The following is a 72,089-nucleotide window of genomic DNA, read 5'->3' as shown; positions in this document are numbered from 1 at the left end:
AACTTTTAATCATCATACTCTTTCTATGTGAAGTCATTACTCTCAATAAGATCAATATGAACTTTTTGTTTCTTTTTATTCTTTTTATTCTTTTTCTCTTTTCTTTTATTCTCCCAAGATCATGGCAAAATAATCAAGCCCTTGACTCAACACTAATCTTTATTATATATAGCTCACGGACTCGATTACAAAGGGAGATCATAAAAGCAAAACTCAAAACTAGATCATGCCATAAACTTTATTCTACTAGATCAAGATAGTACTAATAGGATCGAACTAAGAAAAACGGTAAAGATAGGAGTTGTGATTGTGATACGATACCGGGGCACCTCCCCCAGGCTTGGCAGTTGCCAAGGGGAGTGCCCATACCCATGTGATTATATCTCCTTTGTCGGTGAAGAAGGTGGAGGTGACGGATAATCGCACATCGAGCGTAAGAGGTCCTCCAGCTTGCGAATAATGCCCTTGAGTGCGACAATATGCTCCTTCAACAAAATATTTTCTTGTGTGAGATACTTGTTATGTATACGAGCTAACTCAATCATCTTGAAAGCTTCGATCTCAGTTGGGGTAAGAAGGTTATGATCAAGTTGAAGGATGTCTTTTGCTGCCGGAGCTTGATCCTCCGTGGCCTTCTTGATCCTTTCATCCTTGCTGACCCTCGTGGGTTCTTCCCTCTTCAGATCTATCTTCATTAGCCAAGCATCATTGTCACCATTGTTGGAGGAGGGAGACGACATGATGCCTAGCCTGGAAAACCCTGATAGAAAACAGCTCGAAACAAGCACAGATGAGATTTGTGTGATACGGGAGTCAAAACCTTCGGGAGGTTATATAATGAATTTTTACCGACCAAAATACGTATCGTGCAAGAAAACGGAGTCCGGAAGGCACACGAGGTGCTCACGAGGTAGGGGGCGCGCCCAGAGGGGTAGGGCGCGCCAACCACCCTCGTGGGGCCCTCGTGTCCTTCCCGGACTGCTACTTATTTTTTCTATTTTTCTAAATATTCCAAAACGGAGAAATATTGCCTTAAAAATTGTTTTGGAGTCGGTTTACTTACCGTACCACATACCTATTCCTTTTCGGAGTCTGAAACGTTCCGGAAAGTGTCCCTTATGTATTCCTCCGGGGTTACAGTTTCAATAATATTGGTTTCAACATTTATGGGATTACCTGAGATATAATGTTTGATTCTTTGACCGTTTACCAACTTCGGATTTGTGCCCTCGAAGTTGTTGATTTTTATGGCACCGGAACGATAGACCTCTTCGATAACATAGGGGCCTTCCCATTTAGAGAGAAGTTTTCCTGCAAAAAATCTTAAACGAGAGTTGTATAGCAATACATAATCACCTACATTAAACTCATGCTTTTGTATCCTTTTGTCATGCCATCTTTTAACTTTTTCTTTAAACAACTTGGCATTTTCGTAAGCTTGGGTTCTCCATTCATCGAGTGAGCTAATATCAAATAACCTCTTTTCACCGGCAAGTTTGAAATCATAGTTGAGCTCTTTAATAGCCCAATATGCCTTATGTTCTAGTTCGAGAGGTAAGTGACATGCTTTTCCATAAACCATTTTATACAGAGACATACCCATAAGATTTTTGTATGCGGTTCTATAAGCCCATAATGCATCATCAAGTTTTTTGAACCAATTCTTTCTAGACCTATTAACAGTCTTTTGCAAAATTAATTTGAGCTCTCTATTGCTCAACTCTACTTGACCACTAGACTGTGGGTGATAAGGAGATGCAATTCTATGATTAACATCATATTTAGCAAGCATTTTACGGAAAGCGCCATGAATAAAGTGTGAACCACCATCAGTCATTAAATATCTAGGGACTCCAAACCTCGGGAAAATAACTTCCTTAAGCATTTTAATAGAAGTGTTATGATCAGCACTACTAGTTGGAATAGCTTCTACCCACTTAGTAACGTAATCAACAACAACTAAAATATGTGTGTATCCATTAGAGGCAGTAAAAGGTCCCATATAATCAAAGCCCCAAACATCAAACGGTTCAATAACAAGAGAATAATTCATAGGCATTTCTTGACGTCTACTAATATTACCAATTCTTTGACATTCATCACAAGACAAGACAAACTTACGAGCATCCTTGAAGAGAGTAGGCCAATAAAAACCAGATTGCAATACCTTATGTGCAGTTATATCTCCAGCGTGGTGTCCTCCATAAGACTCGGAATGACACTTGCGTAGGATCTGTTCCTGTTCATGCTCAGGTACACAATGTCTAATAACACCATCTACTCCTTCTTTATAAAGATGTGGGTCATCCCAAAAGTAATGTCTCAAATCATAGAAGAACTTTTTCTTTTGTTGGTATGTGAAGCTAGGTGGTATAAACTTAGCAACAATATAATTAGCATAATCAGCATACCATGCAGTACTATGAGAAGTACTTATAACATTTAATTGTCCATCAGGAAAGCTATCATTAATAGGTAGTGGGTCATCAAGAATATTTTCTAACCTAGACAAGTTGTCTGCAACGGGCTTCTCAACTCCCTTTCTATCAACAATATGCAAATCAAATTCTTGTAGCAAGAGAACCCATCTAATAAGTCTAGGCTTAGCATCTTTCTTTTCCATAAGGTATTTAGTAGCAGCATGATCAGTTTGAATAGTTACTTTAGAATCAACAATATAAGATATGAACTTATCACAAGCAAATACAACTGCTAAAAGCTCTTTTTCAGTAGCAGCATTATTTCTTTGAGCATTGTCTAGAGTCTTACTAGCATAATGAATAACATTTAATTTCTTATCAACTCTTTGCCCTAGAATAGCACCTACAGCATAATCACTAGCATCACACATAATTTCAAAGGGTAAATTCCAATCAGGTGGCTGAACAACAGGTGCAGAGACTAATGCTTTCTTAAGTATTTCAAATGCTTCTACACAATCATCATGAAAGACAAATGGTATATCTTTTTGCAATAAATTTGTCAGAGGTCGGGAAATTTTTGAGAAGTCCTTAATGAACCTCCTGTAAAATCCGGCGTGACCAAGGAAACTTCTTATACCTTTGATGTCCTTGGGACATGGCATCTTTTCAATAGCATCGACCTTGGCTTTATCAACTTCAATACCTCTTTCAAAAACTTTATGCCCCAAGACAATACCTTCATTAACCATAAAGTGGCACTTTTCCCAATTCAAGACAAGATTAGTTTCTTCACATCTCTGCAAAACTCGATCAAGATTGCTCAAGCAATCATCAAAAGAGGAACCATAGACGGAAAAGTCGTCCATCAAAACCTCACAAATCTTTTCACAAAAGTCAGAGAATATATCCATCATGCATCTTTGAAAGGTAGCAGGTGCATTACATAAACCAAAAGGCATACATCTATAAGCAAAAGTACCAAAAGGGCATGTAAAAGTAGTCTTTGATTGATCTCTAGCCGACACAGGTATTTGAGAGAAACCAGAATAACCATCTAGAAAGCAATAGTGTGTATGTTTGCATAATCTTTATAGCATTTGATCAATAAAAGGTAAGGGGTAATGATCTTTCTTAGTAGCTTTATTTAATTTGCGGAAATCAATTGCCATCCTATAACCTATGATAATTCTTTATGGAATCAATTCATCTTTATCATTAGGAACAACAGTAATACCTCCCTTCTTAGGGACACAATGGACAGGACTTCCCCACTCACTATCAGCAACAGGATAGATTATACCTGCCTCCAGAAGCTTTAATATTTCCTTTCTTACCACTTCTTTCATTTTAGGATTCAAACATCGTTGAGGATCACGAACTGGTTTGGCATCTGCTTCCAAATTTATTTTATGTTGACATAGAGTGGGACTAATGCCCTTAAGATCATCAAGAGTATATCCAATAGCAGCACGATGCTTCTTCGGAGTTTTCAATAATCTTTCTTCTTCATGCTCTGAAAGGTTAGCACTAATAATAACAGGATATATCTTCTTTTCATCAAGATAAGCATATTTAAGATTATCAGGCAACGGTTTAAGCTCAAACACTGGATCACCCTTAGGTGGAGAAGGGTCCCCTAAAATTTCAACAAGCAAATTATGTTGCAGAATAGGTTCCTGTTTAAAGAATACTTCATCTATTTCCCTTCTTTCATTCATGAACATATCATTTTCATGGTCTAGCAAATAGTGTTCTAAAGGATCACTAGGAGGTACGGCAATAGAAGCAAGACCAATAATTTCATCCTTACTAGGTAATTCTTCCTCACGATGTTGTTTACTAAATTTAGAGAAATTAAACTCATGAACCATATCATCCAAGCCAATAGTAACAACATTCTTTTCGCAATCTATCCTAGCATTAACAGTGTTCAAGAAGGGTCTACCAAATATAATGGGACAAAAGCTATCTTGCGGAGAAGTAAGAACAAGAAAATCAGCAGGATATTTAGTTTTCCCCCACAAGACTTCAACATCTCTAACAATTCCAATTGGTGCAATAGTATCTCTATTAGCAAGTTTAATAGTAACATCAATATCTTCTAACTCAACAGGTGCAATTTCATTCCTAATTTATTCGTATAAGGTATGCGGCATAACACTAGAACTTGCACCCATATCACATAAGCCATGATAACAATGATCTCCTATTTTAACATAAATAACAGGCACACCTACCACAGGTCTATGTTTATCTTTAGCACAAGGTTTAGCAATTCTAGCAGTTTCACCTTCGAACTAAATAACATGCCCATCAATATTATCAGATAAGAGATCTTTAACAGTAGCAATATTAGGTTCTACTTTAACTTGCTCAGGAGGTGTATAAGTTCTAATATTGCTTTTACGAACAACAGTTGAAGCTTTAGTATGATCCTTTATTCTAACAGGGAAAGGTGGTTTCTCAACATAAGAAGTAGGAACAATAGGATCATTATAAGTGATAGTCTTTTCCTCAACTTTAATTGGTGCAGCTACTTTTACTTCTATGGGAGGATGATATTTAAACCACTTCTCCTTAGGGAGATCAACATAAGTAGCAAAAGATTCACAGAAAGAAGCTACTATCTCAGAGTCAAGTCCATATTTAGTGCTAAACTTACGGAAAATATTGGTATCCATAAAAGATTTAACACAATCAAACTTAGGTGTCATACCTGGCTCCTTACCTTCGTCGAGGTCCCAATCTTCAGAGTTGTGTTTAATTCTATCCAATAAATTCCATCTGAATTTAGTAGTCTTCATCATAAAAGAGCCAGCACAAGAAGTATCGAGCATGGTGCGATTGTTATCAGAAAGCCGGACATATTAATTTTGCATAATTATTTCTCTCGGGAGCTCATGATTGGGGCATGAATATAACATTGATTTAAGCCTCCCCCAAGCTTGAGCGATGCTTTCTCCTTCGTGAGGCCGGAAATTATATATATAATTGCGATCACGATGAACAAGATGCATAGGGTAATACTTTTGATGAAATTCCAACTTCAATCTTTTATAGTCCCATGATCTCATATCATCACATAGCCTATACCATATCAATGTGTCTCCCTTCAAAGATAAAGGGAAGACCTTCTTCTTAGCAACATCATCGGGTATACCTGCAACCTTAAATAATCCACAAACTTCGTCCACATATATTAAGTGCTCATCAGGATGCTTTGTTCCATCTCCTGTAAAAGGGTTAGTTAGCAGTTTTTCCATCATACCCGAAGGAAATTCAAAAGGAGTTTCATTTTCAATAGGTTTAGTAGGTTGAGGAGAAACTCTTTGCTCTACTGGACGGGGTGAAGATACCCCGAACAAGCCCCTCAGAGAATTACTTTCCATAGTAACAAGTGACAGTAAATTTCAGCACACTATATAAATTTTTCCTTACCAAATTCCACCTACCAAAGGCGCTACACTCCCCGGCAATGGCGCCAGAAAAGAGTCTTGATGACCCACAAGTATAAGGGATCTATCGTAGTCCTTTCGATAAGTAAGAGTGTCGAACCCAACGAGGAGCAGAAGGAAATGATAAGCGGTTTTCAGTAAGGTATTCTCTGCAAGTACTGAAATAAGTGGTAACAGATAGTTTTGTGATAAGATAGATTGTAACCAGCAACAAGTAACAAAAGTAAATAAAGCGCAGCAAGGTGGCCCAATCCTTTTGTAGCAAAGGACAAGCCGGAACAAACTCTTATAATAGGAAAAGCGCTCCCGAGGACACATGGGAATATCGTCAAGCTAGTTTTCATCACGTTCATATGATTCGCGTTCGATAATTTGATAATTTGATATGTGGGTGGACCGGTGCTTGGGTGATGTTCTTACTTGAACAAACATCCCACTTATGATTAACCTCTATTGCAAGCATCCGCAAGTACAACAAAAGTATTAAGGTAAACCTAACCATAGCATGAAACATATGGATCCAAATCAGCCCCTTACTAAGCAACGCATAAACTAGGGTTTAAGCTTTTGTCACTCTAGCAACCCATCATCTACTTATTACTTCCCAATGCCTTCCTCTAGGCCCAAATAATGGTGAAGTGTTATGTAGTCGACGTTCACATAACACCACTAGAGGCTAGACAACATACATCTTATCAAAATACCAAACGAATACCAAATTCACATGACTACTCATAGCAAGACTTCTCCCTTGTCCTCAGGAACGAACATAATTAATCACAAAGCATATTCATGTTCATAATCAGAGGGGTAATAATATGCATATAGGATCTGAACATATGATCTTCCACCAATTAAACCAACTAGCATCAACTACAAGGAGTAATCAACACTACTAGCAAACTACTAGCACCAATCCCAGACTTGGAGACAAGAATTGGATACAAGAGATGAACTAGGGTTTGGAGATGAGATGGTGCTGGTGAAGATGTTGATGGAGATTGCCCTCTCCCGATGAGAGGAGCGTTGGTGATGACGATGGTGATGATTTCCCCCTCCCGGGGGGAAGTATCCCCGGCAGAACAGCTCTACCGGAGCTCTAGATTGGATTCGCCAAGGTTCCGCCTCGTGGCGGCGGAGTCTCGTCCCGAAAAGTTCCTTCTTATTTTTTTCTCATCGAAAGACTTCATATAGTAGAAGATGGGCGTCGGAGAGCCACCAGGGGGCCCACGAGGTAGGGGGGCACGTCCTAGGGGGGGCGCTCCCCCACCCTCGTGAGCAGGGTGTGGGCCCCCTGGCCTTCATCTTTGGCAAGGATTTTTCTTTATTTATTTTAAGATGTTCCGTGGAGTTTTAGGACTTTTGGAGTTGCGCAGAATAGGTCTCTAATATTTGCTCCTTTTCCAGCCCAGAATTCCAGCTGCCGGCATTCTCCCTCCTTATGTAAACCTTGTAAAATAAGAGAGAATAGCCATAAGTATTGTGACATAAAGTGAAATAACAATCCATGATGCAATAAATGTCGATATAAAAGCATGATGCAAAATGGTCGTATCATAGACGTCGGGGTTGTCTACGAAATTTAGCAAAATTAAACTCATGAGACATCCCCTAGACCAATAGTAACAACATCCTTTTTGCAGTCTATCTGGGCATTAACAGTATTCAAGAAGGGTCTACCAAATATAATGGGACAAAAGTCATCTTGAGGGGAACCAAGAACAAGAAAATCAGCAGGATATTTAACTTTCCCACACAAAACTTCAACATCTCTAATAATCCCAACTGGTGAAATAGTGTCTCTATTGGCAAGCTTAATTGTAACATCAATTTCCTCTATCTCAGCAGGTGCAATATCATGCATAATTTATTTGTATAAGGAATGAGGTACTGCATTTGCACTAGCACCCATATCACATAAGCCATGATAGCAATGATCTCCTATTTTAACAGAAATAACATGCATGCCTACAACAGGTCTATGTTTATTTTTAGTATCAGGTCTAGCAATTCTAGCAGCTTCATCACAGAAGTAAATAGCATGCCCATCAATGTTATCGGCCAAGAGATCTTTAACCATAGAAACACTATGTTCAACTTTAATTTGCTCAGAGGGTGTAGGTGTTCTAGTATTACTCTTACGAACCACAATTGAAGCTTTAGCATGATCATTTATTCTAGCAGGGAAAGGTGGTTTCTCAATAAAAGCAGTAACAACAGGATCATTATAAGTGATAGTCTTTTCTTCAACTTTAATAGGTGCAACTACTTTTACTTTAATGGAAGGATTATATTTAAACCACTTCTCCTTAGGGAGATCAACAAGAGTAGCAAAGGATTCACAGAAAGAAGCTACTGTCTCAGAGTCAAGTCCATATTTAGAGCTAAATTCACGGAAAGCATCGGTATCCATAAAAGATTTAACACAATCAAACTTAGGTGTTATACCTGACTCCTTACCTTCGTCGAGATCCCAATCTTCAGAGTTGTGTTTAATTCTTTCCAATAAATCCCATTTGAATTCAATAGTATTCATCATAAAGATCCATTACAAGAAGTATCGAGCATGGAGCAATTATCGAGAGAAAGCCGAGCATAAATTTTTTGAATAATAATTTCTCTTGAGAGCTCATGATTGGGGCATGAATATAACATTGACTTAAGCCTCCCCCAAGCTTGAGCGATGCTTTCTCCTTCGCGAGGCCAAATATTATATATATAATTACGATCACGATGAACAAGATGCATAGGATAAAACTTTTGATGAAATTCCAATTTCAATCGGTTGTAGTTCCATGGTCCCATATCATCATAGCCTAAACCATGTCAATGCCTTTCCCTTCAAAGATAAAGGGAAGACCTTCTTCTTGATAACATCCTCGGGCATACCTACAAGCTTAAATAATCCACAAACTTCATCCACATAGATTAGGTGCAAATCGGGATGTAATGTTCCATCACCTGTGAAAGGATTAGCTAGCAGTTTCTCTATCATACCCGAAGGAATTTCAAAGCAAACATTTTCAGTAGGTTCAGTAGGTTGAGGAGCAACTCTTTGCTCTACTGGTCGTGGTGAAGATACCCCGAACAAGCCCCTCAAAGGATTATGTTCCATAGTAACAAGTGACAGTAAATTTCAGCACACTATATAAATTTTTCCTTACCAAATTCCACCTACCAAAGGCGCTTCACTCCCCGGCAATGGCGCCACAAAAGAGTCTTGATGACCCACAAGTGTAGGGGATCTATCGTAGCCTTTTCGATAAGTAAGAGTGTCGAACCCAACGAGGAGCAGAAGGAAATGATAAGCGATTTTCAGCAAGGTATTCTCTGCAAGCACTGAAATTATCAGTAACAGATAGTTTTGTGATAAGGTAATTTGTAACGGGTAACAAGTAATAAAAGTAAATAAGGTGCAGCAAGATGGACCAATCCTTTTTGTAGCAAAGGACAAGCCTGGACAAACTCTTATATAAAGGAAAGCACTCCCGAGGACACATGGGAATTATCATCAAGCTAGTTTTCATCACGATCATATGATTCGTGTTCGGTACTTTGATAATTTGATATGTGGTTGGACCGGTGCTTGGGTACTGTCCTTCCTTGGACAAGCATCCCACTTATGATTAACCCCTATTGCAAGCATCCGCAACTACAACAGAAGTATTAAGGTAAACCTAACCATAGCATGAAACATATGGATCCAAATCAGTCCCTTACGAAGCAATGCATAAACTAGGGTTTAAGCTTCTGTCACTCTAGCAACCCATCATCTGCTTATTACTTCCCAATGCCTTCCTCTAGGCCCAAACAATGGCGAAGTGTCATGTAGTCGATGTTCACATGACACTACTAGAGGGGTGACAACATACATCTCATCAAAATATTGAACGAATACCAAATTCACATGACTACTTATAGCAAGACTTCTCCCATGTCCTCAGGAACAAATGGAACTACTCGCAAAGCATATTCATGTTCATAATCAGAGGGGTATTAATATGCATAATGGATCTGAACATATGATCTTCCACCATGTAAACCAACTAGCATCAACTACAAGGAGTAATCAACACTACTAGCAACCCATAGGTACCAATCTGAGATTTTGATACAAAGATTGGATACAAGAGATGAACTAGGGTTTGAGATAAGATGGTGTTGGTGAATATGTTGATGGATATTGACCCCCTCCCGATGAGAGGATCGATGGTGATGGTTTCCCCCTCCCGGAGGGAAGTTTCCCCGGCAGAACAGCTCCGCCGGAGCCCTAGATTGGTTCCGCCAAGGTTTCGCCTCGTGGCGGCGGAGTTTCGTCCCGTGAGATTGCTTATGATTTTTTCCTTGACGAAAGACTCCATATAGCCAAAGATGGGCATCAGAGGGCTGCCAGGGGGCCCACGAGGCAGGGGGCATGCCCAGGGGGTAGGGCGCGCCCCCACCCTCGTGGATGGTGGGTGGCCCCCCTCTGGTACTTCTTCCATCCAATATTTTTTTTATATTCTGAAACGTGCTCCCGTGAAGTTTCAGGACTTTTGGAGATGTGCAGAATAGGTCTCTAATATTTGCTCCTTTTCCAGCCCAGAATTCCAGCTGCCGGCATTCCCCCTCTTCATGTAAACCTTGTAAAATAAGAGAGAATAGACATAAGTATTGTGACATAATATGTAATAACAGCACATAATGCAATAAATATCGATATAAAAGCATGATGCAAAATGGACGTATCAGGCCGCCTCACGGAGGAAGTGGTGGTTGGCCTCCACCTCCACCTCCGAGTGGATGGAGTTGAGGATGGCTTGTTGCTCCGCTGCCTCCTCCACCTAGGTGAGCTCGAACTCCGTGAGCGCGTCCTCCATCCCGAATTCGGCATGGACTTGTGTTGGTGCCTCCTCCTCCTCGTCCGACGGTGGCTCCTTCGACACCTCCTACAGCGGTGCCATCAACTCCACCCCCACACTTCCTCCTGCTTCGGCGTATCCACCTCCATGTACGTCGACGCCTCCTCGTCGGGACTATACGTCGTATCCGAAGGCAGACCGACCGCAATGCTATGGCGCAATGCATGGAGCGGGCCTCCGCCATGGCCCGCATCTCCGCCTGGATCTACGCACGTTGCTTCGGCATGAGCAGCCTGTAGTAGATTATCTTGTTGCGGACCATGGCAACGTCGGCGTTGGCGGACCTCTGAAGAGATGAGAATAGTGAGAGGAGTGGGCAGTGGTGGCACAGACGGGAGGAATGAGAATGAGACGGGTTAGGCTTGCCTCGCCATCCATTTTAAATAGCCGGACTTGGTCCCTCAGACGGCACGACGGAGTGGGGGCACCATGAATGCGTCCTCCCCTAAAATCAAAGGAGCCGCCCATCGGACCGATAGGTTTCTGCGTGGGTCTCGCCTGCCAGTCCGAGGTTGCATCCGCGTCCAGGTGCGTCCGACGACCCACACATGGGCTGAATATTTGCTATTTAGAAAAAACATGACGCAGATGTTGCACAGCGAAAATGTCATCACAATTCCACACACAATCTTATTCTGAAAGCACACTGCCCTCTTTGAAAAGAAATGAAGAGTCTTGATCGACGGAGAGAAATAAATGCATGGCGTTTGCCTTTTTGGATGAGGGAAAAACAAGGATATCCTTTAAACAGCCAAAGGAGCAATCAAGAAAGAACCATTGCTCGTCATTTTTGTCACATCGATGGTGCAAAAGGTAGATAAGAATGGACCAAGTTGCAGTCGAGCGTGTCATGTCACTGGTCGCCATTAACGTACAGGAGCTCCATCACGCATATGCTGAATTGAAATGAGAGGTGCACCTGCCATCTCCATTTCCTTTGCCCCGAATCAGTAGGAAAATGAAAAAGAAGAGAAAAACATGTATGTGGTGATAGGTGAGCCTGCTAGGTCTCCGTGCGATCTATGATGACTTTAGGACATCTACAGCCAAGCACTCCAAACCCGTCTCAAACGCCCGGGCGAACAGTCTGATCATTGATCGGTCATAGAAAAACAACCTAGACGGACGACTCAAACCAGCCTCAAACGTCCGGACTAATCGACACCCCTCATATTCAGCCCAAATAGGAGGCAGATATGAGGCAGCCCATGCGTGACTTGGCACGACTCGGCACCCTGCTCCAGTTCATAGCGGTCCCACCTACAACCACCCAAAGCTTCTTCCTCTCTCATCTCTGCACCCAAATTTAGTCCCACCTCGCCGCGCGAGACGGACACCGACCGGCTTAAATAGCCGCGTCAGCGGATGGCGGCAAACTTCTCTGTCTTTGCATAGGTCAATCAATTCTCGTTGTGCGAACGAGGTAGCTTGACACTGGATTGCATTTCATCAATTGATGATTTTCATCGAGTGTCAAGTTCATCTCGTTCATATACCTTGATGGGCTTATTGCAATGAAAGAGTTTTTTATGTTGTTCGTTGAATTTTATTATTATCTACATCCAAACGGAGCTATGCAAACATCAATGTTCCATTTGTGAATAGTGACGGTATATCTCCCTAACAAAGGATGCAATGATGATTGAAGCTTATCGCTTCTGGATGACCCGCCTATTTAAGCCGGTCGACTAGCTCCTCATGCGACGAGGTGGGACTAAACATCTAAAACCCGGCTATTTGTTGTTACCACCTGATCAATTCTCGTTAAACAGCCCAGCAGTCCCAACATGATCGACGTGCATGTGCTTTGCATGTATTAGGTGTTTCGGATATAGGGTTTGTGGTTGCAAATGGTCAAATTTAAGGGCCGTCCGGTCATTGTCCGCGGGCACGTTCGAACGTGTCCGCGGACATTTGAGGGGCCCAAAATTACGAGTTGCGGTTGTAGATGCTCTTACTTGGTTCATATTTATATGCTTTAAAATTGAGAGAGAAAAAGCGAACTGGGCCTAGCTCACAAGGTTTGATTTTTTCACTGGATCAACTCACCAGGATTCAAGTCATAGACTTAGCACTGGTGCTTGTATTTTTCTAAATTTATTTCAGGATTTTCAGCGATTCTCGTTTAGTGAGAGGAGACATTCCAGTCAACAATGGAGGCGTCTGTGATGGCCTGAGCACAACGACTTACCGACTATCTACTACAATTAAGATTTGCCTTGGCTCCGGTAAAAGAAGGGCGACGACAGTGGCGCACCTTCGACTCGCTCTAATGCTTGTAGTCGTTGCTAGGTGTTTGCTCATCTGGTTGTAATCTTTATTTTTTGTGTTCTTTATAGTACTATTTTGACAGTTTATGAACAGATCAGAAGTCTTTCCGAAAAATAAATAAATCGAGAAGGTAAGATAAGATAACCAAGGCTGCCCGCGCCACCGGCCTTCTAGGAAGCATCGGGAATAATGGGAGTGCAATTTATTTATAAAAAGGGAGGGCAAGAAAAATCAAAAGCTAAGATTCCCAAAAGGAGAAGAATACAAAATGAAAGAGAGAGAACAAATTCACCTTCCAAAAATCGGAAAAGGGGAGGAAATCCGCGCCGCCGCAATACCGCCGCGTGCGCCGGCGCGGAGCCGTGGACTCGTGATCGCCCGCTGAGTCACCATTTTCCCCTTTTACCAACCAGCCAAGCCAGCCACCATCCAATCCCCGCTCCCTGTCTCTCTTCCTCCTCCCTCCCACTACCCGTCTCCCCTCTCCCCTCTGCCCCCAAGCGAGACACACGACACCGACCAGAGGGAGAAAAATTCCCGATCAAACCCTCGAATCCTCCGCGGCCTCGTGGAAATCCCACCCGCCGCAGCCTCGCCCTCCCCGCGCCGCGGTTCCGGATCAGGAAGGTCCCCCGGCGTATTCTCGCATGGAGCGCGTCTTCTCCGTCGAGGAGATCCCCGACCCCTTCTGGGGCCAGCCGTCGCCGCGGCCGGCGGCCGCTGGAGGGGGCGGCGCGGAGGGCGCGATGAACCGGTGCCCGTCCGAGTGGTGCTTCCAGAAGTTCCTCGAGGAGGCCGTGCTCGACAGCCCCGCCGCAGACCCTACCCCGATGGCCGGTGCTAGCGGGGGCGGGGCCGCGCAGGTGAAGCAGACCGCCGCTGCCGCTGCCTCGGGCGCTGTGGTGGACCCGGTGGAGTACAACGCCATGCTCAAGCAGAAGCTCGAGAAGGACCTCGCCGCCGTCGCCATGTGGAGGGTACGACCGTCAGCTCCTACCATCTTATTAGGCGTTTCGAATACTGCGGCGTGCTCCGAAATGTTTAGCCATTTTATTAGATCGGTCATTGTGGTTACCTTATACTACTAGTAATGTGATCTTATGGCGTCTGTGATCTGCAGAGCTCTGCATTGCCTGCTCGGTTCTAGGAATCTGTAGATGGTATATACTACAGTACGACTGCTTCGGTCCCCGCCTAGGCTATGATATTGTAGCATCTGCGATCTGGATGGGTTCGGGTAAAATCTGTCTTCATAGTGCATCATCTGTACCCCAAATAACAAAAACAAAGACAAACAAAATAGTTTATCCTTATGTGTAGGCATTGGCTAGCATACAGATCACAGAATGCGTTGCGAGTTTGATGATTCTGTGAATTTCTGACTGTTTGGGCGTCCAATGCGGCCACCATTTTATCACTTTTTGGTGAGTGTTTGGATGCTCAGTTTGAATCCCTGTTGTAAAGCGGATGTGCTTGTGCTTTAGTTGGCTCTTGGCTGATGTCACCTTTATTTGTCTTCTGTCCGTTTCCAGTTTTATGATCAATGAAATTAGCTTATTTTGTATATTCTTGGGAATTATATGGGCTTTTGAGTTTTGACTTCAGCACATTAATAATTTGATTTGTTATTTAATCAGAACTTCTCTCCTTGAGTTTCCCCACTAAAGGTGTGTTCTTAAGTTGTTTGTCTTTTCCTATTACTGTTATGATATTGCAACTGTAGCCTTTTCAAAGAAGTAACCCTAAAACACTCAATCTATGGGGGGGAGACAGCCCCCTGGGGGATTTTTAGAAGGTGATGAACTCCCTTGAACACGCTCATGTGTGGAGCTGGCACTAGACGTGCCGGTGAGGGGGATTTTGTATGCGAGACCCAGGCTTTGAACCCGGGTCAGCTGCCCCACTATAGGAGGCGTTACCTGGAGCTGGATAATGTGTTCGCTTCAAAGAAATAACCCTATATTTTATTTCATTTTTTGCGAGTGAAAAACTTGTATTACTCAACCAGGAAGTTATTACAATCAGTGAGTGCTAGCTCAACTGCAATTGGCGGCCAGATCCAATCCAAGTCATGGTTCTGCCTTCCATTCTAGCAAAATTTGCTAAACTGTAACTAACCTTATTTTGAGATCGGTTAACATGAGTAATACAAGTTTCACATAGAGACATAAGGTGTCTAATTTCTTTGACAAGAGAAGCATAGATAGATCTATCTCGGTCTCGGCCTTGGATCGTCTTCACAGCTACCAGAGAATCAAGCTCAATGGCTATCAGAGACTCACTTCTCTGAAGAGCAAACGACAAACCCTCCATGCAAGAACTCAGCTCTGCTTCCAACGCTTCACGACATGAGAAAAACTGCCTACAAGCAGAGCAGATGATTTGCCCCTGTACATCACATAGCACCATGCCTGGACCAGCGCCATCCATAGCATAGGATCCGTCACAGTTCAGTTTTACCCATCCAATACTTGGAGGTGTCCATTTTATTACTCTATTATACATTGTTATTATATTTAAAAGGACAAGTAAGTTCACGTGCATTTTTTTCATTTTTAATGCATTTCTGTTATTCTGCTCATTTGTAATACTAGCTCGTGTCATTTTCGTCTGCATTTTCATTTTTTAGTGCATTTCTGTTATTCTGCTCATTTGTAATACTAGCTCATGTCATTTTCGTCCGCAGGCCTCTGGTGCCATGCCTCCAGAACGTTTTGCAGCTAATCCGTCATTGCCAAATGCAGATGTTCAGCATATAGGCACTATTAATCCCATAGGAGGTACTTATCTTCTGGTCACATCTTTGAACTAGTTAGGAACCTGCGGTAGGGAATGAACTACCATGCATACCATATTTGCTTAATGATTCTTAAATCTTTGATTTGTTACATCTTTTTTCTGATTATCATAAACATGGAAATATTCTTTTTGAAATGAACAGTGTTAAGTTGTATTTCTTGGAATTTTGTTAAAACATTTGTTTGCTGGATTGCCTGCTGGCAAGCGTGTTTATGCCCTTTTCCCCAGACCTAGGAGGGCACACTCAGTATCCTGTTTTGAGTTCTCGAAGGAAATCATCCTGTTTTTTCCTTGAGCAGATAGACTTCACAGTTTAACTGAGTAGTGTAAACCATAGTTCCCTGGCATCATGCTATGCCATGTTGTGAAACATAAACAGAAAAGCATATTCTGTGATGCTGACATGACATGTCTTGGCTTTTGGACACATATCAGGTAATGTGGTTCCAGTTCAAAACAAGCTAGCTGGTGGCGCAAGTGGGTTATTGGGTCCACAATTGGTACAAAATGCTGATGCCCTTGTAAAGCAAGCCGCTAGCTCTTCTTCGCGGGAGCAGTCAGAAGATGATGATATGGAAGGAGAAGATGAGATCACTGGGAATGGGGCCCCTACTGATCAAAGACTGCGGAGGAGGTAATCACTTTTACCTGCTTGTAATTATATGCACCATCTTGTTGTCTCATCATGCACGAATGCCCTTTTCCCTCAAGTTAGCCCTTTCTTTAGAATTTCCCCCTTGCTTAGCTCTGTCAGTTTCCAGCAGTATCATCATCTCTTTGCCGAGTAATTTGTATGGGTGTTCATATCTTGGCTATAGACATAGCTCATTGCTTATATGCTTTATGATTGTTCAATGGACAAGTAAAGGTTATTTAAAAAAGGTATCCATATCATATTTGTTAGATGACTTGTCTGATACTGACGGAGTGATTGTATCAAGTAGAATAAAAAAGATATGAATGGTCTGCTTAGTACAGGACTGAAAATGATACCACAGTTAGATGCAAGTATGCGCAGCGCCCTAGGCGTATAGATTGCAGAACGGCATTTGGGTCTTTAGTAATGTCAAATTATTGAAGTGTACATCATGGTATGCTGGTTTGCACTTTAGTATGTTTTTATCGTGAATAGTGTAACTCCTGATGTTGTGCTGGGGTCTCTCTCCTCTATGACGCTATTGAGCGTCCACTTCTTGGATATTATGCTAGCTTCTTGACTGGTTCCAGGAAGCAATCCAATCGGGAATCGGCCAGGCGTTCAAGAAGCAGAAAGGCAGCTCACCTGAATGAGCTAGAAGCACAGGTCTGATAATTTACAATGTTGTTTGTTGATGGACACATGATACTGAATTTTTTGCCTTATGAATTTTTGTTGTGGTTGGCTCGTTACAGGTATCACAGTTAAGAGTTGAGAACTCCTCACTGTTAAGGCGACTTGCTGATGTTAATCAGAAATACAATGGTGCTGCTGTCGACAATAGGGTATTAAAAGCAGATGTTGAAACCTTAAAAGCAAAGGTATGCTCCTTTATTACATGCATTTTGTTCTATGCATCTGTGTCTGTTGGATCGGCTGCTTAGGCTTGTTCGAAATGACATTTCCACCTCAGACTGCACGATACCCAGTTTTTAGAGAAAGAATCTGTTGCCACTGTATCCTATAGTCTCTATGTTGGCCATTGTCTGCTCTGAACATACTTACACACCAAATTTCGCAGGTGAAGATGGCAGAGGACTCAGTGAAGCGGGTGACAGGCATGAGCGCTCTGTTCCCTGCTGGCTCCGACATGTCATCCCTCAGCATGCCCTTCACCGGCTCCCCATCAGAGGCCACCTCTGACGCGGCCGTCCCAGACGACCTCAGCGCTTACTTCTCCACAAGCGAGGCCGGAGGTAACAACGGGTACATGCCTGAGATGGCTTCCTCTGCGCAAGAGGATGACAATTTCCTCAACGAGGCCATGGATACCGGCAAGATGGGCAGACCCGATTCGCTGCATCGTGTAGCGAGCCTGGAGCACCTCCAGAAGAGGATGTGTGGCGGGCCGGCTTCGTCCGGATCGACCTCATAGGAGCAGCCAGCTCCTTGGGGCCATGAAGTCGCATGAAATTATTGTTGGGCAGACATATCTTGGTGGTGGATGTTGATAATCCTATGCTATTTGTTCTTTGGCTGTGACCTCTAGTGGCCTCGTCGCTATGTTCCTGAAACACAACAGATTTAGTAAAACTGTACGTTGTCAATGCTGCCGGGTGATTACTTTGGGTGGATGTCGTTTCTGGCAGCCTGCTTTAACATATTTTGTCTTCTTTTTTCCGACAAACAGTATGAAAGGAAACATAACTAACATCCTCTCCTGTAGAAACTGCAGTAGCCTGAATCGACTCCATAAAATCTTTATACACGGCATAGAAACTGTTCAATGTTTGAACATTGGCAGGAAACGCACCCTGAACTTGGCAAACGTGGCTGAAGATGGCAGGAACACAAAGACTCATAGGAAATGAAAAAAAAAGCACAAAATCACCAAGAGAATGTTCTCCCACCACCCTACACCAGAGCGGCAATCGTCAAGATTGCCTTGTGCAGGAACCATCAAGAGCAGTTCAGCGAATCAGGATACGGTGCAAGGTTGATTGGAAATGACGCTGTAAATGACACTACACAAGTCCCCTTTGGAGAAATGCCCAAACCAAGGGATTCCATTGCCCATCACGGCAAAAATGCAAGGTCCATCAGTCTGTTCAGAAATTATGCCCACTATGGCTTAACAAAACCAATTCATATATGAGGTTTGTTCGCAAAGCGAACAATAAACAATGAATGAGGCCGTACCTCGTAAGAAAATCCTAGCTACATAAAGCACATAAACATATTCAATGTTACAACAAACGCTAAGCGCAAGCACCAGACGCCAGAACTCCCATCTCTTCATCAGCCAAAACGAATCTGAGACGCAGCACAGGGGTTGCGGCGACCGTCATCAAAAGAAAGCCCATCCAACCGCATGGATGAAAGACGCAAAACTATCCTCTTGTTCTATCTCTTTTGGGGGTGATATTTTGTACCTCCACTTCAGAACAAACCCATGTATGTGATCAGTCTGATCTAGGGCGACTGGAGTTCTTGTGAGAGTTCTTGTACAGTGGCAGCACCGAGCGGCTGCCACGTTTCCTTCTAGCAAAGCAACGCCAGTAAAAAAGCCAAAACAATAGCAACAAGGCTATGGGGATGGCCCATCTGCAGACACAAAGGGTGGCATATTATTAGAAAAGAAGGCAGCATGCGAGATAATATATGGTTGCTATTGTATATTTATTACTCCCTCTGTCCCAGAATAAGAACGTTTTTGACACTATGCTAGTGTTAAAAACGTTCTTATATTTTGGGACGGAGGGAGTACATTACATGGGGATGGAAGACCTACCTGTCCAGATCGAGAAGTGGACTGTACACGATGGTTTCCCAGGATGAAACGATTATGTGCCAAGCTGGATTATAGTACAGCGATTCTGCTGACCAGAACATTCTTGTATATGTCTCCAGGAAGATAAACATTACCCATGCAGCAATTTCAAGTAGAAAGAACTTGATCACAAAGCGCCCAAGCACGACCATGACCAGAGCAAAAGTCACCAACCAATTGAAGAGCTTGTTATTGTATTCCTTGATGAAAAGAGCACGAGATTTGAGGAGCATCTGAATGCAATACCAAATTAGAGTGTAGTTAGATAAAGATTATAAGTTTCAAAGAGTTGAAGCAGCCTCTAGATTGACAAGGAAAGCCAGAACATAACAATTTGCAGAATCTGTGATGCGCTGTTATGTTATGATCCAAATTCCCAGAGTTTGTAACTTCCCCCGGTATACTAAAGATTTGCTGGCTGGCGCCTGTGGTTCTTTCCCCTTCGTGTTGGAGGGGTGTTCCACGTTAAATCCTTGTGTCCATGTGTTTGATTTCGTTCTTCATCGTGTTCGATTGCATGTCATATCTCTAACATGCACCATGATTTTGAAGCATGGCATATCGAAAAGCTGATTCAACGTGTGAGGGTTTAAATGACGGATGCAAAGAGCTGAAGCACAAGTTTTATTTTGGGATGTTTCTCAAGACTTAATGTTATGCATCTAGTTCATTAGTTTGCATGGTTCTTCTGCTATTCAAGGAACCAGTAGCGATGCGATATAAGGTCACAAATATTAGCCTTACCCATGGGAGAAAATGTTACCAATATGGAAATGCCTGAATCTCTAGCATGATAGCTAGATGAGATGAAATATGATACTGGGCAATGAGATGAAATATGATACTGGGCAATGAACGAGTGGTAGAAAGAGTTCAATAATTGACCATAAATGTGCATAGGTGCTGCTGTATCCACTTGTCATGCAAAGCACTATGTTTGGAATAAAAGACAGACCTTTGACATCCTATGATCATATCTTTCCTTTGCAGGCCCCACACATTCCATTACAAAAGTCCGATTGCAGTAAAAAAAACCTGCATTGAACTTTGCCATGGAAGGAAGTTTCAAGACTTGAAGGTGATCCATTTGATCTTCACATTCCGAGAAACGTGCTTCGCAAAGCTTGGACGATTGATACTCATTAGCTAGAAGGAAGTTTTTGTACACCTACAAGGTACACCCTGTAAGTATGTAAATATATTATCTTGAGTGGAAGTTTATTACAAGGCATGTAAGAAATGGCACAAAAAGGGATGCAAAACAACAAAAAGATTTGAGAATCCACATGTAGATCTGTATCACCATAGTACATATCAAAGGAGCATTTTATGATTCATTCTGAAGTGCATCAAAACAATACCATTTGGAGACTACGTGCATTTAAATATCCGTTACATTAGAACAACATAGAACTATTAACGAACCTTTGTAATCTCATCTTCAAGCTTGAGGATTGACTGTACAGCATGATGCTTACCAAAGTGCTGTTTATCAAACAGCAATTTGGCTTCGCCATTCGCCACCTCATGAATTTGCTGCAGTTTCTCTACTGGTACAGGTAGACGTAAGCCCTCCAGTTTTTCCTTATATACCTTCAGACAGCGTTCAAGAATAGCCTTGTTGAAAATTTCAACAAGAGATCCTGTTGATGGAATCTCTCCTTTATTCAAAGCTTCAAGTATCTGAAGCATAAGAGGAACAATTATTCTAAGAAACTAATTTATCAGATTTACGTCAACAGCAACCACATCAAGTATCTTTACCTGCTGCAGAAAGGACACAAATTCCTTTCCATTGAGAGTTTTTCCCTGCACAAATTTAGGTTTAATGATGGATCCAACAACCTGCTTCAATTGCTCTCGCCTTGTAACGTATAACGGCTCAAGCTCTTTGTCCTCCATGTCGCATAGCTTTGTTCTTTGTAGATGAGGCTGTAAATAACACCAGCGCCATTGATTTAAAAATAGGATATCACAAGCAAACTTCAGAAAGAGTTCCTAAAATCAAGTTCTCAATGTAGGTTTTTAGAAGTTGTACCAAAAGCTCAAAACTGAATTTTCCCAAGCAACTTTGCCGAGACCCTCTTGAAAACGGTTTTATTTTTGAAACTGGAGTATGGTGATAAGTTTCACTTTAAATAAATGTTTCGGACCCAAGCTTCTGAAATAACCTTCCACATGACAAATTTCAAAATAGATGTTCAAAATAAAAATTTGAAAACAAGCTTGTAGGAATACTAACTCCACCTATGTTGTCTCAACATAGCCGGTCCCAAGCCCGGGTAAAGGAGGAGGGTTGTGATAGGCTTGGCGAGCCGACGTAAAAACTCAGCCACACTTATGGAGATGAAACCCCCCAAAAAAATCATTGGGGCATAACCCTCTCAGCGACGCACCACATCGAAACCCGGGTGTTGTGTCAAATGGGCAAGGGTCAGGCCGTCACCCCCTCCCCCCCGGTGGCGCGCCGTATCCTCTGGTTTCGAGTCGTTCAACTAGTTGCGACTAGTCGACGAGTCGCTGCTCCAGGTTCGACTCGGACTCTCGACTCGACTCCTGGCATGAGTCGAGCGACTAGTCTCGAGTAGTCACGACTAGTCGCTCTTTCTGGGTCGAGCGACTCACTTAAATTGAGCCCAACTGTTATATGTTTTGTTTACAGTATGGGCCGGCCCATCTCCCCTGGAAACCTAGATCGATCATCCCCCACCTCCCCTCGATCCAACCCTCTCCAGCCGCCACCCCTGGTTGCCCCTGCTGCTGTTCTGCTCCTACCCTCCTATGGTGTGCTCCTACCCTCCTTCCCTGCTACTGTTGTTCTCCTCCCCTCCCCTGGTTGCTGCTCCTGCTATTGTGCTCCTCCCCTTGTTGTTGCTGCTGCTGAGCACTTGTGCTCCTCCCCTGGCTGCTGCTTAACTCACGTCGACTCGTCGCCATGTCGACTCATCGACCATGAGTCTAGACTAGTCTAGAGTCGCCCCCCTGAGCGACTCGTCGACTCATCAACTCGAAAACATTGGCCGTATTTTGATCTGGATACGGTGTCGAGTGGGCGAGGATCCGGTTGTCGCATGCTTAGTGGCACGCTACATTGGCGCCCGGATGTAGTGGAAATGAGCAAGGGTCTTCGCATTTGACTCGACGAGTGCAAAGGGTAAGGAAGCTAGCCGAGCCTAGGAGGATCCGCTTAGGTAGCTGGAACGTAGGGTCTCTGACAGGGAAGCTTCGAGAGCTAGTCGATGCAACGGTGAGGAGAAGTGTTGATATCCTTTGCGCCCAAGAAACCAAATGGAGGGGTTAGAAGGCAAAGGAGGTGGAGGATACCGGCTTCAAGCTGTGGTACACGGGGACGTCTGCAAAAAGAAATGGCGCGGGCATCTTGATCAACAAGAGCCTCAAGTATGGAGTGGTAGACGTCAAGAGACGTGGGGACTGGATTACCCTGGTCAAGCTGGTGGTTGGGGACTTAGTTCTCAATGGTATCAGCGTGTATGCCCCGCAAGTAGGCCACAATGAGAACACCAAGAGGAAGTTCTGGGAAGGCCTGGAGGACATGGTTAGGAGTGTACCGACTGGCGAGAAGCTCTTCATAGGAGGAGACCTCAATGGCCACAAGGGTACATCTAACACAGGTTTTGAAGGAGTGCATGGGGGCTTTGGCTATGGCATGAGGAATCAAGGAGAAGATGTCTTGAGCTTTGCTCTAGCCTATGACATGATCGTAGCTAACACCCTCTTTAAAAAGAGAGAATCACATCTCGTGACTTTTAGTAGTGGCCAACAATCTAGCCAAATTGATTTCATCCTCTCGAGAAGAGAAGATAGGCATGCGTGCCTAGATTGTAAGGTGATACCTAGAGAGAGTGTTGTCCCTTAGCATAAGCTGGTGGCCGCTGACTTCCGCTTTCGGATCCGTGTCCAGCGGGATAAGTGTGCCAAAGTCGATAGAACGAAGTGGTGGAAGCTCAAGAGGGAGGTAGCTCAGGCGTTCAAGGAGAGGGTCATTAAGGAGGGCCCTTGGGAGGGAGGGGATGCGGACAATTTGTAGATGAAGATGGCGACCTACATTCGTAAGGTGGCCTCGGAGGAGTTTGGAGTGTCCAGGCAAAGGAGAAGCGAAGCTAAGGATACCTGGTGGTGGAATGATGATGTCCACAAGGCGATTAAGGAGAAGAAAGATTGTTTCAGACGCCTATACCTGGATAGGAGTGCAGACAACATAGAGAAGTACAAGATGGCGAAGAAGGCCGCAAAGCGAGCTGTCAGTGAAGCAAGGGGTCGGGCGTATGAGGACCTCTACCAACGGCTAGGCACGAAGGAAGATGAAAGGGACATCTATAAGATGGCCAAGATCCCCGAGAGGAAGACGGGGGATGTTGGCCAAGTCAGATGCATCAAGAACGAAGCAGACCAACTCCTGGTTAAGGACGAGGAGATTAAGCATAGATGGCTGGAGTACTTCGACAAGTTGTTCAATGGGAAGAATGAGAGTTCTACCGTTGAACTGGACAACTCCTTTGATGAGACCAACATGCATAGAGTCTGAGGTCAAGGAGGCTTTAAAAAGGATGAAAGGAGCCAAGGTGATGGGCCCTGATTGTATCCGCATTGAGGTGTGGAAAGGCCTCGGGGACATAGCGATAGTATGGCTAACCAAGCTTTTCAACCTCATTTTTCAGGCAAACAAGATGCCAAAAGAATGGAGACGGAGTATATTAGTACCAATCTTCAAGAACAAGGGGGATGTTCGGAGTTGTATTAATTACCATGGAATCAAGCTGATGAGCCATACAATGAAGCTATGGAAGAAAGTCATTGAGCACCGCTTAAGAAGAATGACAAGCGTGACCACAAATCAGTTTGGTTTCATGCCTGGGAGGTCGACCATGGAAGCCATTTTCTTGGTACGACAACTTATGGAGAGATACAGGGAGCAAAAGGACTTGCATATGGTGTTCATTGACTTGGAGAAGGCCTATGATAAGATATTGCGGAATGTCATGTGGTGAGCCTTGGAAAAACACAAAGTCCGAGCAAAGTACATTACCCGCATCAACATCAAGGACATGTACGATAATGTTGTGACAAGTGTTCGAACAAGTGATGTCGACACTGATGACTTCCCGATTAAGATAGGACTGCATCAGGGGTCAGCTTTGAGCCCTTGTCTTTTTTCCTTGGTGATGGATGAGGTCACTAGGGATATACAAGGAGATATCCCATGGTGTATGCTCTTTGCGGATGATGTGGTGCTAGTTGACGATAGTCGGACGGGGGTAAATAGGAAGTTAGAGTTATGGAGACAAACCTTGGAATCAAAAGGGTAGGCTTAGTAGAACTAAAATCGAGTACATGATGTGCGGTTTCAGTACTACTAGGCGCGAGGAGGTTAGCCTTGATGGGCATGTGGTGCCTCGGAAGGACACCTTTCGATATTTGGGGTCAATGCTGCAAAAGGATGGGGGTATTGATGAAGATGTGAACCATCGAATCAAAGCCAGATGGATGAAGTGGCGCCAAGCTTCTGGCATTCTCTGTGACAAGAGAGTGCCACAAAAGCTAAAAGGCAAGTTCTACAGGATGGCGGTTTGACCCAAAATGTTGTATGGCACTGAGTGTTTGCCGACTAAAAGGCGACGTGTTCAACAGTTAGGTGCAGCAGAGATGCGTATGTTGAGATGGATGTGTGGCCACACGAGGAAGGATCAAGTCCGGAATGATGATATACGAGATAGAGTTGGGGTAGCACCAATTGAAGAGAAGCTTGTTCAACATCGTCTGAGATGATTTGGGCATATTCAACGCAGGCCTCCAGAAGCTCCAGTGCATAGCGGACGGCTAAAGCGTGCAGAGAATGTCAAGAGAGGTCGGGGTAGACCGAATTTGACATGGAAGGAGTCCGTAAAGAGAGATCTGAAGGATTGGAGTGTCACCAAAGAACTAGCTATGGACAGGGGTGTGTGGAAGCTTACTATCCATGTGCCTGAACCATGAGTTGGTAGCGAGATCTTATGGGTTTCACCTCTAGCCTACCCAACTTGTTTGGGACTAAAGGCTTTGTTGTTGTAAGCTTGTAGGAATACTCATTAAAAAAGTTAAGTTCTGAAATAATTTATGAGATTTTCCCTCCAGCAAGGTTTACGAGTCGACGAGTCGTTCCAAGGTAGAGTCTATACATGGTACTGTAGTACTCAGCTACTAATACCTAGTGGTAGTATGTAGTATATACTAACAGTACAGTATGCAATAAAACCAGCCACTGTCTAAATAATTGAGCCATGCAGTGTTCTGGGCCCAAGTGGGTATGCAATAGGACCAGCCACTGTCTAAATACTAGCCCAGCACCACGCAGCACCCCCCAGCCGGCGCATTTGGGCCCAAATGGGCCAGCTGGGGGTCGGGGTAGACCGAATTTGACATGGTGCATAGCGGACGGCTAAAGCGTGCAGAGACTGTCAAGAGAGGTCGGAGTAGACCGAATTTGACATGGAAGGAGTCTGTAAAGAGAGATCTGAAGGATTGGAGTATCACCAAAGAACTAGCTATGGACAGGGGTGTGTGGAAGCTTACTATCCATGTGCCTGAACCATGAGTTGGTAGCGAGATCTTATGGGTTTCACCTCTAGCCTACCCAACTTGTTTGGGACTAAAGGCTTTGTTGTTGTAAGCTTGTAGGAATACTCATTAAAAAAGTTAAGTTCTGAAATAATTTATGAGATTTTCCCTCCAGCAAGGTTTACGAGTCGACGAGTCGTTCCGAGGTAGAGTCTATACATGGTACTGTAGTACCCATCTACTAATACCTAGTGGTAGTATGTAGTATATACTAACGATACAGTATGCAATAAAACCAGCCACTGTCTAAATAATTGAGCCATGCAGTGTTCTGGGCCCAAGTGGATATGCAATAGGACCAGCCATTGTCTAAATACTAGCCCAGCACCACGCAACACCCCCCAACTGGCCCATTTGGGCCCAAATGGCCAGCCTACTTAGCTCCCAGCCACTGGAACCCTAGCTCCCGACCTCTCCAATCGCCGCCGCCAGCGTAATCACGCACGGGAGCACGCGCGCATGCGACCCGCGCCTCCTGCCGCCTTCCGCCGGTCCCGGCCGCTGCCGAGCCCGCCGACCACTGCCATGCCTCCTCCTTTCCTCTCCTCTCTCTCTTCCTTCTCTCTTATCTCAAGGCCCCGCGCCCCTATGGGTCACGCCATGGCCGCCGCCTGAGCACGAGCTCCGGCCGGCCGCCGCACCTGGTTGCGCCATCCGCCGTCCCGGCGGTGGGTGGCGGCGGGCGGTGGCAAGGCAGTGGGTACTGGCGGCGCCTCGTCCCAGCTAAGGCAGCTCTCTTTTTTGAGTCTCTCGACTCGTATATGTCGACTAGTCCAGACTAGTCGTCGACTAGTCCATCCACGGCTTGACTCGTATTTGTAGTCTACACAAGAAAATGAGTCGACATCCACTCTGCGATTCGTAGACTAGTCAAGCGACTAGTCTAGACTAGTCGTTCGACTCGTAATCGTTGCCCTCCAGTGATGCATTTATAAAGACAAGTTAACAAAATGGACCTAGAAAAATACTAAGTCTCTAGATGTGTTTAGAATGACTTCTATAAAAAAAAGTTGAAGCTAAATTTTTTTAAAGGTAGTGCCAGAGCCATGAGTTGGTTGCGAGATCTTATGGGTTTCACCTCTAGCCTACCCCAACTTGTTTGGGACTAAAGGCTTTGTTGTTGTTGTTGTTGTTGTAGTTCAGGAATACGGTTTTAGCATATTTTTTGCAACTACATTCCAGAAGAGGAACTTTGCAAGCAATCATTCAAAGAATTTGTGCTCTCAACTGTATTTTCTGATGGGAGGTTTTATATGAGAAAATAAGCTTCATAAACAAGAATAGAAGATCTTTAAGCTAGCTAATGGCTATCTTAACTAAAGTTTGATCCTAGGTCAAATTTAGCATAAATGCACCTGGGGCAAGCTAAAAGCAGTGCTGTTGTTTCCCATAATTGCCAAAGAATCTCTGATTTGATTGACCTAAAAACACATTAGGAAAAAGAAACTGTATGAGAGTTCTGATTTCGATATCTTTTGTAAGATATTGTAGACTCATAGATAACTGTACCTCGTCAATATATTTGTTCCCTGAAGAAATAGATACAACAAAAAAGCATGTCAGTTGTACTATACGTAATAACTTTCTCTGCTAAAACATCATTAATTGGACTGACCATTATCATTAGGTACCCGCTGGAGGGCTTCATTGACCATTTGCTGAACTGATTTTCCTTCTGCTCAAAAAATTTAGTACTGTGAGAGGACATTTCTATCTGATAATACAATAGTAAGCAAAATATCAGATACTTGAGACAGATGGTAAGGAAAGTGCATAACTCACGTGATTATTTTGACTAACACTAGCGCCACATCATCTAATACGCAGCAGAATGTTAACAACTTCAATAAAAAACATTGATACCACCACAGTGGTAAATAACCCTAAATAACATATCAATATGTTGTCACAAAATTTTACTGGATATATCGAAAGGCTCAACTGATCAACTCTACTTAGATTGTACAGTCTCACCATAAGTCAAGTACAATGTATTGTTTGTCCAAATTAAACCTACACAATCTCATAAACAGGCAAGCCTATTGGGATACAGGAAGGAAATGAATGATATGTTATTACTCATAGTGCAATAACTGATGTTGCATGAATAACAGCCCACAGTTTTCTGTTCTATCAATTCTGTCTAACAAACTGGTGTAAGCTATGCTTGTTGAACCCTATTAACATGTTGCTAAAATGGTCATATACTTGTATGTGGTTTATCACATGCTATACAGAATAATGACCATTAGTCATATATACTTGTTAGGTTCAGACACTAGCTCTATTTTTCTCGTCATACTCACAGAACAACTATTAAATAGGTAACTTACGCAGGAAATCCCTCTGGATAAGCCAGAGAAGCTTTGCTGGCTCAAAGGCAATCTCTTCCCCCTGATGCAATTCAGAACAAGAAGCTCTGTTAATAGTTATACATATTCCTATTATGCTGATATAGATTCAAGAAAAGTGAATATTACCTTCACTCTGCTTGCCACAATTAGCAAACGAAATTTCAAGGGAAAATGTCAGTGTTAGAAAAGATTAAATTGCAAATAAGAACAGAAAGAGAAAACAAACCTTCCATAGAATTCTTCGGCTATTTCAACAGCAAATGAGAGCCTCGATATATCAGCTTCACGCACCTGCAATGTGCAGAGTCGCGATAAAATAAAATTACATGCGCCACAGAGAGAGAGAGAGAGAGAGAGAGAGAGAGAGAGAGAGAGAGAGAGAGAGAGAACCGTCTCAGGAAGGTTATAGATAAGCACAGAACTTAAGACTGTTGCCAACGCAAATATCCTGCCCAAAGAAAAACAATCCAACACGGTATGATTTTCAGTCCTAGAAAAAGATCAGAAAAAGGCATACAGCACACATCTGAGCACAAACCTATCGTCGTATACATTGGACTTTCCAACACTCTCAAATCCTTCTGTGTCAAGATAAAGGACAGATACTTTGGTGCCATCAACATCCATCTCAACAGGTTTACCCCAAATCCATATACCTGCAATAAGAGAACAGGTATGATCATAAGTTTATAAACTTCCCTCAGCAAATGGACAATACAGCTACAAGAACATGATTTCGCAACAAAAAAAGTCACCTTTCGTTTTAGTATCCCGCATATGGCCAACTCCAAAACCTGCCTCATCAAGTTTATTAATTTATTGTTAGTCCTGGAATGCATCTCATCAAATCCATGGCTAATACTAGGAGGAGCCAAGCAGCATCTACCTTTATCACATGATAAGGAGAGAAGTTGGTTCAGAAGAAAAGACTTTCCAGATCGATATGGACCAATGACCTGTGTTGGCCAAACAATTCAGCAGACATAAGATGGTGCTTTGGCTTTTTTCAAAAATGAAAATTGAGGAAGGATATAAGATCTTCCAAATAATAATCCAAACTTACACCAACAATAGCGATAGGATTTTCGATCCTCCGGATGGCCTCAAGACCTTGTTCCGACAGACGGAGTTTAGTGTGGCCATAATCTGGCTCCACAATTGGAAACCTGCACAGGCGTACCTGGTTAATACTCAACAGGTATCCAATTCGATAGAAGTCTAGCAGATGATGAGCACAGCTATGTTTTTCATCATTTTACAGAATGTTCACAAGCATATTCGTAAATGAAGTTGTCTGCTTCAGGGTCCAGTGCTCCCAATGAAACCTTCAGTGTGGTTCCACACTCAATACCATACAAATTGTGGGTGACTGGGTGTTCAGTGTATCATCATCTAAGAAGAATCATCGTTCCATAAAAGAAAAAAAAGGATGACCTTCTAACTAATCTAGCAATGTCCGATGGAGACTACAAGATATCAGGACCTAATGCTTCACATCACTAAACTGGAAGCAGAGAAGTAAACGAAACAAGGAGAACTATTCATCAATAATCAGCTCTGAAGCAAGCATAATTCATCAAATCAGCCAATGTCGAACCGAAGCTCAATTTTGAGCTCAGCTCCAAAGTTGCGACAGTTGCAACTATTCACAAGTATCAGTAACAAAAAGACCTTGCCCAGGTAGTGTAGCAGCCACATCTTAGCTTCCATGCACAAGTGACGATGTACCAACCACATATTATTCCTCGACATCTCACCTAACTTTGTATCTAATGAATGGAAACATGAGAAGCACATGACCTGAAACAAGGTGGGGACTGAAGAACAAAGAGACAGCAATCAGAATTAGCATTGCAGGAAACGCGGAGCGCTTTCCCATTCTTACTCTAGGACACCGTAACATCCCGTTGTGTTGCGTGTATCAGCAAAAGCATTGACGGTTCCACCAATAAGCGCAAGCAAACACGCATAACGAGCTAGCACTAGACGCAACGTCGCATTGTGCAATCCAACGCAAAATAATCAGCTCGACACCCCCTGGGCGCAGCACGGTCAACGCAATCGACAGCACCGACAGACAGAGCAAGCGAGCGAGCAGGCAGGGAAAAACAGGGCGCAGGAGAGCGGGACTCACGCGCGCTCGAGCTCGTCGGGATCGGGATCTCCGGCAGCGGCCGCGGCGAGCCAGAGCAGCGCCACCGCGCAGATCCCCGGGGCCCACCGGCGCCCCATCCCCGCCTCCCGGCCGGCCTCAGATCTCCGCGCGCGCGCGCCCCAATGCGGAGCTCCAATGGCCCGCGGGAGCGGGGGGGCGCCGCCGTCAGCTGGACCCCGTCAAGCCGGCTCCGCGCGGCCCGGGACGGGATCCAAGAATGGGCGGAGCGGGAGCTAGCGGGCGGTGGGGATCTGATCCGGGGCTCTCGGCGCACGGGGGGGTGGTAGCGTCGGCGAGGGGGAACTGGTTGGTGGGGGTGACGACGACGAGGTCGCTGGCTGGCTCGATCGGGGCGAGGGGGGAGGTGGAAGATTTTCGGGGAGAGGGAAGGAAATCAAATGTGATTAATGCCGTCGTTATTAACCCCGCTTGTTTAAGGCGCGCTCGCTGTCTGTTGATGCCTCGTGCGCGTGACGTTTCTTTTTCCGGGGCCCGCGCGTCGGGGGCGTCGCGAGCACGGCTCCGACGACCTCGCGGCACGTTGCGCCGGGCGGGCCCGCGCGGCAGTGACCCTGTAGTAACACGGGGTGCCTGTTAGAGATTCCGGCACGTTCGGTTGACTTGTCTGCCTGATGCAGGTAAAAGATGCTACGTGCCCCCCTCCCGTTAAAAGAAAATTGTCGCGTGCCTCTACAAACTTTTTTTTAACACGATACAATCGTAAATCGTTCAGAGTACAATCCTTCTGATCTCTACTCCTAATGACGAGTTTTTTGAGCATCAGTACAGACACAATCGCTCATATACACGCGCATACACTCATCCATATGAACGCATACACGCACACCCTACCTCTATGAGCACCTCCGAGAGATTGAGCCGGCATATCATCTTGAGATTTACGAAGTCACCGTAGGCGCCTCGTCGTCGACGGGAACGTCTTCTCCCACTGAAAGCGCATCGCCGGAAATCCTGAAATAAATCCAGGAATAATGCGAACACCAGGGTGTGAACCCTGGTGGGTTGGGGATATCACTGTCCACCTAATCAACTCAACCACAGGTTGATTCGCTACTCCTAATGACGAGTTGGTGAATAGTCTCCGCGATTTATTTTTGTTAGTTTTTTCGTCTCTCCTCCCACCACTCCTCCCACCCTGGTCCATCGGTTCATTTTTCTTTCCACTCTTTATTACAACCAGAACTTTCCTGACGTATAACAAATCACGGATCTAACTTCCTTAAATTATGCAAATCAATCGATTCCTTTTATTGATTCAATTTGTTTTAGAAAACAAATAACAGATTTTCAGGAAACAAATAATACATTCTAATCTAACTTTCCTAATTTATCTAAATCAATCGATTTCTCTTATTAGTGAAATTTGTTTTAGGAAACAAATAACAGACACGTCACAACTTTCCTCCCAATAAATAGGTTCTTAACATTTGCAAACTTTCCTAATCAGACACGTCACAAACGGGCAGGTACTGATATCACATTACCAAACAATAAAACCCCATTTGCATAGAAATCAGTTCAAAAATCCTAACTTTCCTAATTTTTTACCTTTCCTTAATATCAACCAATATTTCCTATGTTTTCCACCTATTGAAGGAAATCACCCCTCCATCGATATTACCATTTTTTGGTCTCCGGGTTATGATTTTTTTTTTGCGATTCTTTCCAATTGTGACCTCTCCTTCCACTCCGGCTCCTTCTCGCATAAACACCTCCACCACAGCCAGGTGACACCACCCCAGACCTCCTGCCTCTCCACACCTTCTCCGCCACCTCCTTCTCGTACTCCATTAACAATCCCTCCGCCACATTTGTCCACGGCGGTGTCGAGGGCATGGCGCAGCAGCGTACCAGCGGTAGAGTAGCGCATGGCAGCAGGAAGCAGCACGCAGCACGCGAGGCGAGCGGCCGACGATGAAGGACAGAGATGCGGCTGGCGTGGCTGAGGGGGCGGTCGGCAGAAGATGGCCATGATTGGAGGCGGCACGAGGCAAGGGCGCGACAGCGGGGCGAGCGAAGGGGTAGGCGGCAGCAGACGGGGCGAACGCAGCCAGTGAGAGTGTGGTGCGCGGCCAGGGTATGTGTCGCGTGGGGCACAGTGTTGCGGTGGCTGCGGTGAGCGTGACGGCAGCGGCGGGCGCTACCGACGCGATGTAGCACGGGCGTGGCATGGAGAGGGAGTGGCCCCGCGGGCGCGGAAGAAGAGCGGCAGGCTCGGGCATGGGCGTGCATAGGAGCGGGCATGTGCCACGGGGTCAATCCGAGGAGCTCGGTGGCTACCCCTGCAATGTCTATGGCGGATGGCGGTTCTCGGCCACGGTGAAATACCTAACGAGAGCAAACGAGAGGGGAAACAGGGGAAAGGCAAGAGGAGATCATGGCGGTGTCAATGGCGCCCTAGGGGAAGACATGAGAGCTCGGGGCGGCGCGGATCGAACGGCAATGTCGCGGTGGCCCAAGGTTGAGGAAGACGGCAGCGACGTCGATGCGGGGGTGCTGGACTTGATCTCGTTGGCGCAGATGAAGTAGCGAAGGCGTTCAGAGCTCCTCGACAAGCTCCTAGCCCGCAGGAAGGGTAGTGGCCGTGTGGACGGGGTCGGTCATGGTGGTTGTGGCATCTAACGTCGTCCAGATCGACGGGGTCGAGCGAGCGAGGAGGAGAAGTGGATTTGAGAGGGGGCGTCGAGGAGGAGTGAGGCCATGGGGGCAGGAAAGGCAGGGCGTCACCCTTATCCATTCCCCTTCGATGCCAGCGAGGTGGTACGGCAGGAGCCCGGCTCTGTAGCGACACGGCTCGGGGAACAGGAGAAGACAACCGCGCGGGGACTGGACCGCTGAGTCGGTTCGGTGGCAAGGCCCGGGGAGCAGGGCGAATCCCCTTTTACATCGTCCTTTTGATTTTTCAATGTATTCTAATATGTTTCTCCTTTTTAACACCGTTTTCAATTTATTCTTATCAACTAAATGATCTCTACTCCTAATGTCTTAGTTGGTAGTCTCCGTTCCGGGTTTATTTTCGTCCCATCTCCCCTGTTTTTTTCGTCCTCCCTCCCACCTCCCAATTTCTTGTAGGTGCTTCTCAAGCTGGAGGACAACATATTAGTCAAGATATTATGGATCCTCATTGATGTTTATCTCTCGTCTGCACTTATTTTGTTTGCTCCAATTCTATATATTCTCATGAGTAGATGAGGTGTAAGCATGTGCAATGTAGTTCCTTTTTCTACATATGGTGATTGATTTCTTCTTTGGTAACCCAACTAACGGATGGTAATCAATCTTCAAATATCAAAACCAAACGTACAAGACAACAATCAATTCACGTATCACAATCAGATTCTTCTTTGGTACCCAACTTAACTCACGGATGGTAATCAATCTTCAAACAAAGGAAACAATCACCGTCGTTTACCTCTCGTCAATGTTACATGAAAATAACGCTGAGAATTTAGATGTATTGTTTGTCATGGAGCTGTGGTTGGCCGATTACATGAAATTAATTCCCTCAGTTGTGGTGGCAAATATAATACACATAATCCATATTGTTATGCACTAGCGCGTGTGCGTGTGAAATAGATGGATTATGGTCCCATACCTAATAAGATGGATATGTGTGTGTTAGAGAGAGCGAGAGAGAGAAGGGGAGAGGGGGGAGAGAGTGCGGAAGAGGGAGGGAGAGGGTTGTGTGTGAGAATTTGATGGTAAAAAAGGTCGTCAATGTCACTTAATATGTACGAGAATATTAAATTAATATTAACATAATTGACATTGAACTCTTAAATTTAATGTGGCCCCGTTGCAACGCACAGGTGTTCTTCTAGTAAAAGTAGTTTTAGACGGGTACGAGAAGTTCTCGAGTCAGTTTTTTTTTCAATGCACTCCGCCCTATGGCTCCCCAAAAATCAAGTAGAACATAATACGAAGAAGTTTATTGACCGTGAAGCTATCACAAATGCTTAACTAAATCATCACGGAGTTGTTCATGACCTACGCGGTTTTCCATCCGATGCATTTCAACAAATTTCTGGAGTCGTCCTTCATCCCTCTACGGCTAAGCATGTGCTATATAAATTTGTTCCTCTCATTCTCATAGTTTCCCGCTCGTTCTTTATGATCGTGGTATGCAAGAGCACACACACGGTCATGATGCGCCACAAATCATTTGGTGTCAAAATCGTGCAGGATCACTCACAATGGCAAAGCGAGCCTGTAGAACCTCAAATGCCCGATCATCATCCTTTATACGTGCTTACTTATTGACATCTCGCAAAATAAATATTCTTGGTACCTTGAGGGTTTGATATTGTCTTCACAAAGGTAGATCATGAGGATATATGCCATCAGCAAGATAGTAGCCCATGTTGTATTGACATCCACTGACTTTTAAATTCATTGGTGGTGCCTCTCCAACATAAAAGCCTTGAGAATTGAGGATGTCTTTGCAAAACATTCAGGTCATTGTGAGATCCCTGCGGTCCAATATGAATGCCACATCCAGAGGTCCACAACTTCTAGAATTATGGTTGTATCTTTACATTTTTTCGAATTGTCCATGTGATGTTGCAGGACTATTCACCCACTTCTGATGCATTTAAGCAATCACTACCAAAAAAACACTTCCGTGATGATACGTGTTTGTCACAGTAGGTCATGTTTTCTGTCATGCATGTACATCCATGACGATTTTATGACGGAACCAAGATAGGCATACTTGTGCTGTCGTAGAAGTGTTCCATGATAATATCAAAATTATCATCATGGAAGTGTTCACTTCCATGACGATAAATGACGCGTCATGGAAGTGTTTGTCTTCAAGGGTAACCGACACGTTGCATCCACCGTAACGGGTCGCCGTTAAGCTATCAGGTCCGGTTTTGGATCCGATAACCCGTTAACTAAAGGAAATATGCCCTAGAGGCAATAATAAAGTTGTTATTTATATTTCCTTATATCATGATAAATGTTTATTATTCATGCTAGAATTGTATTAACCAAAAACTTAGTACATGTGTGAATACATAGACAAAATGAGTGTCACTAGTATGCCTCTACTTGACTAGCTCGTTAATCAAAGATGGTTAAGTTTCCTAGCCATGGACAAGAGTTGTCATTTGATGAACGGGATCACATCATTAGAGAATGATGTGATTGACTTTGACACATCCGTTAGCTTAGCACTTTGATCGTTTAGTTTATTGCTATTGCTTTCTCCATAACTTATACATGTTCCTATGACTATGAGATTATGCAACTCCCGAATACCGGAGGAACACTTAGTGTGCTATCAAACGTCACAACGTAACTGGGTGACTATAAAGATGCTCTATAGGTGTCTCCAATGGTGTTTGTTGAGTTGGCATAGATCGAGATTAGGATTTGTCACTCCATGTATCGGAGAGGTATCTCTGGGACGGTAATGCACATCACTATAAGCCTTGCAAGCAATGTGACTAATGAGTTAGTTACAGGATGTTGCATTATGGAAAGAGTAAAGAGACTTGCCGGTAACAAGATTGAACTAGGTATTGAGATACCGATGATCGAATCTCGTGCAAGTAACATACCGATGACAAAGGGAACAACGTATGTTGTTATGCGGTTTGACCAATAAAGATCTTCGTAGAATATGTAGGAACCAATATGAGCATCCAGGTTCCGCTATTGGTTATTGACCGGAAGTGAGTCTCGGTCATGTCTACATAGTTCTCGAACCCGTAGGGTCCGCACGCTGACGATCGATATTATGAGTTTATGTGTTTTGATGTACCGAAGGTAATTCGGAGTCCCGGATGTGATCACGGACATGACGAGGAGTCTCTAAATGGTCGAGACATAAAGATCGATATATTGGAAGGCTATGTTTGGACATCGGAATGGTTTCGGATGAGTTCGGGCATATACCGGAGTACCGGGGGGGTTACCGGAACCCCCCGGGGAGTTAATGGGCCTTGATGGGCCATGAGGAAGAGAGGAGGAGGCAGCCAAGTGGTGGGGCGCCCCCCCAAGGCCCAATCCGAATTGGGGAGGGGCCCGGGCCCTCCTTTCCTTCCTCTCCCTCTTCCTTCCTTCCCCCTCCTAGTTGGACTAGGAAAGGGGGGGACCTACTTCTAGTAGGAGTAGGAATCCCCCCTTGGGGCGCGCCATAGAGGGTCGGCCCTCCCCCTCCTCCACTCCTTTATATACGGGGGAGGGGGCAGCCCATAGACACATAAGTTGATTGTTTAGCTGTGTGCGGTGCCCCCCTCCACAGAATTCCACCTCGGTCATATCGTTGTAGTGCTTAGGCGAAGCCCTGCGTCAGTAACTTCATCATCACCATCATCATGCCGTCATGCTGACGAAACTCTCCCTCGACCTCAGCTGGATCTAGAGTTCGTGGGACGTCACCGAACTGAACGTGTGCACATTGCGGAGGTGTCGTACTTTCGGTGCTAGGATTGGTCGGATCGTGAAGACGTACGACTACATCAACCGCATTGTCATAATGCTTCCGCTTACGGTCTACGAGGGTACGTAGACAACACTCTATCCCCTCTCGTTGCTATGCATCAGCTAGATGGATATTGCGTGTGCATAGGATATTTTTTTTGAAATTACTGCATTCCTTAATAGTGGCATCCGAGCCGGGTCTATGCGTAGATGTTATATGCACGAGTAGAACACAAAGGAGTTGTGGGCGTGGGTATATACATATTGCTTGCCGTCACTAGTTGATTCTTGATTCAGCGGCATTGTTGGATGAAGCGGCTCAGACCGACATTACGCGTACGCTTATGCGAGACTGGTTCTACCGACGTGCTTCGCACATAGGTGGCTAGTGGGTGTCTGTTTCTCCAACTTTAGTTGAATCGGATTCAATGAACATGGTTCTTTCTGAAGATCAAAAAGTAATCACTATACCGCGTTTTGGTTTTTGATGCGTAGGTAAGAACGGTTCTTGCTAAGCCCGTAGCAGCCACATAAAACTTGCAACAACAAAGTATTGCAGGTCATGTTGTGATGTGATATGGTAAGACATGATGCTAAATTTTATTGTATGAGATGATCATGTTTTGTAACAGAGTTATCGGCAACTGGCAGGAGCCATATGGTTGTCGCTTTATTGTATGAAATGCAATCGCCATGTAATTGCTTTACTTTATCACTAAGCGGTAGCAATAGTCGTAGAAGCAATAGTTGGCGAGACGACAACGATGCTTCGATGGAGATCAAGGTGTCAAGCCGGTGACGATGGTGATCATGACGATGCTTTGGAGATGGAGATCAAAGGCACAAGATGATGATGGCCATACCATATCACATATATAGATTGCATGTGATGTTTATCCTTTATGCATCTTATTTTGCTTAGTTCGGCAGTAGCATTATAAGATGATCTCTCACTAAATTTCATGGTACAAGTGTTCTCCCTGAGTATGCACCGTTGCTATAGTTCATCGTGCCAAGACACCACGTGATGATTGGGTGTGATAAGCTCTACGTTCACATACAACGGGTGCAAGCCAGTTTTGCACATGCAGAATACTCGGGTTAAACTTGACAAGCCTAGCATATGCAGATACGGCCTCGGAACACTGAGACCAAAAGGTCGAGCGTGAATCATATAGTAGATATGATCAACATAGTGATGTTCACCATTGAAAACTACTCCATCTCACGTGATGATCGGACATGGTTTAGTTGATATGGATCACGTGATCACTTAGATGATTAGAGGGATGTCTATTGCTACCTCTTGAGCACTGCGTTGGTTTTCCCTTGAAGAGGAAAGGGTGATGCAGCAAAGTAGCGTAAGTATTTCCCTCAGTTTTTGAGAACCAAGGTATCAATCCAGTAGGATGCCACACGCAAGTCCCTCGTACCTACACAAACAAATAAGAACCTCGCAACCAACACAATAAAGGGGTTGTCAATCCCTTCACGGTCACTTAATAGAGTGAGATCTGATAGAGATGATAAGATAATATTTTTGGTATTTTTATGATAAAGATTAAAAGTAAAGATTGCAAAATAAAAGGTAAAAGAAATAGCTTGTTAACGGAAGATTAATATAATGGAGAATAGACCCGGGGGCCATAGGTTTCACTAGTGGCTTCTCTCAAGATAGCATAAGTATTTACAGTGGGTGAACAAATTACTGTCGAGCAATTGACAGAAAAGCGAATAATTATGAGAATATCTAGGCATGATCATGTATATAGGCATCACGTCCGTGACAAGTAGACCAACTCCTGCCTGCATCTACTACTATTACTCCACACATCGACCGCTATCCAGCATGCATCTAGAGTATTAAGTTCATAAGAACAGAGTAACACATTAGGTAAGATGACATGGTGTAGAGGGATAAACTCAAGCAATATGATATAAACCCCATCTTTTTATCCTCGATGGCAACAATACAATACGTGTCGTTTCCCTTTCTGTCACTGGGATCGAGCACCGCAAGATTGAACCCAAAGCTAAGCACTTCTCCCATTGCAAGAAATATCAATCTAGTAGGCCAAACCAAACTGATAATTCGAAGAGACTTACAAAGATAACCAATCATACATAAAAGATTTCAAAGAATAATCAAATATTGTTCATAGATAGACTTGATCATAAACCCACAATTCATCGGATCTCGACAAACACACCGCAAAAAGAGTTACATCGAATAGATCTCCAAGAAGATCGAGGAGAACTTTGTATTGAGATCCAAAGAGAGAGAGAGAAGAAGCCATCTAGCCAATAACTATGGACCCGAAGGTCTGAAGTAAACTACTCACACATCATCGGAGGGGCCATGGAGTTGATGTAGAGGCCCTCCATGATCGATGCCCCCTCCGGCGGAGCTCCGGAAAAGGCCCCAAGATGGGATCTCTTGGGTACAGAAGGTTGCGGCGGTGGAAATAGGGTTTCGTGGTGCTCCTGGATGTTTTCAGGGTATATGAGTATATATAGGAGGAAGAAGTAGGTCAGTTGAGCCACGAGGGGGGAGGGCGCGCCCCCTACCTCGTGGGCTCCTCGGTTGTTTCTTGACTCCACTCCAAGTCCTCTGGATCACGTTTGTTCCAAAAATCACGCTCCCGAAGGTTTCATTCCGTTTGGACTCCGTTTGATATTCCTTTTCTGCGAAACACTGAAATAGGCAAAAAAACAATTTGCAATGGGCCTTGGCTTAATATGTTAGTCCCAAAAATAATATAAAAGTGTATAATAAAGCCCATTAAACATCCAAAATAGAATATATAATAGCATGGAACAATCAAAAATTATAGATACATTGGAGACGTATCATCTATCTAAGTGGGAGTTTTTAAGTAATATGATTAATTGAACTTTAATTTATCATGAACTTAGTACCTGATAGTATTTTGCATGTCTATGTTGTTGTAGATAGATGGCCCATGTTGTTGTTCCGTTGATTTTTAATGCGTTCCTAAAGAAAGCTAAGTTGAAAGATGATGGTAGCAATTACATGGACTGGGTTCGTAACTTCAGGATTATCCTCATTGCTGCCTAGAAGAATTACGTCTTAGAAGCACCGCTAGGTGACAAAACTGCTGCAAGAGCAACACCAGATGTTATGAACGTCTGGCAGAGCAAAGCTGATGACTACTCGATAGTTCAGTGTGCCATGCTTTACGGATTAGAACCGGGACTTCAACGACGTTTTGAACGTCATGGAGCATATGAGATGTTCCAGGAGTTGAAGTTAATATTTCAAGCAAATGCCCGGATTGAGAGATATGATGTCTCCAATAAGTTCTATAGCTGCAAAATGGAGGAGAATAGTTCTGTCAGTGAACATATACTCAGAATGTCTGGGTACCACAACCACTTGACTCAGCTGGGAGTTAATCTTCCTGATGATAGTGTCATTGACAGAGTTCTTCAATCACTGCCACCAAGCTACAAGAGCTTCGTGATGAACTATAATATGCAAGGGATGGACAAGACAATTCCCGAGCTCTTCGCAATGCTAAAGGTTGCGGAGGTACAAATCAAGAAGGAGCATCAAGTGTTGATGGTCAACAAGACCACCAGTTTCAAGAAAAATGGTAAAGGGAAGAAGGGGAACTTCAAGAAGAACAGCAAACAAGTTGCTGCTCAAGTGAAGAAGCCCAAGTCTGGACCTAAGTCTGAGACTGAGTGCTTCTACTGCAAAGGGACTGGTCACTGGAAGCGAAACTGCCCAAGTATTTGGCGGAGAAGAAGGATGGCAAAGTGAAAGGTATATTTGATATACATGTTATTGATGTGTACCTTACTAATGCTCGTAGTAGCGTCTGGGTATTTGATACTGGTTCTGTTGCTAATATTTGCAACTCGAAATAGGGGCTACGGATTAAGTGAAGATTGGCTAAGGACGAGGTGACGATGCACGTGGGAAATGGTTCCAAAGTCGATGTGATCGCCGTCGGCACGCTACCTCTACATCTACCTTCAGGATTAGTTTTAGACCTAAATAACTGTTATTTGGTGCCAGCATTGAGCATGAACATTATATATGGATCTTGTTTGATGTGAGACGGTTATTCATTTAAATCAGAGAATAATGGTTGTTCTATTTATATGAGTAATATCTTTTATGGTCATGCACCCTTGCTGAGTGGTCTATTTTTACTAAATCTTGATAGTAGTGTTACACATATTCATAGTATTGAAGCCAAAAGATATAAGTTTAATAATGATAGTGCAACTTATTTGTGGCACTACCGTTTAGGTCATATTGGTGTAAAGCGCATGAAGAAACTCCATGCTGATGGGCTTTTGGAATCACTTGATGCTTGCGAACCATGCATCATGGGCAAGATGACTAAGACTCCATTCTCCGAAACAATGGAGCGAGCAACAGACTTGTTGGAAATAATACATACTGATGTATGCGGTCTGATGAGTGATGATGCTCGCGGCGGGTATCATTATTTTCTTACCTTCACAGATGATTTGAGCAGATATGGGTATATATACTTGATAAAACATAAGTCTGAAACATTTGAAAGTTCAAAGAATTTCAGAGTGAAGTGGAAAATCATCATAACAAGAAAATTAAGTTTCTACGATCTGATCGTGGAGGTGAATATTTGAGTTATGAGTTTGGTCTTCATTTGAAACAATGGGGAATAGTTTCACAACTCACGCCACCAGGAACACCACCGCGTAATGGTGTGTGCGAACGTCGTAACCGCACTTTATTAGATATGGTGTGATCTATGATGTCTCTTACTGAGTTACCGCTATCGTTTTGGGGTTATGCTTTAGAGACGGCTGCATTCACGTTAAATAGGGCACCATCGAAATCCATTGAGACGACACCTTATGAACTGTGGTTTGGCAAGAAACCCAAGTTATCGTTTCTTAAAGTTTGGGGCTGCGATGCTTATGTGAAAAAGCTTCAACCTGATAAGCTCGAACCCAAATCGGAGAAATGTGTCTTCATAGGATACCCAAAGGAGACTGTTGGGTACATCTTCTATCACAGATTCGAAGGCAAGATATTCGTTGCTAAGAATGGATCCTTTCTAGAGAAGGAGTTTCTCTCGAAAGAAGTGAGTGGGAGGAAAGTAGAACTTGACGAGGTAATTGTACCTACTCCCTTATTGGAAAGTAGTTCATCGCAGAAATCAGTTGCAGTGATTCCTAGACCAGTAAGTGAGGAAGCTAATGATGATAATCAAGTTCATGAAACTTCTGATCAAGTTACTACCGAACCTCGTAGGTGCTACCTCTTGAGCATGCGTTGGTTTTCCCTTGAAGAGGAAAGGGTGATGCAGCAAAGCAGCGTAAGTATTTCCCTTAGTTTTTGAGAACCAAGGTATCAATCCAGTAGGTGACCACGCGTGAGTCACCTCGTACCTACACAAACAAATAAGAACCTCACAACCAACGCGATAAAGGGGTTGTCAATCCCTTCACGGCCACTTGCAAGAGTGAGATCTGATAGAGATAATAATAATAAGATAAATATTTTTTGGTATATTTATGATATAAATTGAAAGTAAAGATTGCAAAATAAAATAGATTGGAAACTTGTATGATAGAAAATAGACCCGGGGGCCATAGGTTTCACTAGTGGCTTCTCTCAAGATAGCATAAGTATTACGGTGGGTGAACAAATTACTGCCGAGCAATTGATAGAATTGAGCATAGTTATGAGAATATCTAGGTATGATCATGTATATAGGCATCACGTCCGTGACAAGTAGACCGACTCCTACCTGCATGTACTACTATTACTCCACACATCGACCGCTATCCAGCATGCATCTAGAGTATTAAGTTCATAAGAATGGAGTAATGCTTTAAGCAAGATGACATGATGTAGATGGATAAACTCATGCAATATGATATAAACCCCATCTTTTTATCCTCGATGGCAACAATACAATACGTGTTGTTTACCCTACTGTCACTGGGACCGAGCACCGCAAGATTGAACCCAAAGCTAAGCACTTCCCCCATTGCAAGAAAGATCAATCTAGTAGGCCAAACCAAACTGATAATTCGAAGAGACTTGCAAAGATAACCAATCATACATAAAAAAATTCAAAGAAGAATCAAATATTGTTCATAGATAATCTTTATCATAAACCCACAATTCATCGGATCTCGACAAACACACCGCAAAAGAAGATTACATCGAATAGATCTCCAAGATAATCGAGGAGAACTTTGTATTGAGATCCAAAGAGAGAGAAGAAGCCATCTAGCTAATAACTATGGACCCGAAGGTCTGAAGTAAACTACACACACATCATCGGAGGGGCCATGGAGTTGATGCAGAGGCCCTCTGTGATCAATGCCCCCTCCACCGGAGCTCTGGAAAAGGCCCCAAGATGGGATCTATTGGGTACAGAAGGTTGCAGCGGTGGAATTAGGGTTTCGTGGTGCTCCTGGATGTTTTCAGGGTGCGTAGGTATATATAGGAGGAAGAAGTAGGTCGGTGGAGCCACGAGGGGCCCACGAGGGGGGAGGGCACGCACAGGGGGCAGGCACCCCCTGCCTCGTGGCCTCCTCATTGGTTGCTTGACGTCCACTCCAAGTCCTCTGGATCACGTTTGTTCCAAAAATCACACTCCTGAAGGTTTCATTTCGTTTGGACTTTGTTTGATATTCCTTTTCTGCGAAACACTAAAATAGGCAAAAAACAGCGATTTGGGCTGGGCCTCCGGTTAATAGGTTAGTCCTAAAAATAATATAAAAGTGTATAAATAAGCCCATTAAACATCCAAAACAGAATATATAATAGCATGGAGCAATCAAAAATTATAGATATGTTGGAGACGTATCAGCATCCCCAAGCTTAATTCCTGCTCGTCCTCGAGTAGGTAAATGATAAAAACAGAATTTTTGATGTGGAATGCTTTCTAGAATATTCTTTAATGTATTTTTATCTATTGTGGCATGAATGTTTAGATCCGAAAGATTCAAGATAAAAGTTTATTGTTAACATAAAAATGGTAACACTCCAAGTATGCTAATCAAGCAATTATGTCTTATCAAAATACCATAGCCAAAGAAAACTTATCCCTACAAAGTCATATAGTTTGGCCATGCTTCATTTTCGTCACACAAAATGCTCTCATCATGCACAACCCCGATGGCAAGCCAAGCAATTGTTTCATACTTAGCCTTTTTCAAACTCTTTCAACTTTTACGCAATATATGAGCGCGAGCCATGGACATAGCACTATGGGTGGAATATAATATGATGATTGAGATTGTGTGAGAATACAAAAGGGAGAAAGTCTCACATTGACGCAGCTAATCAATGGGCTATGGAGATGCCCACCGATTGATGTCAATGCAAGGAGTAGGGATTGCCATGCAACGGATGCACTAGAGCTATAAATATATGAAAGCTCATCACAGAAACTAAGTGGGTGTGCATCCAACTCGCTTGCTCACGAAGACCTAGGGCATTTGAGGAAGCCCATCATTGGAATACAAGCCAAGTTCTATAATGAAAAATTCCCACTAGTATATGAAAGTGACAACATATGAGACTCTCTATCATGAAGATCATGGTGCTACTTTGAAGCACAAGTGTGGAAAAAGGATAGTAACATTGTCCCTTCTCTCTTTTCTCTCTTTTTTATTTTATTTTTATTTTTTTATTTGGGCCTTCTTTTTTTCTTTCTTTTGGCATCTTTTCTCTTCTTTTTTCGTCCGGAGTCTCATCCCGACTTGTGGGGGAATCATAGTCTCCATCATCCTTTCCTCACTGGGACAATGCTCTAATAATGATGATCATCACACTTATTTTTACTTATAACTCAAGAATTACAACTCAATACTTAGAACAAAATATGACTCTATGTGGATGCCTCCGGCAGTGTACCGGGATATGCAATGAATCAAGAGTGACATGTATGAAAAAATTATGAACGGTGGCTTTGCCACAAATACGATGTCAACTACATGAACATGCATGACAATATGACAATGATGATGCGTGTCATAACAAACGGAACGGTGGAAAGTTGCATGGCAATATATCTCGAAATGGCTATGGAAATGCCATAATAGGTAGGTATGGTGGCTGTTTTGAGGAAGATATAAGGAGGCTTATGTGTGATAGAGCGTATCATATCACGGGGTTTGGATGCACCGGCGAAGTTTGCACCAACTCTCAAGGTGAGAAAGGGCAATGCACGGTACCGAAGAGGTTAGCAATGATGGAAGGGTGAGAGTGCGTATAATCCATGGACTCAACATTAGTCATAAAGAACTCACATACTTATTGCGAAAATCTACAAGTCATCAAAACCAAGCACTACACGCATGCTCCTAGGGGGATAGATTGGTAGGAAAAGACCATCGCTTGTCCCCGACCACCACTCATAAGGAAAGCAATCAAAGAACACCCCATGCTTCAAATTTGTCACATAATGTTTACCATACGTTCATGCTACGGGACTTGCCAACTTCAACACAACTATTCATCAATTTCACAATTACTCAACTAGCACGCCTCTAATATTACCACTTTTATATCTCAAAACAATCTATCAAGCATCCAACTTCTCTTAGCATTTAAAATTTATAAGCAATGTGAATTACCATGCTGTTCTAAAGGACTCTCAAAATGATATAAGTGAAGCATGAGAGATCAATTATTTCTATAAAATAGAACCACCACCGTGCTCTAAAAGATATAAGCGAAGCACTAGAGCAAAACATTTCCAACTCAAAAGATATAAGTGAAGCACATAGAGTATTCTAATAAATTCCAATTCATGTGTGTCTCTACCAAAAGGTGTGTACAGCAAGGATGATTGTGGTAAACTAAAAATTAAAGACTCAAATCATACAAGACGCTCCAAGCAAAACACATATCATGTGGCGAATAAAAATATAGCTCCAAGTAAAGTTAACGATGGACGAAGACGAAAGAGGGGATGCCTTTCAGGGCATCCCCAAGTTTAGGCTTTTGGTTGTCCTTGGATTTTACCTTCGGGTGCCTTGGGCATCCCCAAGCTTAGGCTCTTGCCACTCCTTGTTCCATAATCCATCAAATCTTTACCCAAAACTTGAAAACTTCACAACACAAAACTTAAAAGAAAATCTTCGTGAGCTCCGTTAGTAAAAGAAAACAAACCACCACTTCAAGGTACTGTAATGAACTCATTCTTTATTTATATTTACGTTAAACCTACTGTATTCCAACTTCTATATGGTTCATAAACTCTATTACTAGCCATAGATTCATCAAAATAAGCAAACAACACACGAAAAACAGAATCTGTCAAAAACAGAACAGTCTGTAGTAATCTGTAGGTTTTGAATACTTATGGAACCCCAAAAATTCTAAAATATATTTATGGACGTGAGGAATTCATCTATTAAGCATATGCAAAAAGAATTAACTAAATATCACTCTCCAGTAAAAAATGGCAGCAATTCTTGTGAGCGCTAAAGTTTCTGTTTTTTACAGCAAGATCAAAAAGACTTTCCCCAAGTCTTCCCAACGGTTCTACTTGGCAAAAACACTAATTAAACACAAAAAACACAACCAAACACATAGGATATATAAATTATTTATTACTAAATAGGAACAAAAATAAAATTGGGTTGCCTCCCAACAAGCGCTATCGTTTAACGCCCCTAGCTAGGCATAAAAATTTCAATGATGCTCACATGAAAGACAAGAATTGAGTCACAAAGGGAGCATAATAAAACAAGTTACAAACACATCTAAGTCTAACATAATTCCTATGCATAGGCATCTTATAGGCAAACAAATTATCAAGGCAAGCAAAAACTAGCATATGCAGGGAAACAGAAAGAAACAATAGCAATCTCAACATAACGAAAGGTAATTTAGTAACATGAAAATTTCTACAACCATATTTTCTTCTCTCATAATAATTACATGTAGGATCATAAGAAAATTCAACAATATAGCTATCACAAAACATTCTTAACACGATCCACATGTATGCAAAGTTGACACTCTTCCAAAATAGTGGGATTAAAATTAACTAAAGTCATGACCTCTCCAAACCCACTTTTATCAAGAAAATTCATAAGATTGAACATGCTCCAAATATGTGGGATCTAAAGTTGACACTCTTCCAAACCCACTCTCAATAATATTGCAAACACTATTATCAATCTCATATTCATCATGGGGCTTAAATAAATTTTCAAGATCAATAGAAGAATCACCCCAATCATGATCATTGCAACAAATAGTAGTCATAGCAAAACTAGCATCCCCGAGCTTAAGGTTTTGCATATCATTAACACAACTGACATTAATAGAATTTATAATAACATCATTGCAGTCATGCTTTTTATCAAAGGAACTATCAAGTATGGGTGCAATAGCAACGATCTCATGTTTAACATAAGGAACTATAGCAAATTCATCTTCATAAATATTGGCATCATGGACACAAGGATAGCAACCATCATGTTCATCAAGGGGTATTTCAATCAAATCATCGGAATCATAATTATTTATAGATTCATGCATATCATTATTTTCTTCTGAAGCAACGGTCATTCTTTCAATAAATTCTTTGACATAGACATTATGAGCATAGTTTTCATAGCAATATTTAAGTATGTTGAAAGAGCAAGTGCTTCCTAGGTGGTTTTGGTAATTAATGTCAACATATCTCTTGTTGGACTAACACTTTTACCTAGTATGTTTCAGATAAGTCCAACAATGAAGTGGCATGGACTAGAGGATGTGGAACCCCTTCAAAATGCTAAGGGCAAAGGATTGGCTCAAGCTCCAAGCTCAAGACTCTACATTTTCTATTTTAGTGATCCAAGGTCACACTGAGTCTATGGGAAAAGCCAATACTATTAAGAAGGGATGAGGTGTTGCTTAATGGCTTGCTTGCTCAAAGTGCTTAGTGATATGCTCCAAAGCCCTCAACCACTTTCTCACTTCCAAATATGTCCCACACCAAATATCCAACTCGGCCCCACCGATTCTTTCTATCCGGAGCCACCGAGTTCAGTTGACATAGCTACTGCCAGAAACCCTAATCAGTTCGGTCTCACTAATGGGATCTCGGTCTCACCGAGATGGGCTTGCAAACTGTCTGTTACCTATTGCAATATTTTCGGTCCCACCGAGATATGCAATCGGCCCCACCGAGTTTGCTTGGCCAACTCTCTGTTTCACTTATTACCCAAATCGGTCCCACCGAGTTTGAGTAATCGGTCAAACCAAGATTTGGATTTACCATAACCCTAGCACATCGGTCCCACCGAGTTGATCCAGTCGGTCCAACCGAAAACCCTAACGGTCACTAGCTTTGCTGAATCGGTCCGACCGAGTTTAACAATTCGGTCCCACCGAGATTGGCAAGTTGTGTGTAACGGTTAGATTTTGTGTGGGGGCTATATATACCCCTCCGCCACCTCTTCATTCATGGAGAGAGCCATCAGAACAAACCTACACTTCCAACCTACTTTTTCTGAGAGAGAACTACCTACACTTGTGTTGAGGCCAAGATATTCCATTCTTACCATATGAATCTTGATCTCTAGCCTTCCCCAAGTTGCTTTCCACTCAAATCTTCTTTCCACCAAATCCATATCCTGTGAGAGATAGTTGAGTGTTGGGGAGACTATCATTTGAAGCACAAGAGCAAGGAGTTCATCATCAACACACCATTTGTTACTTCTTGGAGAGTGGTGTCTCCTAGATTGGCTAGGTGTCACTTGGGAGCATTCGACAAGATTGTGGAGTTGAACCAAGGAGTTTGTAAGGGCAAGGAGATCGCCTACTTCGTGAAGATCTACCACTAGTGAGGCAAGTCCTTCGTGGGCGACGGCCATGGTGGGATAGACAAGGTTGCTTCTTCGTGGACCCTTCGTGGGTGGAGCCCTCCGTGGACTTGCGCAACTGTTACCCTTCGTGGGTTGAAGTCTCCATCAACGTGGATGTACGATAGCACCACCTATCGGAACCACGTCTCAAAAATCTCCGTGTCTCCAAATTGCGTTTGCACACTCCAATCTCATCTCTTTACATTCTTGCAAGTTGCATGCTTTACTTTCCGCTGCTCATATACTCTTTGCATGCTTGCTTGATATGTATTGTGATTGTTAAACCTGTGCCAAAACTCCACTTCAACTTAAAGAAATTAAAAACTGCAACTTTTAGCACTTAGTGTCTAATCACCCCCCTCCAGACACCTCTTCTCGATCCTTTCAATTGATATCAGAGCTTTGGTCTCCATTGCTTTGGTTTAAACACCATTGGAGGAAGATGGATGAGTCTACTTTGGGGAGTCTTAGACGTAGAGTGCCTATTCTTGATGGAGAATATTTTCATGAGTGGAAAAATGAAATGCTTGAGATTTTCAATGAATATCATTTGAACAAGTACATTACTAGCCCTTGTGCACCTCATGTTGATCCTTTGCATCCTACCCTTGATGAGTCTATTGACATGATCCGCAACCTTAGAACTGTTAATCTTATCATCAGAGGCTTGCCTAGAAACTTGATTGAATGTTTGCCTACTCTTGATTGTGCCTACACTATATGGAGATTTCTTGAGGAACGCTTTCCAAGTTATTCCTTGAAAAATCTAGATGAAATTCTCCATAAGTCTATTGCCTTGATTAAGATGAGTTCCAACGATCCCAAATTTGGTGACTGCTTATTTGAGCTTACTAATCTTACGAGTGCCAAAGGAGATGTTGGAATCATTAGCAATATCATTTCCAAAGCTATTAGAATTCATAAAGATAACCACAGAAATGATCATTTATCTAATGAATTACCCTCTCTAGGAATTGATCAATCACAAGATGATGTTGAACATGGATACTATGATGAGGATGATGATGACTGTCTCAAAATCGGCGGATCTCGGGTAGGGGGCCCCGAATTGTGCGTCTAAGGCGGATGGTAACAGGAGGCAGGGGACACGATGTTTACCCAGGTTCGGGCCCTCTTGATGGAGGTAATACCCTACGTCCTGCTTGATTGTTCTTGATGATATGAGTATTACAAGAGTTGATCTACCACGAGATCAAAGAGGCTAAACCCTAGAAGCTAGCCTATGGTGTGATTGTATGTTGTCCTACGGACTAAACCCTCCGGTTTATATAGACACCGGATGGGGCTAGGGTTACACAAGGTCGGTTACAAAGGAGGAGATATACATATCCATTTTGCCTAGCTTGCCTTCCATGCCAAGTAGAGTCCCATCCGAACACGGGACGAAGTCTTCAATCTTGTATCTTCATAGTCCAACAGTCCAGCCAAAGGATATAGTCCGGTTGTCCGGAGACCCCCTAATCTAGGACTCCCTCAGTAGCCCCTGAACCAGGCTTCAATGAAGATGAGTCCGGCGCGCAGTGTTGTCTTTGGCATTGCAAGGCGGGTTCCTCCTCCGAATACACCATGGAAGAGTTTGAATACGAGGATAGTGTCCGACCCTGCAAAATACGTTCCACATACCACCATAGAGAGAATAATATTTCCACAAATCTAATCTGCTAACATGTTTTGACAGCATGACATCACGCGACGGCCCGGTTATTATTCGAATCATTTTTCTTAACCAGCTCCGCACATAACGCGAGGCGGTTTCCTTGACACGTCTTGTCAAAGCAGAGGTCGTGTTCCCCTTATAACGGGATTCTCATCAATACAAACGTGGGGAACCCAACCGCGCCATCAATTACGGCGCCTGGGGAATAAGCGGTTTTGCCAGGCAAGTGGGGAGACACATCGCCTCCTCCGCCCTTATAAAGGGACAAAGATTTACTTTTTTCACCCACACCTTCTTCCTTCTCGCTTACCCATTCCCGCACACTTGAGCTCTAGCGCCCAAGCTCGTGTTCTTCTTCTCAAACCACTCCAAGCATGTCCGGAGTAGGAGGCAAGTGGATGGTCTCCTCTGTCACGGAGGAGAACATCAAAAAGTTACGGGAAGCCGAATACTTGGCCGCGGATATCGCGCACCGGCTGCCAAATGCGAGGCAGATCGTCCCCACGCCCGAACCCCATGAGAGGGTAGTTTTCCTTACCCATTTTGTCCACGGACTGGGATTTCCTCTCCACCCGTTTGTCCGCGGGCTCATGTTCTACCATGGGCTGGATTTTCATGATCTGGCCCCCAATTTCATCCTCAACATCTCGGTGTTTATCGTCGTGTGCGAGGCCTTCCTCCGCATCAGGCCCCACTTCGGCCTATGGCTGAAAACCTTCAATGTAAAACCGAAGGTGGTGGGCGGCCATCAAGCAGAGTGCGGAGGCGCCATGGTGGGAAAGATGCCTAATGTCACCTGGCTCGAGGGCACCTATGTGGATACCATAAAAGGGTGGCAATCAGGGTGGTTCTACATCACCGAGCTGCGCGACTCCAACTGGGTGGCGGCCCCCAAATTTCGATCCGGAATCCCCACACGGCTCACCTCCTAGAAAAAGAAGGGTCTGTCCTGGGGTTCTTCGGTAGAGCTGACCGGACTCCAGACCTGAATCCAGAACATGACGAACAAGAAAATCAAGCTTGTCAACATGGTCCAGGTTATGCTCTTCCGCTGGATCCTTCCGTGTCAACGGCGGGCATTCGTTTTGTGGGAGTTCGACTCGGTCAAGTACCAGACGCTGCGAGAGCTCTACGACACAACGCACGAGGACGTCTGGAGGGTGCTGTTCAAGAGCGCCGAGATTCCTCCCTCCCTCACCGAGGACCGCGGACTCAGCGCAAAGCACCGCGCCCATCCGGTAGGCTTTTATATCTCTTAGGGTATTTATTTGCCCCGGTTTAGTTATGTGCTGGATCTAAGTTTCCATGCCATTAACAGGACTGGATAGAGACAACAGAGCAACTTGATTGTCTAGCCCCCCTGCCCGAAGATCCTGCAGATGCTCTTCTAACGAAGATGCTGACTCCGGCACCTTACGAGGTGCCGGCAAAGAAGGCCACGGGGACACGAAAGGGTCTCCGGCGCAAGGTTATATCGGACTCATCGTCCGATGACTCTGACGCGCACTCCTCCCAAGAAAACGGGGAGGAGGAGAAAAGTTCTCCCCCACAGCCGGGGGAGACAAGAAAAGGAAGGCCGACCCATCCGGGGAGGCCGAAGGGTCCAAGAAGGGAACGACCCTCTGATACGTCCATATTGCATCATGCTTTTATATCGATATTTATTGCATTATGGGCTGTTATTTCACTTTATGTCACAATACTTATGGCTATTCTCTCTTATTTTACAAGGTTTACATAAGGAGGGAGAATGCCGGCAGCTGGAATTCTGGGCTGGAAAAGGAGCAAATATTAGAGACCTATTCTACGCAACTCCAAAAGTCCTGAAACTCCACGGAACATCTTAAAATAAATAAAGAAAAATCCTCGCCAAAGATGAAGGCCAGGGGGCCCACACCCTGCTCACGAGGGTGGGGGGCGTGCCCCCCTAGGGCGCGCCCCTACCTCGTGGGCCCCCTGGTGGCTCTCCGACGTCCATCTTCTCTTATATGAAGTCTTTCGATGAGAAAAAATAAGAAGGAACTTTTTGGGACGAGACTCCGCCGCCATGAGGCGGAACCTTGGCGGAACCAATCTAGAGTTCCGGCAGAGCTGTTCCACCGGGGATACTTCCCTCCGGGAGGGGGAAATCATCACCATCGTCATCACCAACGCTCCTCTCATCGGGAGAGGGCAATCTCCATCAACATCTTCACCAGCACCATCTCATCTCCAAACCATAGTTCATATCTTGTATCCAATTCTTGTCTCAAAGTCCGGGATTGGTGCTAGTAGGTTGCTAGTAGTGTTGATTACTCCTTGTAGTTGATGCTAGTTGGTTCATTTGGTGGAAGATCATATGTTCAGATCCTATATGCATAATATTACCCCTCTGATTATGAACATGAATATGCTTTGTGAGTAATTACGTTTGTTCATGAGGACAAGGGAGAAGTCTTGCTATTAGTAGTCATGTGAATTTGGTATTTGTTTGATATTTTGATAAGATGTATGTTGTCTAGCCTCTAGTGGTGTTATGTGAACGTCGACTACATAACACTTCACCATTATTTGGGCCTAGAGGAAGGCATTGGGAAGTAATAAGTAGATGATGGGTTGCTAGAGTGACAGAAGCTTAAACCCTAGTTTATGCGTTGCTTTGTAAGGGGCTGATTTGGATCCACATGTTTCATGCTATGGTTAGGTTTACCTTAATACTTTTGTTGTAGTTGCGGATGCTTGCAATAGAGGTTAATCATAAGTGGGATGCTTGTTCAATTAAGAACAGCACCCAAGAACCGGTCCACCCACATATCAAATTATCAAAGTATCGAACGCGAATCATATGAACGTGATGAAAACTAGCTTGACGATATTCTCATGTCTCCTCGGGAGCGCTTTTCCTTATATAAGAGTTTGTTCCGGGTTGTCCTTTGATACAAAAAGGATTGGGCCACCTTGCTGCACTTTATTTACTTTTGTTACTTGTTGCTCGTTACAATTTATCTTATCACAAAACTATCTATTACCACTTATTTCAGTACTTGCAGAGAATACCTTGCTGAAAACCGCTTATCATTTCCTTCTGCTCCTCGTTGGGTTCGACACTCTTACTTATCGAAATGACTACAATAGATCCCCTATACTTGTGGGTCATCACCCTCCCTCTTTTTATATCCATGACAGTTATTTGAGTTTCTTTGATCTATTTTATGCATGATTGCTTATAGCCTCGTATTTCTTCTCCGATATTTGGGTTTTGTTTGGCCAACTTGATCTATTTATCTTGCAATGGGAAGAGGTGCTTTGTAGTGGGTTCGATCTTACGGTGCTTGATCCTAGTGGCAGAAAGGGAACCAACACATATGTATCGTTGCTAGTAAGGATAAAACGATGGGGTCTATCTCTACATAGATGGATCTTGTCTACATCATGTCATCGTTCTTATTGCATTACTCCGTTTCTCCATGAACTTAATACACTAGATGCATGCTGGATAGCGGTCGATGTGTTGAGTAATAGTAGTAGATGCAGGCAGGAGTCGGTCTACTAATCTTGGACGTGATGCCTATGTAATGATCATTGCCTGGATATCATCATGAGTATTTGAAGTTCTATCAACTTCCCAACAGTAATTTGTTTACGCACTGAGGGAGTCCTGGATTAGGGGGTCTCCGGACAGCCGGACTATATCGTTTGGCCAGACTGTTGGACCATGAAGACACAAGATTGAAGACTTCGTCCCGTGTCCGGATGGGACTCTACTTGGCGTGGAAGGCAAGCTAGGCAATACGGATATGTATATCTCCTCCTTTGTAACCGACCTTGTGTAACCCTAGCCCCCTCCGGTGTCTATATAAACCGGAGGGTTTTAGTCCGTAGGACAACATACAATCATACCATAGGCTAGCTTCTAGGGTTTAGCCTCTCCGATCTCGTGGTAGATCAACTCTTGTACTACTCATATTATCAAGAATAATCAAGCAGGACGTAGGGTTTTACCTCCATCAAGAGGGCCCGAACCTGGGTAAACATCGTGTCCCCTGCCTCCTGTTACCATCCGCCTTAGACGCACAGTTTGGGACCTGTGACACTCCAAAATTTTTATTTGGTTTTTATCAAAAACTTTGTGGTTTTGAGGAGAGACCTTTTTAAAAATTTTCTTTTTCAGAAAAACCTTCCTCTTAAAAACCTCCTTTTGCCTTGGCAAGGATTTTATTTCTTTCAAACTTTGGTGGTTGATCTTTTGCAAACTTCTTCTCTGTTAGTTCCCTCTAAAAATTTTTTTTGGGGGTTTTAATTTGTTTTATTTTTAAGTGAAGCTCTATGAAAATTTGGGATTTTCTTATCTTTGAAGCCACCCTTGGCTTTGTATTTTTTGCCCATGAGATAAAACCCCTCCAAAACCTCCCCTCCCCCTTGTGATCAACCTAAGTTCTCTGTCCCAACTAATCCAAACTGGTTTTGGATTTTATTCTAATTATTTTCCCCCCTCATTTCAATTCTAAAAATTATTTGGAGCCTCAGGGATTTTCAAAGCAAGTACACTTTTTCATTTGAGTTTTGACCTCAAACCAATTCTCCTGGATTGTCCTTTGAACCCACAACCCAGAACCATCTTGATCCACTCCTCCTCTTTTCAAATTTTTTCAAAATACAGTCTCTGCAAGTTTGGACCAGATTTGCCAAATTTGGTGAAATTCATATCCACACTGCTCCAAAAATTCCACCAAAAATCATGTAGCCTACTTGAGCAAGGAGAAGCCACTCCACCAAAAATCAGCTCAAGGAAAAATCACCAGAGGCCAATTTCATTCGGTCGAACACCTTGTGGGCACTGTTACTGTTTAAAGTTCAGAAAATTCAGTTTCAGTGTCATCTTTCGTCCGTCAGTTTCAGTCACGCGGCCACAGTGCCCTTGGCACGTTCCTCGCCGCCTCTTCCTCTTGTCCGAAGCTTCACACGCGTGCGTGGAGCCTTCCTGGCGTCGGTAGCGCGCTGGCTCGCCCTCGCCGGCGTCTTCTGCGGCGTCGGGACCTCCTGTGGCGGCCGACAGGAGGCACACCACGGCAGAACGCCGTTCCGCGCTGCCCATCGCTCCCTGGCTCTCCGCGTGGCCTCATGCACGCCAGCGCACGCCCGTAGCACAGCCACCGTGGCCGGCAAGCACGGAACGCGCTCTCCGCCGCCGACGGGCCCGCGCCATCCCCGTTCCGTCGAGCTCGCCCTTAACACCCAAACCCCGGCCAGTTTAACACCAAAACGGACCCATTGAACCTCCGTGATGACGCTCGACCCCCTAACCACCCCGACCGAGCACTGCGCCACCGTAATCGCTCGCCGGTGATCCTCGTTCACGGCAACCGCCTCGGACCGCCTATATAAAGGGGTCCCGAGCTCACTCTCGTGCACGCAGCACCTCCACTACTCACCAACACCCCGCCAGGCCACTAGGGGGACCTCGAGGAGGTCTCCTCCCCCAGCTCCGTCTGCCTCGCCCCGCCTCGGCCTCCAGCCCGATTCGTTCTGGTGAGGCCATCTCCGGCGCTCAAACCCCGTTCGTTACCCTCTCTAGCTGCCAGGAGCATAACCCCCTCTTCAATTTAACCTTTGCAGCCCTCTCCGACGAGCCCCTCGACCACCCGAGCCGCCGTCCGCCGGAGCAAAGCTCGCCGTCGACGTGGTGCTCGCCGACCGACTCCACCACCATCAACTAATGCGGAAAGGTGCCCTGAGCACGGAGGTACCCTCCGATCTCTCTGCCTCGCCGTGGATCGCCGCCGACGACCACCGCGGCTCTCGGGCACCGGCGAACTCTGCCGCCCCGTTTGAACATTTGAACCTGACGGGTGGGACCCCACCGTCAGCCTCTCTGCTCTCTCTTTCGAATCGTTTTCTGGAAGCGCCTTCGGGCAGAATGCGTTTTCTCTTCGGGCTGGCGTAGTCGCTACCGAAGCGTTTTCTGTTTTTATAAACTAGCCCCTGGAAATCTTCTGTTTCATTACAGATAAGTCCCTGGACAAAAACCCTTATAACTTTTAATCAGAAAAGTATTTTTGATTGATTCTTTTTTTGTTCTCTTTAAAATTTTGTCTAGTTTTTTATCAGATTTATTTGAAAAATATTTGGTTTACCTTCTGTGCACTCCTTGGTATTTACGTTAGCGCATATATTTTCTTTAAACCGTAGATACCGAAGGAGGTGACGGAGCCGCGAACTTCACCGAGCTAGGCTCCGACTACTCTGAACCAGGCAAGCATGTTTGAACTTTTGATATGATGAGTGTCTTGGCATGTTTTGCATTTAGTTAGTTTCATGGCATGTTGGTGAGCATACCGATGAACGTTATTTTATGTGATAATGAGGTAAGTGAGTTCAATGATCCATACGTGGATGAATGTGAATATGAATGGCCATGTGTTGGCATGAGGATGGGTACGATGGCAGTGTTGTAGCATGCCAGTCTTACGCCAGACTATGTGACTTCAGTGTCAAACCATATCGGTCCAGTACCTATCATTTCCTTCCTTGTACTACCACATGTTTTCCGCAAGGAATATGGTTTAGTAAGTTGCAAACCGCTTTCATGGTACACACCAAAGAGGAGAGGCCGTGATGATGGTTCCATGGCCCTGGATTAAAGCCAGTCATCCGGTCAGGGGGCATGGGTGTTTCCGGTTGGGACCGAGAGGGGGGCACCCCTTAGAGCGCGTGTATACAAATTTGATCCCATGCTATTCGAGATTGTGATCTCCCCGTCTCAAAAGTTTTTCTTGGACGATGACTAGGGTGATTCCTAGCATCGAGAGGTAGGATGGGTGTGTACCGGTTAGCTGTGTTTTCTCCTGAAATACCGTAAACGGAACTAGTCCTTCGTGACTATGGAAATCCGTTGGCTGTGGGAAAAATTTTGTACAAACTCTGCAGAGTCATATATTCCTCCAAATCATCTATTCCATGTCAAGTTTTGTTCCATCTTATCCTAATCAATTGTCAGCTTTGATGACAGAGACTCCGGTGAATCGCATGAGTGCTAAGTCCGGTTGAATGATTATCCCTGTGGATGGACTAACCCGTTTATTCTCATGGATTGAATGTTTATTATGAGTATTATTTACTGGTGAATTTAAAGCCCTTTCTGCGATGTCGCTCAGATGTCCGACTGTGGCATTTCATTTAAAGCCCTTTCTGCGATGTCGCTCAGACGTCCGACTGTGGCATTTATTTTGAAGCCCTTTCTGCGATGTCGCTCAGACGTCCGACTGTGGCATTTCTTTTGAAGCCCTTTCTGCGATGTCGCTCAGACGTCCGACTGTGGCATTTCTTTTAAAGCCCTTTCTGCGATGTCGCTCAGACGTCCGACTGTGGTATTTCTTTTAAAGCCCTTTATGTGGCGTCGCTCAGACGCCCGACTGTGGTATTTCTTTTAAAGCCCTTTATGTGGTGTCGCTAAGATGCCCGACTGTGGCACCATTTCCTTATTTTCATTTGTTCACCTTTCGAGGCGTCACTTCAGACACCCGATCGGTCCTTATTTATGCTCTGTGGGATTTCAGGCAGACTACTGCCGTTTCCCTTTTTACTTACCCGTTATGCCAATTTTATTTATTATGCATTAAGAAATTAATCATGTTGCATCCATGCACGCATTTGTTATATCTTACGTCCGAACTGTCTTTCGAGTACTTTCCAAGTACTCACTGGCTTGTTGATTTGGCCAGATGCTGACGAAGGCGATCTCATGGATGAAGAGTTCGATAGCGAGTCCGACACTTAGAGGAGTCCCAGTCAGTCTCGTGCGACCCTAGATTTGGTCACTGTTTTATATCCGCTTCCGCTACCAAATAAATTTATCGAGCCTCACCTCGACGTTCGATGAAATGATATTCTTAGAGTCTTGTATTTCCCTTCCCGCTGTGCTTTTCCACCACCAACCTATCCATGAGTCAGTAGTATGTCTCCACACCACTGTGTCCTGTCCGCCATTATGTATGATTATTGGCGTGCTTGTAATAATTTGGTTGAGCAACCGCCGTTCAACCCTGTAATATATTTTATGCTACTAGCTTATTGTATCAAGAAATTGTCTACCAGTGAGGAGGATTTCTCTCATACTGGACTCAAAAGACTGGTTTATCAATAAATATTCTTATTGGAAAACCGGTCGTGACAAGCTTGGTACCAGAGGCAGGCTGACTGTAGGAAGCCACTAGGTGCGATCGCTAATTAGTTATTAGCGTGACAGAGCTATTTTATGTTTTTGCAATTGTAGTCATTTTCTGTCAGTCAGCATAAATTTATGATCTGACCCTGCAGAATTTTGCCTACTTTTGTAGATGGCCGACATCAGCTGCGAGTCTCAGACCTTCGCCAACGTGCCCGATGGGTTCGTCAAGCTTCTTTCTTCCATCGTTCAGGTCGCGATGGGGCCATCCGTGCGCCCAGTCTTCACACTCTACCAGCACCGAGTCAACGACAGTCTGACCATGCACCAGGCCGCGGTGCAGTTCAGGGGAGGGCGTGGTGAGTTACGCCGCTTCCGGTTCGTGGGAAGAGCCATGCCTACGGAGAGGCATGCTATGCAGATGGCAGCCCGCGAGGCGATAGCTCGTCTCAGGGATGTCCTTCCTGTGATGAAGACTTGTCGTTACCGTTATCTTCCGTGCCATGTGCCTTACGCCTGTCACTACGCATACTCCTGCCCCAGAGGAGAACGAGACGAGGCTTTTGAGATGCTCATTGAGTATCTCCGGGCCTTGGAGGCAGCCTTCGACAACCTGGTGGACGACTTCGTAGCTACCCGCATGGACTCAGTCCATGGCTGTGCTGCCAACAGGAGGGAGCTCCTACCCATCGCTCCGCCACCGACTTTTGTCTCGTCATCAGCATCTTTTATGCCTACTCGTCGCCTGCCTTCTACCGAAGAATTTAACCAAGTCATTGCACCCACTCCAGCGCGCACTACACCAACCTTCGCGCCCACTCCTGTACGTGTTGCTCCGCCCCTGGCAACCGCTCCGCCCGCTCTGCGCAACACTACACGTATGGAGCCCATTAGCGAGGAGGAAGTCGAGTCCCCAACCTCGCTACGCCTCGCCCTCGGCAGGGCAAAGGAGGTCGTCAACATCTCTGCCTGAGTACGCTTAGCTGCCATGTATTGTACCGCTTTGTAAGATATGTGCATAGGTTGTGAGAAGTAGCCTGTTTGCGCATCATGTAGGATCTGGAGAAGTGCACTAGCCTTAATAATGTATCAGGATTATGTACGCATATCCTGAGTGATGTACTGTATAATTACCGCCCGCGTGTAAGATATGTAATGAGCAGTCCTTCTCCGTGCGCAAGTCGATTTGTTTTTAAGTAAGCTTGGGTATTTAATTATATCTGCCAGCTTTATGCATTTATGGTTTTATTTTGCGACTCTTTCCGCTTTTCTTAAGAGTTTTACAAAAAAAAATTCCCAGAGTGAAAAATGTCTCGTCCTTGGACACGTTCCATGCCAACTCCACCAGAGGAAAATTTTGATACTCAACCCAACAATGAGTTCACTCAGGGACAGTCAAGCCAACAAGGCAGTGAATCGGCACTTTCACAAATGTGCCGCCTTTATGAACAGAGTCAGCAACAACATCGCGAGATGATGAACCAAGTCATCAACATGGGGAATCATCATGGACAGTATCAGCAACATTCCAAGTTGTCTGAGCTACAGAAGACACGTCCTCAAACATTTTCTCACACCGACAAGCCTCTTGAAGCCGAGGACTGGCTTCGAGATATGGAAAGGAAATTAATTATTGCAAAGTGTTCAGATCTCGAGAAAGTACTATATGCTCCACACTATCTCACAGGAGCAGCCGCATCGTGGTGGGAGAATTTTCTGCACATGCATCCCAACGAAAATGACATAACCTGGGATGATTTCAAGGAAGGTTTCCGTGGTGCACATATTCCTAAGAGTATTATGAAAATCAAGAAGAGAGAATTCGATGACCTCAAACAAAGGAACATGACAGTGTCAGATTACAACAGTCAATTTACCCTATTATCCCGCTACGCCAATGAGGAGCGTATGACTGAAATCAAGAAGATGGAGAAATTCCTTGACGGTCTGGCGCCCGCGCTTAAATGCCAACTGGTCGTGCACACTTTTCCTGATTTTAAAACGCTGGTGGACAAGGCCATTACTCTGGAAAATGAGAGACGCAGTCTGGAAGATATCCGCAAGCGAAAAAGGGACCAGACTAATCACACTCACAATCACCGAAGCAAGATAGATTTTAAAAAGGGTGGGACACCCAAATTCTCATCCAATGTCTCACGCCCAATCAAGAATTTTCATGCAAGGGACAAGGAATTCACCTATCGCCCCGGCGTTACTTGTTACGCTTGTGGAGAAGAAGGGCATTATGCCAAACAGTGCCCCAAGCCAAGGAACTCAACCCCAAAGCCGAACAACGGCGGCAATAATTCAGCGCCCAAGCGAAACAATTTCAATCCCAACAATAACCACAGGAAGGGTCATCTGAACCATGTAACCAAAGAGGAGGCACAAAATGCTCCGGATATCGTACTCGGTACGTTTCCTGTCAACACAATACCTGCAATGGTTTTGTTTGATTCTGGAGCTTCTCATTCTTTCATCTCGAAAAGTTTTGCTTTGCAAAATAATTTTTCGATGCTTCCTTTGGAGAAATCCATAATAATCAAGTCCCCCGGGATTCAACAAGTTTCTCAGAATTACTGTCAGAATGTGGTCATTGAGTTTGAAGGATTGGAGTTTTACGCAAATCTTATTGTATTGGAAAATAAAGGACTGGATGTCATCCTAGGGATGGATTGGCTAACCACCAATAAAGGTTTTATTGACTGTTTCAACAGGATCGTGATTCTCACACACCACCAAGGGAAGACAATAAGAGTATCAGCCAAGGAAGGAAAAAGACCCCGGCAACCGAGATTAAATAAGGTGGACGTTTCTGAGCTAAACAAGGTTCCAGTAGTGTGTGAATTTCCAGATGTATTCCCTGAAGAGCTGCCAGGCATGCCACCAGACCGAGAAATAGAATTCCGCATTGAGCTAGCACCAGGAACCACCCCCATATACAAGAAACCATACAGAATGGCACCATCCGAGTTGATCGAATTGAAGAAGCAAATAAAGGAATTACTGGAAAAAGGATACATTCGAGCCAGCTCCTCACCTTGGGGATCACCAATTTTATTTGCCAAGAAGAAGGATGGAACGCTGAGATTGTGTATCGACTATCGAGCACTTAACATGGTCACAGTCAAAAACAAATACCCGATGCCAAGGATAAACGATTTGTTTGATCAACTTGCTCAGGCCAAGGTATTCTCAAAAATTGACTTAAGGTCAGGATACCATCAATTGAAGGTACGAACGGAAGATATCCCCAAAACAGCCTTCACCTCCAGATATGGAATGTACGAGTTCACAGTGATGCCATTTGGATTAACTAACGCCCCGGCATATTTTGTTCACCTCATGAACAAAGTATTTATGAAGTTTATGGACAAATTCGTCGTAGTATTCATCGACGATATTCTGGTATACTCCAAAACACCAGAAGAGCACGCAGAACATCTCAGGATTGTACTAGGAGAGCTAAGGAAACACCAATTGTATGCCAAGTTCAGCAAGTGCGAATTTTGGCTAAGACAAGTAGGTTTTTTGGGCCACGTGCTGACTGAAGACGGTATAGCCGTGGACCCAGAGAAAGTCAAGGCCGTACTTGACTGGAAGTCACCAGCCAGCGTAACAGACATACGAAGTTTCTTGGGAATGGCAGGATATTACCGCAGATTTATTGAAGGATTTTCCACCATATCCAAGCCTATGACACAGTTACTCAAGAAAGATAAGAAGTTTGAATGGACAGAAGCCTGCGAGAAAAGTTTCCAAGAGCTAAAGCGGAAATTAACAACAACACCGGTATTAATTGTACCCGATATACACAAGAATTTTGAAGTATTTTGTGACGCATCCAGAAAGGGTCTCGGATGCGTGTTGATGCAAGAAGGCAAGGTTGTCGCCTACGCTTCAAGGCAACTTCGCAAACACGAGGAAAATTATCCCACTCATGATTTAGAAATGGCAGCAGTTATTCATGCACTCAAGGAATGGAGGCATTTCCTACTTGGGAATCGATGTGAGATATATACGGATCACAAAAGCCTCAAATACATTTTTACGCAGCCAGAACTAAATTTACGGCAACGCCGCTGGTTGGAATTGGTAAAGGATTATGATGTTGGTATCCATTACCATCCAGGGAAAGCAAACGTAGTGGCCGATGCCCTGAGTCGGAACCCCAGCTCCAATGGGAACTATCTGCACAGCTTGAGGCCCGAATTCCATCAAGAATTTGTCAAGCTCAACTTGATAATGGTAGCAGAAGGCACCATATCAAACTTGGAAATACAACCACACCTTGTGGAGAAAATTAAAGAGGCTCAGTCCGGTCACCCCAGCATTGAAGGAATTAAAAGGAAGTTGAGTATGGGCAAGGCCTCGGAATTCTTCATAGACAATGAAGGAATATTATGGTACGGAGAAAGGCTATGCGTGCCAAACATAGAAGACCTTAAACAGCAAGTTTTAACTGAAGCACACACCACTCCATATTCGATCCACCCTGGAGGAACCAAAATGTATAAGGATATTCAGGAAAGATTTTGGTGGCACGGTATGAAGAGGGACATAGCCGCCTTCATTGCATGTTGCGACTCATGTCAATGCATAAAAGGTGAACATCAGAGACCAGCCGGACTACTGCAACCTAACAAAATACCTGAGTGGAAATGGGATGAAATAGGGATGGATTTTATTGTCGGATTACCTTGGTCACGACACGGGAATGATGCCATATGGGTCATCACTGACAGGTTGACCAAAGTGGCACACTTTATTCCAGTGAAGACAACCTACACCACTCAGAGGCTTGCCAGGATTTATCTTTCCCGCATAGTCTGTCTGCAGGGTGTCCCGAAGACTATAATTTTCGACAGAGGCACTCAATTCGTCTCAAGATTTTGGGAGCATTTACAACAGGCTCTGGGAACCCAACTAACCTTCAGTACCGGATACCATCCACAGACTGATGGACAAACAGAACGCGTAAACCAGGTTTTAGAAGACATGCTGAGAGCATGTGTCCTCACCTATGGAACCAGTTGGGAGGACAGCCTGCCATATGCCGAGTTCGCATACAACAACAGTTACCAGGCTAGCCTGCAAATGGCTCCTTTCGAAGCCCTATACGGAAGGAGATGTCGTACCCCGTTAAATTGGTCAAAGACCGGAGACAGCCGCATCTTCGGACCAGATATGCTCAGAGAAGCCGAGGAAAAAGTCAAGCTAATCAGGGACCGACTTAAGACCGCTCAAAGTCGACAGAAAAGTTATTATGATCAGAAACATTTTAGGGTTAGCTTCGAACCCGGTGAGTCCGTATACTTGAGAGTATCCCCGATGAGAGGATTGCAACGGTTTAAGATTAAAGGAAAATTAGCACCAAGATTCATTGGACCATTTTGCATAGTGGCACGAAGAGGCACCGTAGCCTACCAGCTAGACTTACCCGAAGACTTGTCCGACATTCACGACGTGTTCCACGTCTCTCAATTAAGGAAGTGCGTAAGCAACCCAGAGAAACAAGTATCCCATGAGAACATTGACGTACAGCCAGACCTCACTTATCGAGAATGTCCCATAAGAATATTAGAGGAGTCTGAAAGGAGGACCCGACAGAAAACCATCAAGTTTTTCAAAGTCCAGTGGAGCAATCACACCGACAGTGAAGCAACTTGGGAAAGCGAGGATTTTCTTCGGACAGAGCATCCACACTTATTTAAGGATCAGCTGAAATCTCGGGGACGAGATTTTTCCTAAGGGGGTAGGTGTTGTGACACTCCAAAATTTTTATTTGGTTTTTATCAAAAACTTTGTGGTTTTGAGGAGAGACCTTTTTAAAATTTTTCTTTTTCAGAAAAACCTTCCTCTTAAAAACCTCCTTTTGCCTTGGCAAGGATTTTATTTCTTTCAAACTTTGGTGGTTGATCTTTTGCAAACTTCTTCTCTGTTAGTTCCCTCTAAATTTTTTTTTGGGGTTTTAGTTTGTTTTATTTTTAAGTGAAGCTCTATGAAAATTTGGGATTTTCTTATCTTTGAAGCCACCCTTGGCTTTGTATTTTTTGCCCATGAGATAAAACCCCTCCAAAACCTCCCCTCCCCCTTGTGATCAACCTAAGTTCTCTGTCCCAACTAATCCAAACTGGTTTTGGATTTTATTCTAATTATTTTTCCCCCTCATTTCAATTCTGAAAATTATTTGGAGCCTGAGGGATTTTCAAAGCAAGTACACTTTTTCATTTGAGTTTTGACCTCAAACCAATTCTCCTGGATTGTCCTTTGAACCCACAACCCAGAACCATCTTGATCCACTCCTCCTCTTTTCAAATTTTTTCAAAATACAGTCTCTGCAAGTTTGGACCAGATTTGCCAAATTTGGTGAAATTCATATCCACACTGCTCCAAAAATTCCACCAAAAATCATGTAGCCTACTTGAGCAAGGAGAAGCCACTCCACCAAAAATCAGCTCAAGGAAAAATCACCAGAGGCCAATTTCATTCGGTCGAACACCTTGTGGGCACTGTTACTGTTTAAAGTTCAGAAAATTCAGTTTCAGTGTCATCTTCCGTCCGTCAGTTTCAGTCACGCGGCCACAGTGCCCTTGGCACGTTCCTCGCCGCCTCTTCCTCTTGTCCGAAGCTTCACACGCGTGCGTGGAGCCTTCCTGGCGTCGGTAGCGCGCTGGCTCGCCCTCGCCGGCGTCTTCTGCGGCGTCGGGACCTCCTGTGGCGGCCGACAGGAGGCACACCACGGCAGAACGCCGTTCCGCGCCGCCCATCGCTCCCTGGCTCTCCGCGTGGCCTCATGCACGCCAGCGCACGCCCGTAGCACAGCCACCGTGGCCGGCAAGCACGGAACGCGCTCTCCGCCGCCGACGGGCCCGCGCCATCCCCGTTCCGTCGAGCTCGCCCTTAACACCCAAACCCCGGCCAGTTTAACACCAAAACGGACCCATTGAACCTCCGTGATGACGCTCGACCCCCTAACCACCCCGACCGAGCACTGCGCCACCGTAATCGCTCGCCGGTGATCCTCGTTCACGGCAACCGCCTCGGACCGCCTATATAAAGGGGTCCCGAGCTCACTCTCGTGCACGCAGCACCTCCACTACTCACCAACACCCCGCCAGGCCACTAGGGGGACCTCGAGGAGGTCTCCTCCCCCAGCTCCGTCTGCCTCGCCCCGCCTCGGCCTCCAGCCCGATTCGTTCTGGTGAGGCCATCTCCGGCGCTCAAACCCCGTTCGTTACCCTCTCTAGCTGCCAGGAGCATAACCCCCTCTTCAATTTAACCTTTCCAGCCCTCTCCGACGAGCCCCTCGACCACCCAAGCCGCCGTCCGCCGGAGCAAAGCTCGCCGTCGACGTGGTGCTCGCCGACCGACTCCACCACCATCAACTGACGCGGAAAGGTGCACTGAGCACGGAGGTACCCTCCGATCTCTCTGCCTCGCCGTGGATCGCCGCCGGCGACCACCGCGGCTCTCGGGCGCCGGCGAACTCTGCCGCCCCGTTTGAACATTTGAACCTGACGGGTGGGACCCCACCGTCAGCCTCTCTGCTCTCTCTTTCGAATCGTTTTCTGGAAGCGCCTTCGGGCAGAATGCGTTTTCTCTTCGGGCTGGCGTAGTCGCTACCGAAGCGTTTTCTGTTTTTATAAACTAGCCCCTGGAAATCTTCTGTTTCATTACAAATAAGTCCCTGGACAAAAACCCTTATAACTTTTAATCAGAAAAGTATTTTTGATTGATTCTTTTTTTGTTCTCTTTAAAATTTTGTCTAGTTTTTTATCAGATTTATTTGAAAAATATTTGGTTTACCTTATGTGCACTCCTTGGTATTTACGTTAGCGCATATATTTTCTTTAAACCGTAGATACCGAAGGAGGTGACGGAGCCGCGAACTTCACCGAGCTAGGCTCCGACTACTCTGAACCAGGCAAGCATGTTTGAACTTTTGATATGATGAGTGTCTTGGCATGTTTTGCATTTAGTTAGTTTCATGGCATGTTGGTGAGCATACCGATGAACGTTATTTTATGTGATAATGAGGTAAGTGAGTTCGATGATCCATACGTGGATGAATGTGAATATGAATGGCCATGTGTTGGCATGAGGATGGGTACGATGGCAGTGTTGTAGCATGCCAGTCTTGCGCCAGACTATGTGACTTCAGTGTCAAACCATATCGGTCCAGTACCTATCATTTCCTTCCTTGTACTACCACATGTTTTCCGCAAGGAATATGGTTTAGTAAGTTGCAAACCGCTTTCATGGTACACACCAAAGAGGAGAGGCCGTGATGATGGTTCCATGGCCCTGGATTAAAGCCAGTCATCCGGTCAGGGGGCATGGGTGTTTCCGGTTGGGACCGAGAGGGGGGCACCCCTTAGAGCGCGCGTATACAAATTTGATCCCATGCTATTCGAGATTGTGATCTCCCCGTCTCAAAAGTTTTTCTTGGACGATGACTAGGGTGATTCCTAGCATCGAGAGGTAGGATGGGTGTGTACCGGTTAGCTGTGTTTTCTCCCGAAATACCGTAAACGGAACTAGTCCTTCGTGACTACGGAAATCCGTTGGCTGTGGGAAAAATTTTGTACAAACTCTGCAGAGTCATATATTCCTCCAAATCATCTATTCCATGTCAAGTTTCGTTCCATCTTATCCTAATCAATTGTCAGCTTTGATGACAGAGACTCCGGTGAATCGCATGAGTGCTAAGTCCGGTTGAATGATTATCCCTGTGGATGGACTAACCCGTTTATTCTCATGGATTGAATGTTTATTATGAGTATTATTTACTGGTGAATTTAAAGCCCTTTCTGCGATGTCGCTCAGATGTCCGACTGTGGCATTTCATTTAAAGCCCTTTCTGGATGTCGCTCAGACGTCCGACTGTGGCATTTATTTTGAAGCCCTTTCTGCGATGTCGCTCAGACGTCCGACTGTGGCATTTCTTTTGAAGCCCTTTCTGCGATGTCGCTCAGACGTCCGACTGTGGCATTTCTTTTAAAGCCCTTTCTGCGATGTCGCTCAGACGTCCGACTGTGGTATTTCTTTTAAAGCCCTTTATGTGGCGTCGCTCAGACGCCCGACTGTGGTATTTCTTTTAAAGCCCTTTATGTGGTGTCGCTAAGATGCCCAACTGTGGCACCATTTCCTTATTTTCATTTGTTCACCTTTCGAGGCGTCGCTTCAGACACCCGATCGGTCCTTATTTATGCTCTGTGGGATTCCAGGCAGACTACCGCCGTTTCCCTTTTTACTTACCCGTTATGCCAATTTTATTTATTGTGCATTAAGGAATTAATCATGTTGCATCCATGCACGCATTTGTTATATCTTACGTCCGAACTGTCTTGCGAGTACTTTCCAAGTACTCACTGGCTTGTTGATTTGGCCAGATGCTGACGAAGGCGATCTCATGGATGAAGAGTTCGATAGCGAGTCTGACACTTAGAGGAGTCCCAGTCAGTCTCGTGCGACCCTGGATTTGGTCACTGTTTTATATCCGCTTCCGCTACCAAATAAATTTATCGAGCCTCACCTCGACGTTCGATGAAATGATATTCTTAGAGTCTTGTATTTCCCTTCCCGCTGTGCTTTTCCACCACCAACCTATCCATGAGTCAGTAGTATGTCTCCACACCACTGTGTCCTGTCCGCCATTATGTATGATTATTGGCGTGCTTGTAATAATTTGGTTGAGCAACCGCCGTTCAACCCTGTAATATATTTTATGCTACTGGCTTATTGTATCAAGAAATTGTCTACCAGTGAGGAGGATTTCTCTCATACTGGACTCAAAAGACTGGTTTATCAATAAATATTCTTATTGGAAAACCGGTCGTGACAGGACCCCCTACCCGAGATCCGCCGGCTTTGACACCAACATTGGTGCTTTCATTGAGAGTTCCGCTGTGTCGTCATCGTAAGAAAGGATGCCTCGTCTCGTTGTTAAAACAACATTACCACCGGGGGAGCCCTGGCTGTCGGCCAAACTCTCTAGCTTGGCAGTTTCATCATGACCGCCCGTTCGGCCGCTGCACCGACGATGACTTCTCGGGTCATCGAAAACAGCCTCCACGTCGACTCGGAATTCACCGAGCAGATGGATCCAATGGAGCTCTCTTCCCTAAACGAGCTCTTGGATCGCATCGCCGCCTTGGGAGTCGCTACAAACTATGATCGGATTGGGCTTAAATCCGATCAAAGGTAGATTAACTCTCCACTGGTCACCCATCATATTGCGGTGGTGGAGGAACAATGCGGCGATTCTTCCTCTATATTGAGGACTAACTATGTTCGGATTCCTGAGCTCTCCGAGCCGGATACCCATTTACAGGAGGACATCACCCAAGCCCTGAACCTAGAGTCAGGCAGCGGGCCAGACTCATTGGGCAATATCCCGGAATCCGAACTTCCAAGATTGGAAACACCTTGGCCCCTGGGTCTCAGATCGGGTAAGGGTTCAGACTCAAATACACCCACCCACCCAGACATAAACGATCTTTCCCACACTAGGGAAGAGCCCCATGAAACAGTACATCATTATTGGGCCAGATTCCTCCTTGTGATGAACAAGGTTAAGGACTGCCGCGAGGAAGACGCAGTCTCACTTTTCTGCAATAACTACACGGACAAGGGAATCCTTAACGCCATAAGTCGCCGTAACATATCACGCTTCGCCGACTTGGCTTCCATAGTATGTAAGTACTGTGCGATGGAAAGTGCCTGGAAAACTGAAACGAAATTTTGGGATAATCCGGCTCCGAATATACACCCAGTCCGAAGTAAAAGGGTGCACTATCATAAGACACCCGAGTTAATTACAAAGAAGCAAAAACCCTCTACAGGGCGTGGAACCGTATTGGAGGGATGGCTCAATGGACCCTGCAAAATTCATAGTACAGCGGATACCATACCAACACACAACCTTAGAGCATGTTGGATACTCCGGCAGGTGGCCAAAAGCGGCGAGGATCTTCTCATCCCAGATGCCATAGAGAACCATCCCAGGGATAACAATACGGTATTAACAGTCTTTGAAACCTTCGCATCAAATAATAGGCGCAAGCGAACACTCCACAGCCTCGCCAAAATCTGCCACGTGGCAGCAATAAATCCATAGTGACACGGCTATTACCTTCAATGCCAGTGACGAACCTAAATTCTGAACAGCCCGAGCACCAGCTACACTGGTCCTCAGTCCAATTGTGGACGGCTTTCGACTCACCAAAGTACTCATGTATGGCGGCAGTGGCTTGAACCTCATCTATGAGGAAACTCTTCAAAAAATGGAAATAGACTGGAACCACATTGAGCAAAGCAGCACAACCTTTAGAGGAGTCATCCCCAGTCGGGAAGCACGCTGTGCTGGGAAAATCACACTAGATGTGGTATTCGGCACACCGGAGAACTATAGGTCCGAAGAAATTACATTCCAAGTGGCCCCGTTCAGTAGTGGATACCACGCCCTTTTAGGACGGGAGGCGTTCACGATCTTCCAAGCCATACCCCATTATGGGTACATGAAGCTCAAAATGCCTGGGCCCAACGGAATCATCACCCTCGCTAGTGATCCGGACATAGGACTCCGTGCCGAAAACAAAACAGCCGCATTGGCCCTCGAGGCATTATCCGAAGCCCTTTTGGCCGAGGAATTAACTGCGCTACGCTCCACAGTGGACAGGGATGATGTGATACTTGACAAGAGATCCAAGTCCACCTCTTTTAAACCAGCGGATGAAATAGTCAAATTCCAAGTCCACCCAACGGATCCTACAAAAACAGCCTCCATCGGGGCACAGTTAAACCCCGCCGTGGACGCCGCGCTACGAGAATTCCTGCGCGAGAATTGGGACATATTCGTGTGGCACCCTTCAGACATGCCAGGAATCCCACGCAGGCTGGCCAAGCACAGCCTCAATATCCTAAAGGGATTCAAGTCGGTCAAGCAGGCTCTTCGGCATTTCTCTGAACCTAAGAGACAAGCTATGGGAGAGGAACTAGCCAAGTTATTGGAGGCCGGATTCATTAGAGAAATAAAACACCCGGACTGGCTAGCAGACCTGGTGATGGTACCAAAGAAGGACAAACCCTGGTGCCTATGTGTCGATTTCAAGGACCTCAACAAGGCTTGCCCAAAGGATCCCTTCCCCCTCCCCCGCATTGGTCAAATTATCGATGCTACCACAGGACACGAGTCATTGTGTTTCCTTGACGCATACTCCGGAGACCACCAAATCAAGATGGCGGAGTCCGACCAAGCCGCAATGGCATTTATCACACCATACGACCCCTTCTGTTTCAACACAATGCCTTTTGGGATCAAAAACGCCGGCGCAACATATCAGCGCATGATTCAGACATGTCCAGAGAAACAGATCAGCAAAACAGTAGAGGCATACGCAGATGATGTGGTCGTCAAAACCAAACATGTCGACTCTCTAATAGACGCCTTGAGGCTCACATTCGACAACCTCCGAACATACGACATCAAGCTCAATCTGGAAAAATGCATTTTCGACGTACCAGCCGGGAAGCTCCTGGGCTTCATTGTCTCCACTATAGGAATTGAAGCTAATCCGGCCAAAATCCGAGCTCTGTCACAGTTGGCCATCCCAACGAACCTCAAACAAATCCAGAAATTAACTGGATGTGTGGCGGCTCTAAGCCGCTTTATCTCCCGCTTAGGAGAAAAGGCATTACCCCTTTATCGCCTCCTTCGGTGCACCGAACACTTCGAGTGGACGGACGCTGCCACAGCCAGATTGGAAGAAATAAAAGCCATACTGGCAACCAACCCAATCCTGGCGGCGCCAAACATCGTCGAACCAATGCTGTTGTACATTGCAGCAACTCATCAGGTTGTAAGCGCAGTGCTCGTCATCGAACGAGCAGCGGACGGACATAAATTCCCTCTTCAAAAGCCGGTATATTATGTATCCACTGTCCCCACTCCATGCTAATCACGGTACCCACATTATCAAAAGATAGCCTATGCGGTATTCATGGCATCCCGGAAGCTGCGACACTACATTCAAGAGTGTTCAATTACAGTAGCCTCGGAAGTGCCACTTGATGATATTATAAACAACCGCGACGCCACTGGCCGGATTGCCAAATGGGCCATTGAGCTCCTCCCGTTCGACATAACATACAAACCTCGGCGAGCCATTAAATCGCAAGTATTGGCCGACTTTGTCGCCGAATGGACGGAAGCCGAACTCCCTAAAGAGTACGGCGCATACTCCAATTGGATCATGCACTTCGACGGCTCCAAAATGCTGGCTGGTCTGGGGGCTGGCGTCGTCCTGACGTCCCCAAGCGGAGATACAGTGCAATATGTACTGTAGATACTGTATACAGACTCCAACAACGCAGCCAAATACGAAGCCCTGTTACATGGTCTTCGGATGGCAGTTTCCATGGGCATTCAACGCCTGGAGGTGCGTGGGGATTTGAACCTCGCAATATCCCAAATAAATGGAGACTTCAATGCCAAGGATCCGAAGATGGCGTCCTATCGAAA

General features: G+C 44.7%; 2 protein-coding genes across 3 annotated transcripts; one reads left to right on the top strand and one right to left on the bottom strand.

Moving 5' to 3' along the window:
- The first annotated feature begins 13,548 nt into the window (after nt 1-13,548).
- Nucleotides 13,549-18,145, top strand: LOC119303552 (bZIP transcription factor RISBZ2-like). Its single transcript, XM_037580682.1, has 6 exons — nt 13,549-14,027; nt 15,737-15,830; nt 16,285-16,483; nt 17,077-17,152; nt 17,242-17,367; nt 17,568-18,145. The coding sequence occupies exons 1-6, from the start codon at nt 13,698-13,700 to the stop codon at nt 17,919-17,921; spliced, it is 1,179 nt and encodes a 392-aa protein (XP_037436579.1). The 5' UTR covers nt 13,549-13,697; the 3' UTR covers nt 17,922-18,145.
- A 389-nt stretch (nt 18,146-18,534) lies between these two features.
- LOC119303550 (guanylate-binding protein 4-like) lies at nt 18,535-30,832 on the bottom strand. 2 transcript variants are annotated; one of them, XM_037580677.1, is made up of 17 exons: nt 30,420-30,825; nt 29,349-29,451; nt 29,172-29,241; nt 29,041-29,079; nt 28,824-28,941; nt 28,676-28,733; nt 28,512-28,576; nt 28,412-28,418; nt 28,265-28,325; nt 27,547-27,606; nt 27,441-27,460; nt 27,287-27,352; nt 21,081-21,248; nt 20,742-20,999; nt 20,272-20,484; nt 19,278-19,549; nt 18,535-19,090 (listed from the first exon to the last, which is right to left on the bottom strand). In XM_037580677.1, exons 1-17 carry the CDS (start codon nt 30,515-30,517, stop codon nt 18,949-18,951), a joined length of 1,818 nt encoding a protein of 605 aa, XP_037436574.1. In that variant the 5' UTR covers nt 30,518-30,825; the 3' UTR covers nt 18,535-18,948. The 2 variants fall into 2 exon arrangements, with proteins under 2 accessions (XP_037436574.1, XP_037436575.1); XM_037580678.1 differs by lacking the exons at nt 18,535-19,090; nt 19,278-19,549 and having other exon boundaries at nt 20,352-20,498; nt 30,420-30,832.
- Between the last annotated feature and the right edge of the window lie 41,257 nt (nt 30,833-72,089).

The sequence above is a fragment of the Triticum dicoccoides genome, chromosome 5A (assembly GCF_002162155.2).
Source record: "Triticum dicoccoides isolate Atlit2015 ecotype Zavitan chromosome 5A, WEW_v2.0, whole genome shotgun sequence".
NCBI lineage: Eukaryota > Viridiplantae > Streptophyta > Magnoliopsida > Poales > Poaceae > Triticum > Triticum dicoccoides.
This window is presented reverse-complemented; position numbering and strand designations above follow the sequence as displayed.

Bases quoted from the DNA above. Each gene is read 5' to 3' on its own strand.
- LOC119303552 (XM_037580682.1), top strand. From the start codon at position 13,698: ATGGAGCGCGTCTTCTCCGTCGAGGAGATCCCCGACCCCTTCTGGGGC. The intron at 14,028-15,736 runs GTACGACCGTCA...TTTCGTCCGCAG, and splicing joins CCGCCGTCGCCATGTGGAGG to GCCTCTGGTGCCATGCCTCC. The intron at 15,831-16,284 runs GTACTTATCTTC...GACACATATCAG, and splicing joins CACTATTAATCCCATAGGAG to GTAATGTGGTTCCAGTTCAA.
- LOC119303550 (XM_037580677.1), bottom strand. From the start codon at position 30,517: ATGGGGCGCCGGTGGGCCCCGGGGATCTGCGCGGTGGCGCTGCTCTGG. The intron at 21,000-21,080 runs GTAAAGATACTT...CTTATGCTTCAG, and splicing joins TTGTGTCCTTTCTGCAGCAG to ATACTTGAAGCTTTGAATAA. The intron at 20,485-20,741 runs GTTCGTTAATAG...TGTACCTTGTAG, and splicing joins TTGAAGATGAGATTACAAAG to GTGTACAAAAACTTCCTTCT.